Genomic DNA, 60,948 nt, shown 5'->3' with positions numbered 1-60,948 from the left:
GACTCTTTTTTGACAATATTTTATTTATAAGCCCCTCAAAAAGAAACAAATTGAATATCAAATTTGTCCCCTAGACATCAGTAGGGTTCTAGAAAAAGGTTAGATTTTGAGGATTTGAGGACATTCTCGTACAACTAGCTGGAAATTGCACCTTCATAAAGCAATATCCCTTTTTTGTGGCTGTATTTTTACAGCACCAGAGTGTTAAAATACTAATAAAAAACTGTAGAGTTAAAAAGTGCCTTACCTTAATTTTGTAGGTTCCAGTCACCTTTTCATTACATTATACTGCCTCGTCTCTCAAATAACCAAAAACAACGTGTTTTTTTTTTTTGAGAGATAATGAACTTCAAAATATTCTTGTAAAATAAGCAAGGGTCAATATGCAGAAGCCTTTTTTATACAGCAGCCTTTTATGGCTATTATTTTACTGCCATACTTTGCACATCATAAAATAATCGTAAACTGACATGTGAAGAAACCGAATGATTTCTTTGAAACCAGGTTTACTTTCATTTTCTACAAATAACAACTCTGCTGCTCCTACTGCTTATTCATTGGCTTTTGCAGTTATTCAAATCTTCTAGCTCCAAGCTTTACACTAAACTAACTACAGTCTATTTTATATATTAAAGTGGTTCTAAAGATGTAATGTTTTTACCTTAATGCATTCTATGCTATAAGGAAAACACCTTTCATGATCAGTTCCCCCCAGCCCCCCTCCCCCCAGATACTTACCTAGCTCCTCTTTCAATCCAGGATTGTGCCCGAGATCAGCATCGCTGCTCTTTCTCTCTTTGCTCACAGGGACTGAGGCAGCAGCAGGAGACATTAACTCCTGCTGCTATCAATCAAATGCTGTGAGGAGGGAGTAGGCGATGGGGCAGAGTCTATGGACATATAGAGCTTGGCTTGCAGCAAGCCCGCAGGTGTGCCACCATAGGAAGTCACTTTTTATGTTGGCACACTAAGAAGAGGAGCCAGGAGCACCGGCGAGAACCCCCAGAAAGACAATATCTTTGCACAGAGCATGTGTGTATAACATGTTTTTTATTTTAATTTAAAAAAATCCTTTCATAATGCTTTAAACTTGATGTTCATTTTCAGAAACTGGATTATGCCCTGTACACATGATAGGATTTTCCGACAACAAAATCCATATTTTTTTTCCGACGGATGTTGGCTTAAACTTGTCTTGCATACACACGGTCACACAAAGTTGGTCAGAAATTGCAAAACATCAAGAACGCGGTGACATACAACTTGTACAACGAGCCAAGAAAAATGAAATTCAATAGCCAGTGCGGCTCTTCTGCTTGATGCTAAGCATGCGTGGCACTTTGTGCTTCGGAATGTGTACACACGATCGGAATTTCTAACAACGGATTTTGTTGTCGGAAAATTTGAGATCCAGATCTCAAATTTTGTGTGATGGAAATTGCTATGGAAAATGTTTGATGGAGCCTACACACAATCGGAATTTCCGACAACAAGCTCCCATCGAACATTTTCCTTAGGAAAATCCGACCCTGTGTATGAGGCATTAAAGTTTTAAACTAGTGTTTTTGCTTAAGTCTGGAAAATGTTCTTATCAGCATGAGCGTCAATACTGGTTAGATTATGCACCCTTTCATGAGAACATATAGAACCGTCAATAATACATGTTTTAGACCCATAAAAAATGAGTGCACAATGCAATAAGGGCTTCACAAGGGGTTTGCTGATGTACATTTCCTACTCACATTTGGGAGACCCAAAACCTTTACGTACTTTCTTAAAACACACTAACAATACAAAGTTATACCAGTACATACTACTCCATTACTTTCTCCTCTTTGCTACAAAAAAACACCACCACTCTTTTTGAGATTAACCGCTGAACTAACCCCACACTCCAGGTCTCATTTCCTTAATACTAAATGTAATTTGCTTTTCTAAAGCTAGTTCTAAGGGACACTATATGCTTCAATAGGAGGAGAAACTTGGGAAGGCCTTACCTGAGGAGGATTAGGGGAAATAAGCACAGCTACAGCAGAAAACCAATGTAACACACTAGCTATAGAAAATTCATACAAAGTTATTTTGGTATCTTACACACACCCAAATTGTTAAAGAGGAGGGCCGGTTAAAATAATAAAAAAAAAAGTCAGCAGCTGCAAACACTGCAGTTGCTGACTTAATAAACACACTTACCTGTCCAGGGCGCCCGCGATGTCGGCCGCCCGAGGCCGACCCGTCCCTCGGCTCTCGGGTCCCGGCGCCGCCATTCCCTGTAAGGGAAACAGGCAGTGGAGCCTTATGGCTTCACTGCCCGTTTCCTACTGCGCATGCGCGAGTCCCGCAGCTACTGCGCATGCGCGAGTCCCGCAGCGCTTTCCGAATGGGACGCGCTGTGTTCTGGAACACACAGTTCCCAGAACACAGCGCAACCCATTACCCAGAAGACGCCGCGACGAAGACAGAAGACAGAAGATCTCCGCGGAGGAGGAAGAGGAAGATTAGGATAAAGTGCCTAGCAACAGGCATTTCTGGTAAGTAAAAAAAAAATATTTGTTTCATTTATTTTTTTTTTGATTTTTTTCAAATTTTTACAATTTTTTTGTTTTTCAGGGTGGCCCTCCACTTTAAATACTGACCTCAATACTTGCCATTATGTTTTGTACACCGTGGACAGGAAGATATCCCTGTCTACCCGTCTCCCCTCTTCCAACTCCTATCTCACCTTCTCCCTTTTCCTCCTGCTTCAACCTTTTCTTCTTTATTTTTTTATTCTTTTGCTTTAACTTATTTTCTTACTTTCTGCAATCTCAGCTGCCTGCATGACCATCTACTGTCACCTCTCTTCCTTCTTCTCTTTTCTTTTTTGAATCAGATTATTTTTATTAGCAAAAAGAGGAAAAAAACATTTCCATTGAACAAAAAAGATATCACAAGATGTTGGAGAGGACATAGAGTTATCCAGTCATACAGCCAGCCGGCCATATGATTTATGCATCATTACAGTGTATAAAGCTACAGTCCATACAAAATAAAAAGACATATTATAAAAACATATAACCGTGTCTGTCGTTTTGTAAGTTATTATATATTGAGCATGTTCTCTTTGTATTCTATTTCACAGCTTCGCTCCCAGCCTTCAACTGGACCACCGAGTGGGGCAGGGGTGCCACCCGCCTCTAAACAGAAGGGCAGGATTCACAGTGTTCATATATGAACTATCACTTAAAACTGAACAATATATCCGACCACTGCAGAGCAAGACATCACCACATCAAGTAAAAACAGGGGTGAACAGCGGCGCTAGATATGGTGATAACATAAAATTATATAGCAACTGGAATATAGGTATACATAAAATGTGTGTGAATAAGCACACATGATATTAAAACATTTGTTTAAAACATAATGTCCATAAATGATCCGAGATCTTGTATGATTAGCACCTGGAGGCAGCTCCCTTAGAGTGAAGCGATGAGCTCTGTGTAGAAATAGGAACAGAGGGGCGCCAGACTGAGTGCAGTATAAATCATATATTTAATAAAAACAAGTAACAGATAATAACCGAGGTATCATAAGTATTAAATACTTCTCAAAAGAATAAAATCGAATCTTCAGATAATAAAATGGTTAATGGATAATGCTGGTGATAAAAGGATAAAATCGAATCATCAGATAACAATGAATACCAGCATTATCCATTAACCATTTATTATCTGAAGATTCGATTTTATCCTTTTGAGAAGTATTTTTGGTCATGATATAACTTAGAACCTTAATATTATACCTAGCATAGAGTTCTCTCTTTCCTCCATTCTCACCATTTTATTAATTCATTATAATTTATAATAATCAATTGATTTCAAAATTGCTAATAATTTTCTTAATTCATTTGTAAGTTAATTTACTTATAAAAATGTATTCATTTTAAATTCGAGGTATATTTATATATTTTATATTTATGTATTTAATCAATTAGTGAATTGATCGATTTCTGCAAACGTTATAAACTTATCTTCCACTATTAATCAGCAAGCTTCTTACTCATATTTACATTCACTTCGGTCTCCAGCCATCTACCTCTTTGAATCTGTGTATTTGATTGACGGGCTGGCCAGCCCATCAGATCTCTCTGTTTCTATTTCCTCTGTAATATAAGACTGCCAGGTTTGCCAGCCAATCATGGTCTGATGAAGAAGCTGTAGCTTCGAAATGCATTACCATTCCTTGCCACTGTGAATAATCACACTTCCTGTTCCTGTGAAGTCACGACCAGCTGCTTCTTGTTTCCTGCCTCCTGGTTTCCAGCATTCTCTGGATCCCTGCAAGATCTCACCAGTGCCCCAGGCTGCAAAAGTAAGACTTTTATGAGACTCCAGGACTGGCGATTTTCACCACATACTGAACTCATCTAATTTAACCTGTGAGTTACTACTTGTTTTTATTAAATATATGATTTATACTGCACTCAGTCTGGCACCCCTCTGTTCCTACTACTATTACCACATCAAGTATATTGCTTCAGAGCAATTTGCACATGGAGCCCTAATGCATCTGTCCAATCAGTCACCCACCCTGTTTATCCGACTATCAACCCTTGTGGGTAAACAGATGACTAAGTCCTACCACTGAGTATTCAAGTTTGGACTAATTGGAAAGCGGCCAAACCAGGAACTTCCAGCTAGGCATCCCAAATTTTTTCAAACTTTATTGGACTACCTCAGTATTTATATGTCAGCTTCTCCCTCAGAAGAGAGTAATTTATGGCAGTGACCCATTCTGTGTGTGTAGGAGGTAATACTGAGAGCTATTTTCTAGCAATGAGTTTTCTGGCAAAAAACAGAACTCTGAGAGTGGCTGTGTAGGTGTGAGGTGTCTATAGTTCCTCGTCTAACCACCCAAGCAGGCAAAGCTTAGGGTCAATTTTAAATGTAAAATTTCATATTCTATTAATAGAGCTGATCACTTCAGACCAGAGTACCTTTGCAGTTTCGGAGATTTCCAAAGCAACTGGATAAGGCTACCATTGTCCACCAGACAACGAGGACAAAATGGATAGTCTCTTCTGTGCCATTTGTGTAATTTATATGGGGTACGGTAAGTTTGGTGAATAATGAATAATTGAGTGAGTTTTTGGGAAGAAGAGAATGACACCCTGAGTACATTCTCCAGTATAGTGGACCATTCCTTATCTGATATGTGTCCTATATCTCCCCCCCACAGCTAGCCCTACTTCTTCCCTTTTCACTAGCAATAAAACTATTGCTATGTTCTTGTGAATTTGAGGTCTAATTAAGCTAAATTATTTTTTCCTTTTTTTTTTTTTTACTGGAATTACTCATATTGGGGTATTGAATTATGCAAGGTAATTCTAAAAGCAAAAATACCAATTCAAACATGGACTACTGAATCTAAGGTTTTCTGTGAACATAGTGCTGTTCTGTAATACTATAGTGCCACTTCAACTCATCCCCCAAACTTGTAATTTAAAGGATTTGTATTTTTACAGCACCAGGTTGTTAAAATACTAATAAAAAATGTAGTGTGAAAAAAGTGGCTTACCTTCATTTTGTAAGTTCCAGTCACCTTTCATTCCATTATTCTGCCTTTATCTCAAAAGTATCCAAAAACAAAAGTGATTTTTTTTTTTTATACGGAGACGATCAACTTAAAAATATTATTTTAGGAGAAAAGTAACATAACCTGATGAAACCATAATGACATACCTCCATCCCTGGTAAGCATATGTAGAAGCAGGCTCCAGAAGAGCACACGCTATGTTTTTCAAAGTTAAAACTTTACTCAGACTACAGTTTGGGTAGGGTCTATTTGTCTAAATTAGACTTCTGTGTCAGTCTGACTGGGCTGTGAGATGTTCAGCCTGGCCACAGGGGGGGCACTGTCTCTGGTGGCAGGCATGGAACTATGGTCTGGTCAGGCGTTTAATTTATTCTCTCTCGGAGTCAGGTCAGTGGGAGTGGCCCTCTCGCTATGCCTTCTGGGAGAGGGTATTTAAGACACGGACGTCGCGTGGTTCGGGGTTCCAGTCCAGTATGAAATGCTGAGTACTTGGTCCTGGTCCTCCTGACCAGCCCCCAGGAAGGCTATGGCCTGGGGTGCGGATACACACGACTTTAATGCCTCGGGGCTGGCTAGCCCAAGGCAGGGAAACTAAAGGAGGATTCTGAGGTGGATGGGTGCCATCTCTGGTTTGGGAGAGACCCATTGAACTTCAAGCATTCCAGGGGAGGACTCTTTAGAAGAACACAATGTACGGGTTGGTTTTCTTAACAAGAGCCTGGAAGGGCTGAAGTAACCGAGAGAATCCGGTCTTGTGGATATCGCCAAGCTGGCTGAAAGATCCAGGTATCTTATAAGTGTTCTACAGCTTAGTTTCCCTACATGTTCTGTAACAACATCTGTGATAAAGACTTTGTTCCTGAGCAGAGGCGGCTCTAGACTTTGTGAGGCCTTAGGCAAAACTTAGACATGAGGCCCCATTCACGCCCATAATGGGAAAAATATTATAAAAACGATAACAATTAACTGTAAAAATGTGCATATATTAACTTAAATCCTATGAACTATGAATTCACAGTTTCTATAAATTTGTCTAACCAATTATTCTTTAATCAAATATTAAACATATGGTGGGTTGGTATATATATATATATATATATATACATGTTACACGCACACAGATATAGCTCAAATTGTGCAGCTGCCTGCTTATTATGCTCTGTGTTGTCTCGTAAATGTGAATTCATGCAGGAGATGGTCATAGACTGCGGAAAATGATACAGGAGATGGTCAGAGCCTGCGTGTGGACAATGATATAGGAGATGGTCAGAGACTGCGTGTGGACAATGATACAGGAGATGGTCAGAGCCTGCGTGTGGACAATGATATAGGAGATGGTCAGAGACTGTGTGCGGCCATAATACAGGAGACAGTTAGAGACTGTGTGTGGCCATGATACAGGAGACAGTCAAAGACTGTGCAGCCATGATACAGGAGACAGTCAAAGACTGTGCAGCCATGATACAGGAGATGGTCAGAGACTGTGCAGCCATGATACAGGAGACGGTTAGAGACTGTGCCGACAGTGATACAGGAGACAATCAGAGACTGTGCAGACAATGATACAGGAGACGGTTTTATGGTAATTACAAGCAAACCCTAACCTGGCTAACACGGTAAGAAAAGTTGAAGCCACAGACAGGGTGCTGACAGACAATCACACCAGAAAGATGCAGGAGATGGTCAGAGACTGTGCGGAAAATGATACTGGAGATGGTCAGAAACTGCGCAGCCAATGATACAGGAGACGTTCAGAGACTGTGCAGACAATGATACAGGAGACGGTTTTATGGTAATGACAAGCAAACCCTTACCTGGCTAACACGGTAAGAAAAGTTGAAGCCACAGACAGGGTGCTGACAGACAATCACACCAGAAAGATGCAGGAGATGGTCAGAGACTGTGTGGAAAATGATACAGGAGATGGTCAGAAACTGCGCAGCCAATGATACAGGAGACGGTCAGAGACTGCACAGACAATGATACAGGAGACGGTCAGAGACTGCACAGACAATGATACAGGAGACGGTCAGAGACTGTGCAGCCATGATACAGGAGACGGTCAGAGACTGTGCCGACAGTGATACAGGAGACGGTCAGAGACTGTGCCGACAGTGATACAGGAGTTTTATTATGGTAATGACAAGCAAACTCTTACCTGGCTAACACGGTATGAAAAGTTGGAGCCACAGACAGGGTGCTGAAAGACAATCACACCACAAAGATGCAGGTGATGGTCAGAGACTGTGCGGAAAATGATACAGGATATGGTCAGAGACTGTGCAGACAATGGTACAGGAGACGGTCAGACTGTGCGATCAATGATACAGGAGACGAACAGAGACTGTGCGGACAATGATACAGGAGACGGTCAGAGACTGTGCGGCCATGATACAGGGATAATCAGAGACTGTGCGGCCATGATATAGGAGATGGTCAAAGACCGTGCGGACAATGATACAGGAGACGGTCAGAGACCGTGCGGACAATGATACAGGAGACGGTCAGAGACTGTGCGGACAATGATACAGGAAATGGTCAGAGATTGTGTGGACAATGATACAGGAGACGGTCAGAGACAGAATTAGCATAATTGATAATTTAACTGTCTAATGCTTCTTCATCGTCAGCAGGTTTATGGACAGGGTAACACTGCTGTATTACTTAACTGTAATAGAGAAGGTGGTACTGTCACACCATTCTGGGTGTTCTGTCAGCCAGAGGAATATGAATCACAAAAAATATCTGCACAGAATTATAAATCTTTTGGTAGAGGAAACATTTCACATATGTGTGTGAATAGATGTTTGCCTGGCGTTAATTTTGAAAGCAGAATGAGCAAGATAAGCAGCAAGATAAATAATTAAAATAATTAAAATAAAATAAGCCCTCCAGTTTGAACAACAGCCAGCCTCATTAAATGGCATTCAACTGGAATGTACATGCCCTCAGCCTGTCATTCAACAAGTAAGGAGAAGGGCACAATGATGATCCCATCCAGTGGTGGCTGGCGCTCAAAATTTTTGGGGGGGGTGCAAACAAACTGTTTCATCAAACGCAGCCACTGTGCCCATCAAACGCAGCCACTGTGTCATCAAACGCAGCCACTGTGTCATCAAACGCAGCCACTGTGCCCATCAAACGCAGCCACTGTGTCATCAAACGCAGCCACTGTGCCCATCAAACGCAGCCACTGTGTCATTAAACGCAGCCACTGTGTCATCAAACGCAGCCACTGTGTCATCAAACGCAGCCACTGTGTCATCAAACGCAGCCACTGTGCCCATCAAACGCAGCCACTGTGCCCATTAAACGCAGCCACTGTGCCATCAAATGCAGCCCCTGTGCCAATCAAACGCAGTCACTGTGCCCATCAAACAAAGCCACTGTGCCATCAAAAGCTACTAAGGTCCAAAGAGAATAAGAGAACCAACCTTCAGTATGGTGGAACTATTTTAATCCTATTGATCCAGGCAAACCAAAACCTCAGTAAAGCAGATGACAAGTTATTTTTACAATATGGGAAAATAAAACTGTACATGATACATGAACTATTATTAATTTGAGAAAAGAAGCACTTTGCCATGAATGAAGAAGCTACTCCAAGAATTGATAATATGACCTAAAGCCCATGCAGAGATAATATAGTCTTTGACTTGGGGGTGCATTGTTGTAGTTATATAATATATATATGCACTGTAATATATATATACATATATATATATATATATATATAATATTGTGCTTTTGGCTAAGTCAATGCTGTATTCTAACTTGACATTACATTGGAGCAAGTACAATTTACATAATTATATATATATATATATATATATATATATATATATATATATATATATATATATTACAGTTATAGACACTACCTACTACACTACCTACCCCTGCTCCTCGCCTTGGTGACTAAAGGTAGCAGGATTTAGAGAAGCAACACACAATGTTCTCTCTCTGCCCTGCAGTGCAATCTGGGAGTTGTAGTCTCTGCAGAGCACAGGCACCAGACGGCCATGTTGAATTCTGTGTGCCTGTGCTCTGTGGGAGAACTACAATTCCCGCCATGCACTGGGGCCGCCGTTGCTGACTTTAGGGGAAGGGCTAGGACACGGAGGACGGTGCTGCAGCAGTGGAGCCTGCTATTGGACGCAGGCAGACTGACCATGCCCACACCATCCAGCACCATGTCGAGTGACTGTGAACATTACTGTTATCCCCCCCCTCATCCACCACCGCGGAGCGCGGCGATGGATCAGCTCACTCACAGCTGTGTGCAGCGTGCCCGCAGCCCACTCCCCCTGCCGCTTGCGAGTCCCAGTCCCAGTGTCCCACACTGTACATAACACCTGAAAGGCAAATTAGGCAATTGTAGGCGAGGCCTAAGGCAATCGCCTAATTTGCCTAATTAAAGAGCCGCCTCTGTTCCTGAGTAAGCACCTTGTTGGCTGCTAGGCCTTGTGAGAGAGGGACTGTCCAACCTGAGTGTTCATCCAGCTGCGAATGGCTATTCTCTGGATGCAGTCAAAGTAGAAAGTTCTTTAACGTTTTTGACTTTGACATTTGGAGAACCTGAACTTTCCTTTCCAACCCTCTGATCCCAAGTTAGAAGACCGTTCAATGGTTGAAGTTTGCAAATAAAATGCATTCAACTGGATCTATTGTCAGTCTCAAGTTACTGGGTCACCTACCAAGGGACATCCCCTAGACGTGCAACAAGGAGAAGAGGAAGGTAACGGTAAGCCCAGAAATAACCAGCAACTCCTTCGGGGGTTAGTGCTACACATATAAGCAACAGAAGGAAATGATCATGGGACTTTAAATGAGGCATGTCATTACAAAAATAAAGCATTGAATGTTTATATTTTAAACTAAATTTATTACAGTCAGAATAAATATAATAAACATGATTAAAAGTTTTTTTTTAGGATGTCAAGACTGCTTGGTTCTTGCAATTTATGTACATCATGTATTTTTGCATGTATATATCATCATGTACCAGCATCATTATTATTTATTTTACCAGTTATATGTAGTTTTGTATGTCAGCTTGTTTTTATGGTCATTCAAATGGTTCTACTACTTCAAATGGCACTATGTATTTTTTAATCATGGAGTATTTATTCTGACTGTAATAAAATTTGTTTAAACTATATAGCTTCAATGCTTTATTTTTGTAATTACATGCCTCATTTAAAGTCCCATAACCATTTATTTCTGTTGCTTATATTCAAAATATTCTTATAGATTAAGCCAGGGTCAATATGCAGAATCCTTTTATAGTACACTGCATCCTTTCATGGCTGTTTTTTACTGCTGTACTTTGTATACCATAAAATAATCGTAAACTGCTGCATGAAGAAACCAAATGATTTCCCTGAAACCATGTTTACTTTTATTTTCTACATGTAGCACTGACCCCCGAAGGAGCTGCTGAATTTGATTGGGCCTGTACTCTGCTATTAAATCCCCAGTGACTTGGCTCAGTCCCCTTGACACAGCTGTGGTGCAATGTTGGTGTGAAGCTAATAGTAAAGGATAACCCCACAATGTGGAATATAACAACAATATACCTTTGTTATTACCTGGGTATCCGATGTTCCACCTGCTGGAAAAGGAACAACACTCCACACTAATTGTGCTTAACCAGAAACGTATTTTTACTGGAATGGGTATGAAATAGCAATCTCAGTATTTTTTACTGTCACACAAACATAATGCAACAGCACAATAGGTATTCACGACAGTTTGTACATGTAAAGTTGTCTCAGATGACCCCTGAGAATGTGTCTCCAAGTGGGACTAGTGCTCAGAGTGACAACGTCTTAACTCTGAGCACCTTCCCACTTCCAGCACACTCTGGTGACTACAGAACAGAAATGCAAAGTTGTTAAAGCACAACACAATTACTAGGGAGCTCCCCCTGCTTTATAATGCAGTCCTGCTTAGCATTAATAGGATGCAAGGCCTTGCAATGATAGATGCAGTCCTTTTAGTCTTCTGTCTTCTGCTAGCTATTTGTATTGTAATAATTGTAATCCAACAGCTGAACAAACAAGGATTAAAGTAAGGTGAATGTTAGAACTGTTCTTGTAGTGCAGTACACCTGTAACTGCCTCCGGTGCAATTGGCTTTGAATAGCACAGTGTCAGTAATACAGTGAAGGATAGGCTTGAGGCCTGTTTAAACTCAGTCCTTTTGAATAAGATTTCCTCTGTGGGACTACAGGTCCCAGCAACACTGTGTTAAAAGTCTAGGTGTATAAAAATGCGTTAAGAAACTATGGGCAACAAACCTCTCACCAAACTGGGTCCAAACAGATGGATGTCTCCGCTCCACAAGATCTCAGTCTATTTGTGCGGCCATGCCGTCACGCTGTTCCGCTTCACAAGGTCACTAGGAGTCCTCAGTTATCTCCGTCAGGGTGCCTCTGGATCCTTCCCGATCTGACCACACTGCTGTCCCAGGACACTGTGGTGTGAAGTCATCCTCTGGCTTCAAATGTGGCTTCGCGCCGAACAGGCCACAGTTCTCTGGAAACCTCCTCAAAGGTCCTTGTAGGCAGGCCATGTGTCCAGAAGAGAAAGCCTACCCAGCATGAAGTTCTCTGAGTGTTCATGGGTAGGTCACTTGGCATTCTGGGTAGGTAGGCGATAGTAAAATGTAAACAGTCACTTGCTGTTATATTTCTAATACTCTAGAAAAGAAAATAATTAGAGTCCATTTCCTGTATTGGCCATTAGATGGTGCCAAATACTAAATTATAACACTGTTCATAGATTAACATTGCATTACATTAGCAGGCAAAAATACCAGTGCTACATACAAATGAAAACTCTGCTGCTCTTGCTGCTCATTCATTGGCATTTTAGCTATTCAAGATCTTCTGTTTTTTAAATCAGAAAGAATTTTTTGAAATAACAGTAAACATACAATTCAACAAATCAGGTTTCACACCAAATATTAGCATAGAAGGTTCAACACATCATTATCACAATCACAATCCACTAGTTAGAGGCAAAGTTGCAGTATATCTCTACTGGTCCCTGCCCTCCCTCCCTATTCCACCCTTTTACTCCCACTCCCCTTTAACTAGCATCCAACACCGTTAGGTGTAAGTAGAAGTGTACTCAAAAAACAAAAGCAACGTTCATAGATTTGCAGTAGGGATCACTCATCACATCATGAAAACAGTCTGTCTAATACCAACTCCACTGGGCTCAGGCCCGAAGTATCCAGCCATGGGGACCATATGGTATTGAATTTTTCAGGGCGATCCCGATGCTGGAAGATATATTTCTCCAACCGCAGGGTGTCCCCCATTTGAGTTATCCATTCTTTCAGAGTGGGGGGGCTCCGTCCCCCTCCAGTGTCTGAGGATGAGCTTACATGCCTATTCAAGTTCTTCTAACCTTATACTAAGCGAAACATTTCCACTACGCTTTACACTAAACTAACTACAGTATAAATTTACGTGGTTCTAAAAGTGTAAGGTTTTTACCTTAACCACTTAACCACTTCCCACCTCGGTGGGGGCCGTCTACTTCTGATAAAACGTTCAGTAACGTCCTTCAGAAGGAGGGGGATCGCGCCTGCGCGTGCCCGCGCAGTGGCGCGATCCCGATGCACTCGTGTCACCCGGACATGGCACATCTCGGATCAGCAGGAGGGCTCTGTGATTGGCCCTCCTGATCACATGACGGCCGTGTCCAATCACAGCTGTCATGTGATGTAAACAAATAGCCGGTTGCTAGGCAATCGGCTCCTCCTCTCCTCACACAGAAGTCATCGCTGAGGAGAGGAGAGCAGATCGCTGCAGCCGGCTGATGATCAGTGAGTATGAGCTGTTTTTACAGCTTTTTACTCACTGATCACCAGTCTAGTGTAACCACATATCACACCACACAGTGTAAACACACGTCACCACAATGCACATGTCACCACACATGTCCCCAAAACACACATGTCCCCAAATAATAAAAAGGCATGTCCCCAAATAAAAAAACACATGTCCCTCACATATGTCCCACTAAAATCACATGTTCCAATGATTATCTGCACACATCTGTACACGATCATTTGCGTACATATGTCCGTGATCACACAAACCAATTATTATTAGACATGTGCATTCGTTTTCGTCCGAATGCATTTTCGTCCGAATTTCAGGTATTTTCGTTTTCGTTTTGACAAACGATAACGAAAGTGCAGATTCCGAAAAACGAAAGATCCGACATAAATAAATGCTTTTTTTCGTTTTCGTTGTTACAACAGTTCGATATAGAATAGGAGATTCGAAGTGACCGTTCGATATAGAATAGGAGATTCGACGTGACTCCATATGTCTATTGAACCTGTGGTCGAATGTGCCTAAGTTTCGTTTACCTCTATTAGTCCTATTATATAGAAAAGCTTCGACAGAGAGTAAATATTCGACATAGAGAGAACAGAATCGACAGAGAGAAACGATACTGGAATTGGGTGGGGGAAGTAAATTAAAAAAAAATAATGATAATATTCGACGGGATCGTTGCACGTTTATAATAATATTCGACGGGATCGTTGCACGTTTATAATAATATTCGACGGGATCGTCGCAACTATACGACACTGCAATCGTACATTTCGGCAATCGAATGCTCCGCCTATAGGCTATATAGTTTAGCAGCTCCATCGAATCTTCTTTATCCATTCGACAGATACCATAAGCCTTCCAAGACAGATTCGACCGTAATTCATGTGGATTTTCGGACGAATGCAATTTTTGCACGAAAAACGAAATAAATAAAAACGAATTTCGGGAGTAACTAAATAAATAAAATTTACGGACGAAAACGAAAAAACGAAACGAAATATTCTAGTCTGCACATGTCTGATTATTATACACTTAACGGAATTTTTTTTTACCAAAAACATGTAGCAGAATACATTTTGGCTTAAATTTATGACAAAATTTGATTTTATTGGATTTCTTTTAAAATAGAAAAAAGAAAATATTGTTTTTTTTCCAAATTTCCGCTTTTTTTGCTCTTATATCACAAAAAATAAAAAATGGAGTCGTGAATAAATACCACCAAAATAAAGCTCTATTTGAGCGAACAAAATGATAAAAATTTCATTTGGGTACAGTGTAGCATGACCGCGCAATTGTCATTGAAAGTGCGAGAGTGATGAAAGCTGAAAATTGGGCTGGGAAGGAAGGGGGCGAAAGTGCCCTGTATTGTAGTGATTAAGGACCCAGCATCTTTTTTGAGATTTGTTTGCAGGTTAAAATATTTTTTTTTTGCTAGAAATTACTTAGAACCCCCAAACATTATACTTTTTTTTCTAACACCCTAGAGAATAAAATGGCGGTCGTTACAATACTTTCTGTCACACCCTTTTCGCGCGGCGGTCTTACAAGGGGACTTTTTTGGAAAAAGTACACTTTTTTTTAATTAAAAAATAGGACAGCAGAAAGTTAACCCAATTTTTTTGTATATTGTGAAAGACAATGTTACGCCGAGTAAATTGATACCCAACATGTCACTCTTAAAAATTGCCCCCTGCTTGTGGAATGGTGACAAACTTTTACCCTTAAAAATCTCCCAATAAATTCTACAGGTTGCATGTTTTGAGTTACAGAGGAAGTCTAGGGCTAGAATTATTGCTCTCATTCTACCGATTGAAGTGATACCTCACATGTGTGTTTTGAACACTGTTTTCATATGCAGGCGCTACTCACGTATGCGTTCGCTTCTGCGTGCCAGCTCACAGGGATGGGACATGTTACAAAAAATGTACCTTTATTTTTTATTTTTATGCTGTTCTTTTAAAAAAAATTGTGTCACTTTTATTCCTATTACAAGGAATGTAAACATCCCTTGTAATAGAAAAAAAAAGCATGACAGGACCGCCTTAAATATGAGATCTGGGGGTTAAAAACCTCAGATCTCATATTTACACAAAAATGCTATAAAAAAATAAAAAAGTTTGAATTTTTTTTTAACTGTCTCTTTAAGAGCTATGGGCGAAAGTGAGGTTTTGACATTGCTCCTGCCCTAAAGTGGTATGGAGCTTCCCCTCGCTCCCCTCAGCTCCATACCAACCACGGTGAAGGATCCGATCTCTCCCGCCGCTGCCAGCAGCTCCGGAAAGAGGTGGAGGGCACCGGAGCATGGCGGGGGGTCCTCTCCCGCCCCTAATAAAAGTGATCTTGCAGTGAATCCCCCGCAGAGACCACTTTTATCGGAAAGCGGACCACCTGCTGAAGAACAGGATACTGGGGCTATGGTAGCTAGCTGCTGCCATAACAACGACATTCCTCTTCAAAGTCATGATGTAAATAGTCGTGAGCCAGTCCATAAGTGGTTAATGCATTCTATGCTATAAGGCATAGTTGCCAACTGTCCCGAATTTCCCGGGACATTACTGGGATTAGGACCCTTGTCCCAATTAAATTTTGTCCCGGGAAATGTCCCGGGAATTTTGGTTAGTCCCGATTTTCACCGCCAGCCGCTAGAGGTCCGTGGCCGGCGGAGACAATGTCTCCGCCGGACGCCATTTTAAAGAAGACCAGAAGCTGGTCTACAATAGAGATGCTGCAGCGCCGCACACCGCCGCACCGCTGCCAGTGTCTGTGAGATGTAATGGAAAGGGGTGGAAGGTGGGCGCGCACCGCAGCTCAATCTCTTTCCGCTCAGAAATGACGGTCTAGAAGTCAGAGGGGACAGTCTGTATGTCGGGAGCCAGTGAGTCAGAGTCTGAATGTCGAGGGCCAGTCTGGATGTCAGGGGCCAGTGAGTCAGAGTCTGGATGTCGGGGGCCAGTCTGGATGTCGGGGGCCAGTCTGGATGTCGGGGGGCAGTCTGGATGTCAGAGGGGGAGCCAGTCTGGATGTCAGAGTGGGGGCCAGTCTGGATGTCAGAGGGGAGCCAGTCTGGATGTCAGAGGGGAGCCAGTCTGGATGTCGGGGGGGCAGTCTGGATGTCAGAGGGGGCAGTCTGGATGTCAGGGGGGCCAGTCTGGATGTTGAGGGCCAGTCTGGATGTCAGGGGGGCAATCTGGATGTCAGGGGGGCCAGTCTGGATGTCAGAGGGTGGCCAGTCTGGATGTCAGAGGGGGCAGTCTGGATGTCAGAGGGGGGGCCAGTCTGGGTGTCTGAGGGGGCAGTCTGGATGTCAGAGGGAGGCCAATCTGGATGTCAGGGGGGCCAGTCTGGATGTCAGAGGGGGGGCCAGTCTGGATGTCAGAGGGGGGCCAGTCTGGATGTCAGAGGGAACCAGATGTTAGGAGGACTGATGGTGACACCAGATGTAAGGAGGACTGATGGGGACACCAGATGTAAGGAGGACTGATGGGGACACCAGATGTAAGGAGGACTGATGGTGACACCAGATGTTAGGAGGACTGATGGTGACACCAGATGTTAGGAGGACTGATGGTGACACCAGATGTTAGGAGGACTGATGGTGACACCAGATGTAAGGAGGACTGATGGGGACACCAGATGTTAGAAGGACTGATGGTGATACCAGATGTTAGGAGGACTGATGGGGCACCAGATGTAAGGAGGACTGATGGGGGCACCAGATGTAAGGAAGGGCTCCACTGATGGAGACACAGATGTGAGTTAGATGGCTCTGATGGGTAGTGATGGACGAACTTCCGACGGGACGTTTCGCGAACGCGAAACGCGAACGGACACAAACGTTCGCGAAAACGACCGTTCGCCGCGGGCTCCATTGACTTCAATGGGAGGCGAATTTCGCAAACCTTTAGGTCGAATTTGCGGCCACGGGGTAATTATTAGGGGGTAGCACGTAGTCCCACCACCTGGACAATAGCATAATACATGTATGAGGTGAATTTGGGATCGATAACTACAAGCATTTTTTTTTTATTTGGGAAATTGTTCTGACAATTCAGGACTATGGAGCTAATGAAGGCAATGGAGGAGAGGGAAGGTCAGGGACCAGGGTAGGCAAACAAGAGGGTGCAGGAGATACAGAGCACTGACAGCAGCACCGTAATACAGAGCACTGACATCAGCACCGTGACATACAGCGCTGACAGCAGCTCCGTGACATACAGCGCTGACAGCAGCTCCGTGACATACAGCGCTGACAGCAGCTCCGTGACATACAGCGCTGACAGCAGCTCCGTGACATACAGCGCTGACAGCAGCTCCGTGACATACAGCGCTGACAGCAGCACCGTGACATACAGCGCTGACAGCAGCTCCGTGACATACAGCGCTGACAGCAGCTCCGTGACATACAGCGCTGACAGCAGCTCCGTGACATACAGCACTGACAGCAGCTCCGTGACATACAGCGCTGACAGCAGCTCCGTGACATACAGCGCTGACAGCAGCACCGTGACATACAGCGCTGACAGCAGCTCCGTGACATACAGCGCTGACAGCAGCTCCGTGACATACAGCGCTGACAGCAGCTCCGTGACATACAGCGCTGACAGCAGCTCCGTGACATACAGCGCTGACAGCAGCTCCGTGACATACAGCGCTGACAGCAGCTCCGTGACATACAGCGCTGACAGCAGCTCCGTGACATACAGCGCTGACAGCAGCTCCGTGACATACAGCGCTGACAGCAGCTCCGTGACATACAGCGCTGACAGCAGCTCCGTGACATACAGCGCTGACAGCAGCACCGTAAGCAGCCCCAGGAGGAAGTCAGCACAGCACAGGGATGGTGTGATCCCCTCATAATAAGAACCCCCAGGAGGAAGTCAGCACAGCACAGGGATGGTGGGAGCCCCTCATAATAAGAACACCCAGGAGGAAGTCAGCACAGCACAGGGATGGTGGGAACCCCTCATAATAAGCAGCCCCAGTAGAAATATGACACCGCTCAACCTCTTCAAAGAGGAGGGTAGGGGCATATAGTACGGTGTGCTTTTTTGGGTCAGGGAAGTGAGCCAAATGAATTAAGAAGGTCTGTGTGCTTGATTCCAAAAATTGTTTATAGACATATACATGGTCTACTGATCACATGTGTTGAATTCCTCCGAGATCCATGCCTCATTCATTTTTAGAAATGTGAGGTAGTTAACACTGTGGTGAGCTAGGCGAGTACGCTTATCGGTCACAATCCCCCCTGCTGCGCTGAACGTCCTTTCGGACAGGACACTGGATGAGGGGCAAGCCAACAGTTCGATTGCAAATTGGGCAAGCTCTGGCCAGAGGTCAAGCCTGCCCACCCAGTAGTCTAGGGGTTCATCACTCCTCAGAGCGTCCACATCGGCCGTTAACCCAATGTAGTCGGACACCTGACGGTCTAGGCGTTCCCTGATGCTGGATCCGGATGACACCTGTCGATGGGTCGGCTGAAAGAATGACCTCATATCCGAAGTCACCAACACATCTTCAAACCGGCCTCTTCTTGCAGGCGCTGTTGGATTGGTACCCGCAAATCCTTCTCTGGGAGTGGGAATTGCTCCTCTGCCAGCGCACGCAAAAGCAGAATGCAGCATTTCTCGAAGCAAGGCCTGGAAGTGCTGCATTCTGACAGCCCTCTGCGACGGCGGTAACATTTCCGCCATTTTGTGTTTGTACCGGGGGTCTAAGTACGTTGCCACCCAGTACTGGTCCTTGACCCTCATGCTTTTTATACGGGGGTCCCTATTAAAACACTGGAGCATGAAGGCCCCCATTTGCACTAAAGTGGAAGCGGTGTGGTGGCCTGGCTCCTGCTCATCATCCAGGATAATGTCGTCCTCTTCATTCTCCTCTCCCCATCCTCGCACAACAGGGATCCCAGAAAGGTTTAAAGCATGCTCTTCTTGCTCCTGCTCATCCGCCCCGGCACCATCCTCCTCTGACTCCTCATCAGACTCCTGTTGTTGACTTGTCTCAGATAGAGTAGCCCCCCCTGGGAATTCATCCAGCATTGCGACTTCCTCATCTTCCCGCTCCTGCTCCTCCACAGCCTGATCAATGACACGACGCAATGCACGCTCCAGAAAGAAGGCATAAGGTACCATGTCACTGATGGCGCCATGGCTGCGACTGACCAGTTTGGTGATCTCCTCAAATGGCCGCAGAAGTCTGCATGTGTCGCGCATGAGCAGCCACTGGCGCGGTGAAAAAAAACCCAGCTCCCCAGAACCGTTTCTTTCGCAGAGTTCATACAGGTAGACGTTAACTGCACGTTTCTGCTGGAGCAGCCTATCAAGCATATAGAAGGTTGAGTTCCATCGCGTCGGGCAATCGCAAATAAGACGTCTGACCGGCAGATGGTGTCGCCGCTGAATGTCAGCAAGGCGAGCCATGGCCGTGTAAGATCTTCTGAAATGGGCCGAGATTTTCCTTGCCTGCCGCAAGATGTCCTGGACCCCAGGGTATTTGACAAGGAATCGCTGCACGACCAAGTTTAAGACGTGTGCCATGCACGGCACGTGCGTGATTTTGCCCTGTTTCAATGCGCTAAGCAGATTGGCACCGTTGTCACACACCACTTTACCAACTGTCAAATTGAGCGGTGTTAGCCACTCATCTGCCTGTGAACGCAAAGCTGAAAGGAGTGCCGGGCCAGTGTGGCTCTTTGCTTCCAGGCACAACAGACGCAGCACGGCATGGCAACGTCTCACCTGGCATGTGGAATAGGTTCTGGGGAGCTTGGGCGGTGCAGTGGAAGAGACGCTAGCAGCGGAAAAGGAGGAGGCAGCTGAGGAGGAGAGGGAGGAGGATGGAGTAGGAGGAGGAGAAGAAGAGTCAGGCCTGCATGCAATCCGTGGCGGTAAAACCAAATCTACACGGGTGCCACGGGTTACATGCTTGACGGCCGTCAGAAGGTTCACCCAGTGGGCAGTAAAACTGATATACCTTCCCTGCCCGTGTTTGCTAGACCACGTGTCTGTGGTCAGATGTATCTTGGCACCGACACTGTGTGCCAGAGATACATTCACTTGCCGCTGAACATGGCCATATAGCTCTGGGATGCCCTTCTCTGAGAAATACTTCCTTCCTGGGACCTTCCATTGTGGTGTTCCAATGGCCACAAATTTGCGAAAGGCCTCCGAGTCCACCAGTTTATATGGCAGTAGTTGGCGGGCTATGAGTTCTGACAAGCCAGCCGCCAACCGTTGGGCAAGAGGGTTATCCGGCGTCATCATTTTTTTACGCTCAAACATTAGGCCCACGGAAGCCTGCCTTTTTGCAGAAAAATGTGAGCTTGGCGTGATGGAAGGTGGAGTGGAGGACAATTGTGAGGAGAGAGGAGAAGGAGAAGTAGAAGACGAGGCTGGACGGTGAGAGCCTGCAGTGTGGCTTTGTGTGTTCCGTTGCTCCCACTGGGCTCGGTGATGGCTGCTCATGTGCCTTCTTAAGGCGGTCGTCCCTAGGTGAGTATTGGGCTTACCGCGACTAACGCGTTGACTGCAAAGATTGCAGATGGCAACGCTATTGTCAGCAGCGGACACGTTAAAAAAAGCCCACACTGCGGAGCCATGTGCCGGTGTCCTGGGAGCGCCAGATGTGACCGTACATGGTCGATGACTCGCTCCTGATACATTTGCAGTCTGCTTTGTCCCTGCTGTGCAATGTAAGTCATTGCTGCTTCTCCTCCCTATCTGCTGGTCCATATCTCCCTCTGAACTCCCCTCCTCTTCCTCTCTTGTGGGCACCCACGTGACATCACTAGACACGTCATCATCAACGTCACCTTCCCCACCGCTATAAGTAGAGTAGGCAGCAACACCGGGGACCAACCTCCTCCTTGGGCTGATCTGGGTACTGGCGTCAGACTGCTGAGTAGCGCTTGTTGCTACCTCCTCTTCCTGATCCAATACCAAGAGTGGCTGCGCATCAGAAATGTCCTCTTGATATGGATCGGAAAATAATTCCAGTGACTCAAGCGGAAGGTATGTGGTGGTGGTGGTGGTGGTCGTGTTGTTGGTGGTAGTGTCTTTGGGGGTGCACATAGCAGAGAGTGAAGAAGAGGGTGCAGATCGAGAGGATGAGGAGGGTGCAGAAGAGTAAGGCTGAGCGAGCCACTCAACCAAGTCTGGTGCATCCTTTAAAGTAATTGAACGCACCTTCTGCAACTTCCCACTTTGGCTCAAGCCTGTTGCTCCTGCCCTACCCCTACCACCCCTGCGGAAGGGCCTGCCTCTTCCTCTGCATGTCATTTTTTAAATGACCCTGTGACAAAACTCTTAGTCCCTATACCGCTGAAGGACTGCTGCAGTATAGGTGAGCGGTCAGCAGTGGTGCACGTCAACCCTATCTATTGTGGACCGATAGCGGTCCTTACAGAACAGCAGACTGTACCGCACTCAAGCCTATGTACCGTAGCACCCTATACCAAGTTACCAGTCCTTATAAGAACTTTTGTGGACCAAGCAGGTTGTGTATTAGTGTTTAGCAGACTGTACGTCAGTCCCTATACCGCTGAAGGACTGCTGCAGTATAGGGCAGCGGTCAGCAGTGGTGCACGTCAACCCTATCTATTGTGGACCGATAGCGGTCCTTACAGAACAGCAGACTGTACCGCACTCAAGCCTATGTACCGTAGCACCCTATACCAAGTTACCAGTCCTTATAAGAACTTTTGTGGACCAAGCAGGTTGTGTATTAGTGTTTAGCAGACTGTACGTCAGTCCCTATACCGCTGAAGGACTGCTGCAGTATAGGGCAGCGGTCAGCAGTGGTGCACGTCAACCCTATCTATTGTGGACCGATAGCGGTCCTTACAGAACAGCAGACTGTACCGCACTCAAGCCTATGTACCGTAGCACCCTATACCAAGTTACCAGTCCTTATAAGAACTTTTGTGGAACAAGCAGGTTGTGTGTTAGTGATTAGCAGACTGTACGTCAGTCCCTATACCGCTGAAGGACTGCTGCAGTATAGGTGAGCGGTCAGCAGTGGTGCACGTCAACCCTATCTATTGTGGACCGATAGCGGTCCTTACAGAACAGCAGACTGTACCGCACTCAAGCCTATGTACCGTAGCACCCTATACCAAGTTACCAGTCCTTATAAGAACTTTTGTGGACCAAGCAGGTTGTGTATTAGTGTTTAGCAGACTGTACGTCAGTCCCTATACCGCTGAAGGACTGCTGCAGTATAGGGCAGCGGTCAGCAGTGGTGCACGTCAACCCTATCTATTGTGGACCGATAGCGGTCCTTACAGAACAGCAGACTGTACCGCACTCAAGCCTATGTACCGTAGCACCCTATACCAAGTTACCAGTCCTTATAAGAACTTTTGTGGACCAAGCAGGTTGTGTATTAGTGTTTAGCAGACTGTACGTCAGTCCCTATACCGCTGAAGGACTGCTGCAGTATAGGGCAGCGGTCAGCAGTGGTGCACGTCAACCCTATCTATTGTGGACCGATAGCGGTCCTTACAGAACAGCAGACTGTACCGCACTCAAGCCTATGTACCGTAGCACCCTATACCAAGTTACCAGTCCTTATAAGAACTTTTGTGGAACAAGCAGGTTGTGTGTTAGTGATTAGCAGACTGTACGTCAGTCCCTATACCGCTGAAGGACTGCTGCAGTATAGGGCAGCGGTCAGCAGTGGTGCACGTCAACCCTATCTATTGTGGACCGATAGCGGTCCTTACAGAACAGCAGACTGTACCGCACTCAAGCCTATGTACCGTAGCACCCTATACCAAGTTACCAGTCCTTATAAGAACTTTTGTGGAACAAGCAGGTTGTGTGTTAGTGATTAGCAGACTGTACGTCAGTCCCTATACCGCTGAAGGACTGCTGCAGTATAGGTGAGCGGTCAGCAGTGGTGCACGTCAACCCTATCTATTGTGGACCGATAGCGGTCCTTACAGAACAGCAGACTGTACCGCACTCAAGCCTATGTACCGTAGCACCCTATACCAAGTTACCAGTCCTTATAAGAACTTTTGTGGACCAAGCAGGTTGTGTATTAGTGTTTAGCAGACTGTACGTCAGTCCCTATACCGCTGAAGGACTGCTGCAGTATAGGGCAGCGGTCAGCAGTGGTGCACGTCAACCCTATCTATTGTGGACCGATAGCGGTCCTTACAGAACAGCAGACTGTACCGCACTCAAGCCTATGTACCGTAGCACCCTATACCAAGTTACCAGTCCTTATAAGAACTTTTGTGGACCAAGCAGGTTGTGTATTAGTGTTTAGCAGACTGTACGTCAGTCCCTATACCGCTGAAGGACTGCTGCAGTATAGGGCAGCGGTCAGCAGTGGTGCACGTCAACCCTATCTATTGTGGACCGATAGCGGTCCTTACAGAACAGCAGACTGTACCGCACTCAAGCCTATGTACCGTAGCACCCTATACCAAGTTACCAGTCCTTATAAGAACTTTTGTGGAACAAGCAGGTTGTGTGTTAGTGATTAGCAGACTGTACGTCAGTCCCTATACCGCTGAAGGACTGCTGCAGTATAGGTGAGCGGTCAGCAGTGGTGCACGTCAACCCTATCTATTGTGGACCGATAGCGGTCCTTACAGAACAGCAGACTGTACCGCACTCAAGCCTATGTACCGTAGCACCCTATACCAAGTTACCAGTCCTTATAAGAACTTTTGTGGACCAAGCAGGTTGTGTATTAGTGTTTAGCAGACTGTACGTCAGTCCCTATACCGCTGAAGGACTGCTGCAGTATAGGGCAGCGGTCAGCAGTGGTGCACGTCAACCCTATCTATTGTGGACCGATAGCGGTCCTTACAGAACAGCAGACTGTACCGCACTCAAGCCTATGTACCGTAGCACCCTATACCAAGTTACCAGTCCTTATAAGAACTTTTGTGGACCAAGCAGGTTGTGTATTAGTGTTTAGCAGACTGTACGTCAGTCCCTATACCGCTGAAGGACTGCTGCAGTATAGGGCAGCGGTCAGCAGTGGTGCACGTCAACCCTATCTATTGTGGACCGATAGCGGTCCTTACAGAACAGCAGACTGTACCGCACTCAAGCCTATGTACCGTAGCACCCTATACCAAGTTACCAGTCCTTATAAGAACTTTTGTGGACCAAGCAGGTTGTGTATTAGTGTTTAGCAGACTGTACGTCAGTCCCTATACCGCTGAAGGACTGCTGCAGTATAGGGCAGCGGTCAGCAGTGGTGCACGTCAACCCTATCTATTGTGGACCGATAGCGGTCCTTACAGAACAGCAGACTGTACCGCACTCAAGCCTATGTACCGTAGCACCCTATACCAAGTTACCAGTCCTTATAAGAACTTTTGTGGAACAAGCAGGTTGTGTGTTAGTGATTAGCAGACTGTACGTCAGTCCCTATACCGCTGAAGGACTGCTGCAGTATAGGTGAGCGGTCAGCAGTGGTGCACGTCAACCCTATCTATTGTGGACCGATAGCGGTCCTTACAGAACAGCAGACTGTACCGCACTCAAGCCTATGTACCGTAGCACCCTATACCAAGTTACCAGTCCTTATAAGAACTTTTGTGGAACAAGCAGGTTGTGTGTTAGTGATTAGCAGACTGTACGTCAGTCCCTATACCAATGAAGGACTGCTGCAGTATAGGGCAGCGGTCAGCAGTAGTGCACGGCAACCCTATGTATTGTGGACCGATAGCGGTCCTTACAGAACAGCAGACTGTACTGCACTCAGGCCTATGTACCGTAGCACCCTATACCAAGTTACCAGTCCTTATAAAAACTTTTGTGGACCAAGCAGGTTGTGTGTTAGTGTTTAGCAGACTGTGCGTCAGTCCCTATACCGCTGAAGGACTGCTGCAGTATAGGGCAGCGGTCAGCAGTAGTGCACGGCAACCCTATGTATTGTGGACCGATAGCGGTCCTTACAGAACAGCAGACTGTAACGCACTCAGGCCTATGTACCGTAGCACCCTATACCAAGTTACCAGTCCTTATAAGAACTTTTGTGGACCAAGCAGGTTGTGTGTTAGTGATTAGCAGACTGTACGTCAGTCCCTATACCAATGAAGGACTGCTGCAGTATAGGGCAGCGGTCAGCAGTAGTGCACGGCAACCCTATGTATTGTGGACCGATAGCGGTCCTTACAGAACAGCAGACTGTAACGCACTCAGGCCTATGTACCGTAGCACCCTATACCAAGTTACCAGTCCTTATAAAAACTTTTGTGGACCAAGCAGGTTGTGTGTTAGTGTTTAGCAGACTGTGCGTCAGTCCCTATACCGCTGAAGGACTGCTGCAGTATAGGGCAGCGGTCAGCAGTGGTGCACGTCAACCCTATCTATTGTGGACCGATAGCGGTCCTTACAGAACAGCAGACTGTACCGCACTCAAGCCTATGTACCGTAGCACCCTATACCAAGTTACCAGTCCTTATAAGAACTTTTGTGGACCAAGCAGGTTGTGTATTAGTGTTTAGCAGACTGTACGTCAGTCCCTATACCGCTGAAGGACTGCTGCAGTATAGGGCAGCGGTCAGCAGTGGTGCACGTCAACCCTATCTATTGTGGACCGATAGCGGTCCTTACAGAACAGCAGACTGTACCGCACTCAAGCCTATGTACCGTAGCACCCTATACCAAGTTACCAGTCCTTATAAGAACTTTTGTGGAACAAGCAGGTTGTGTGTTAGTGATTAGCAGACTGTACGTCAGTCCCTATACCAATGAAGGACTGCTGCAGTATAGGGCAGCGGTCAGCAGTAGTGCACGGCAACCCTATGTATTGTGGACCGATAGCGGTCCTTACAGAACAGCAGACTGTAACGCACTCAGGCCTATGTACCGTAGCACCCTATACCAAGTTACCAGTCCTTATAAGAACTTTTGTGGACCAAGCAGGTTGTGTGTTAGTGATTAGCAGACTGTACGTCAGTCCCTATACCAATGAAGGACTGCTGCAGTATAGGGCAGCGGTCAGCAGTAGTGCACGGCAACCCTATGTATTGTGGACCGATAGCGGTCCTTACAGAACAGCAGACTGTACTGCACTCAGGCCTATGTACCGTAGCACCCTATACCAAGTTACCAGTCCTTATAAAAACTTTTGTGGACCAAGCAGGTTGTGTGTTAGTGTTTAGCAGACTGTGCGTCAGTCCCTATACCGCTGAAGGACTGCTGCAGTATAGGGCAGCGGTCAGCAGTAGTGCACGGCAACCCTATGTATTGTGGACCGATAGCGGTCCTTACAGAACAGCAGACTGTAACGCACTCAGGCCTATGTACCGTAGCACCCTATACCAAGTTACCAGTCCTTATAAGAACTTTTGTGGACCAAGCAGGTTGTGTGTTAGTGATTAGCAGACTGTACGTCAGTCCCTATACCAATGAAGGACTGCTGCAGTATAGGGCAGCGGTCAGCAGTAGTGCACGGCAACCCTATGTATTGTGGACCGATAGCGGTCCTTACAGAACAGCAGACTGTAACGCACTCAGGCCTATGTACCGTAGCACCCTATACCAAGTTACCAGTCCTTATAAAAACTTTTGTGGACCAAGCAGGTTGTGTGTTAGTGTTTAGCAGACTGTGCGTCAGTCCCTATACCGCTGAAGGACTGCTGCAGTATAGGGCAGCGGTCAGCAGTAGTGCACGGCAACCCTATGTATTGTGGACCGATAGCGGTCCTTACAGAACAGCAGACTGTAACGCACTCAGGCCTATGTACCGTAGCACCCTATACCAAGTTACCAGTCCTTATAAGAACTTTTGTGGACCAAGCAGGTTGTGTGTTAGTGATTAGCAGACTGTACGTCAGTCCCTATACCAATGAAGGACTGCTGCAGTATAGGGCAGCGGTCAGCAGTAGTGCACGGCAACCCTATGTATTGTGGACCGATAGCGGTCCTTACAGAACAGCAGACTGTAACGCACTCAGGCCTATGTACCGTAGCACCCTATACCAAGTTACCAGTCCTTATAAGAACTTTTGTGGAACAAGCAGGTTGTGTGTTAGTGATTAGCAGACTGTACGTCAGTCCCTATACCAATGAAGGACTGCTGCAGTATAGGGCAGCGGTCAGCAGTAGTGCACGGCAACCCTATGTATTGTGGACCGATAGCGGTCCTTACAGAACAGCAGACTGTAACGCACTCAGGCCTATGTACCGTAGCACCCTATACCAAGTTACCAGTCCTTATAAGAACTTTTGTGGACCAAGCAGGTTGTGTGTTAGTGATTAGCAGACTGTACGTCAGTCCCTATACCAATGAAGGACTGCTGCAGTATAGGGCAGCGGTCAGCAGTAGTGCACGGCAACCCTATGTATTGTGGACCGATAGCGGTCCTTACAGAACAGCAGACTGTACTGCACTCAGGCCTATGTACCGTAGCACCCTATACCAAGTTACCAGTCCTTATAAAAACTTTTGTGGACCAAGCAGGTTGTGTGTTAGTGTTTAGCAGACTGTGCGTCAGTCCCTATACCGCTGAAGGACTGCTGCAGTATAGGGCAGCGGTCAGCAGTAGTGCACGGCAACCCTATGTATTGTGGACCGATAGCGGTCCTTACAGAACAGCAGACTGTAACGCACTCAGGCCTATGTACCGTAGCACCCTATACCAAGTTACCAGTCCTTATAAGAACTTTTGTGGACCAAGCAGGTTGTGTGTTAGTGATTAGCAGACTGTACGTCAGTCCCTATACCAATGAAGGACTGCTGCAGTATAGGGCAGCGGTCAGCAGTAGTGCACGGCAACCCTATGTATTGTGGACCGATAGCGGTCCTTACAGAACAGCAGACTGTACCGCACCCAAGCCTATGTACCGTAGCACCCTAGACAGACCAAGTTACCAGTCCTGATAAAGAGCTTTGTGGAACAAGTGAGTTGTGAATGATTAGCAGACTGCAGCAGAAGGGCAGCAGTCAAGTATAATATTCTTTCTATATTTGGAAGAAAGAATATTATACGTGTACAAGCCTATTACCGTACCACTGATACCAGTCCTGAAAAGAACCTTTGTGGAACTAATAGTAACAGCAAGTCTTTAAAATTATCCTCACTGCCTGACACACTGCTTCCTGCCTGTCCCTATACAAATTGGCAAAAAAGAGTAGGCTGGAACGATTAGCTGGAACAGCTCTTTTGTGGACCTGATAGTAACAGCTAATGATGATGATGATGATGATGATGAAGAAAGACTAATCTGGCTGAGCTGTCCCTAAAATAGCAGCATACAGCGCTCTGTCCCTTTATCTAAACTGACAAAAGAAACTCAGGCTGCTGACCTAACACCTATACCAGTCCTGAAAAGAACTTTTGTGTACCAAATAGCTAGCGTTTTCTCTGTCCCTACTCCACACAGGATCCTTTCCCTACAGTGACAGAAGAAAGAATGTAAAATGGCCACCGGATCGGGTGTATTTATAGGTTAGGGGGAATGTCCAAGTGTCCATGAGCTGTCATGTCTCAATTGGTTGTCCTGTAACACATGATAAACGTGTCACGAAAGGTTAAAGTTCTTGTATACATTAAACACGTAAGTCCGCCGGGGCGAACGACGGAAAAAGGCGTTCGAACCCGCGGACGGCGAAAGTCGGAAATTCGCCGCGAAACGACCGCCGGGCGAACCGTTCGGCCATCACTACTGATGGGGCACCTGATGTAAGGAGGGACTCTGCTGGGGGCACCTGATGGAAACTGGTGGCAGGCAACGCGGCTAGTGACGCGCTCATGGCTGATTCTGATCACTGATTCTGCATTATGGTGAGTAGAATGATTTCATTTTATATTACAATGTAATAATAGAAATAATGTGCTTCAATCATCCTGACACCATAACAATCATGGTGCCGGGATGATTGAAGTGCTAACACCAGGTATTTGGAGTATCTTTATCTGCTGATTGTCAAACTCTGGAAAACACATGCTATTGTGGTGTAGGATCTGGGGCTGCTGTCCCTCCATCCCCCTTTTCCCTCTCCACCCCCCCTTTCCCTCTCCATCCCGCATTCATCTCAGACTCTAACCACACCCCTTTAAGCCACTCCCATGTAAGCCACGCCCACTATTTTACGTAAACCATGCCCATATTGCATTTGCATTTCTGGATTTAATACTCTCAACCAAACCCACACATTGAGGGCTGTGTCCTCAATCTCTTTTCTCTGCCACAAAGGTGAAACAACTGAGGTCTGTTTAGACCTCTGATATCTCACCAAAGTCCCCCCAACAGGGCTTCTAAAAAATGATATATTATATTAGTATATTAGTATAAAATAATAAAAATATATTTGTAAATAAATAGAATGGCAAAAACCAATAAAAAATTCCAAAAATAAAAACCTACTGACACCAGTGGCAGAACTACCAGGGTCACAAAGGTCGCGCTTGTAACTGGACCCTGATGTTCCACCACCGTGGGATGGCCCCCGGCCAGGGGGTCAGTGGGGTACTTTATGGTTTCTTGCACCGGGGCCCTGAAGGTTCTAGATAAAAATGGTCTATATGTGGAAGATGTTATCCTGATGCTCACCAATTCTGCGCTATACAAGAAGTTTTATCTCACTACACACTAACAAAGCTACTATGTTCTTGAGCATCCAATTCCAGTCCTTGGATTTGTGGCTATTTCATCTGGAGTACAAAAAACCCTATCCTCTCTACCCCAAAAGGTCTGTAGCCTGCAATATTGTGAACACTATAGAGCTGGCAGAAAAGCGAATTTCAAAATAATTGCATCCCCAAAATTTCTCTTTTTTTTTTAAAGAAATTATTATTCCTCTTCCAGCCTCATTGTTCTACTCATTACAAAGAGGAATCAACTCTCACTTTCTGGAGAGTAACTGACCTGTGTCCCTTTTCCACCATGACATGCCCTAAATATAAAGGAGGAATGGGACTCCTAAATGTATGTTTCTACTACATATTGCAGCTTTGATACAAGCTCAAATTAAATCCTGGTGGGACCCTTCTAGTGACAAAATCTGGTCATTTATGGAATCCTCCTTATTCCCTGAACACGACCCTCAACTTCTGGCCATTAAAAAAAGGGTTCCGCTCCCCGTTTAATAATTTGACAATGACAATTAAAGCAACCCTTAAAGTATGGACTGACACTTAAATTTGTGACCTACCATCCCAACCGAATTAAGCTTGTCCATTACCAATCGACTTCCTCAAGTTCTTAATCCCCAATCTTGGTTTAATTTCCTGGAAACTGCATTTAACATCACAATCAAACCTCTACTTTTCTCCCAAAGTGTTAAAACTTTTGATGCTCTGCACAGAGAATATTCATTTCCAACCTCTGACTACTTGAGCAATGTGTTTAAAGGGATAAGCCTTTCCCCCCTTCATCATATCTACAAATGTGACATACATTTTATTTAGAATATGATTTTCATTATCTAAAGTACGTTGTAGGAGAACACAGTAAACTATTGGTAAAATACGGGATCAAATAAATTGAAAATAAGCTACACCTGGTGACACATGACAGAATGCTTGATAATGTGTACAAGAGAAGAGATATAAAAATGACAGTATATAGAAAATATAAGCAAAAGTGTACCTGTTCTGGAATGGACAATGCTTGGGATGTTAGAAATGATGCTATAGAAGTCTTCCAAAGGGCAACCATCTTTGTGGTTAATTTCTTTTTACTATTCAAAAATAAGTTTTATTGAAAATAAGAAATAGTACAGCAAATCCAGAACGGATTATCCACCAGAATGTGGTTTTGTGTACAGCGTCAAAATGTGTCAGTGATACAGACCAACCAAGCACATCATAGCAAGACCAACCATAATGCTAACAGGTTGGTGTGTAATAATATGAGTGAGTGCTCCAAACAAGCAACGTGTTAGGTTGGGCCTGGACGTGCTGATGTCATACCTCCGAGTCCACGAGTCGGATCGGTGGCTTCTGGAATGAGTTTACTGAATTTTTTATATACTTTCCACGTTGATTGCTTATTTTATGTACTAATTCCAGAAATAATATGCACTGCTGGACCTAGTGCTCTAAAATGGAAAAAAAAGAAAAGTTTTATGCACCCACAGCTGTGATCATACCATTACTATTCAATATAAACAAATATGCTCAGAATGTGAACATTACAAGCATTGACAGCGCTAATTATAGACATACAACTATTACAGCATGTTAATGTCTCATTAGGTGCGAAGAAATAGAAAAAAGTGAACCAAATAATGAAGAAATGAACAAACAAATCAGTCCACTCCAATGTCCAAGGATACACTATAAACCAATGTGCATATCAGAAAGTGAAGTCATAAATCCATCCACCAAAAGAAAGTTCCTTAGGGTAGGCAATAGCAACCACCAATAGCTGCTGGAATTCATTTCTGATAATCATGAAAACAAAGTTACAAGTACTGCAGCTGTTGATCCTCCACCTGTCCACCAGGTGATTCCCCCTTTGTGTGTAAGCTTACCAGAAATATAAGCCAACTGAGCCTGTCAGAGTTTCCACCACTAGAGGCTACTATGTCCCAGAATAAGCCGACCGCGCTGTAGCTGTCTTTCGGCTATGGCCCGATTGGCATGTGGTTAAAATCACTACTCCTGAAAAACGGCCATTTTAAAAAACATTTTTGCATTGATAAATGTTCCCTGGGGCAGTACCCGTGTCCCCAAATATTTTTCTTTTGACAATAACTTGCATATAAGCCTTTGAAATTAACACTTTTGATTTTTAACATTTGTGTCCCATAGACTTTAACGGTGTTCGCATGTTCGCACAGGTTTTTTGTCTGTTTGGCAAACCAAACTGGGGGGGGGGTGTTCTGCTCATCCCTATCCACATACATTGTAACCACTCTTTGTGAGAGGAAGGGACTGAACTCTGAAGATTTCCAATGCCATAGGAGAACCCTCCAGCCTGGAAAAAGACTCTAGCCACAGTTTCTCCAGTGGGAACAGCCAGTCAAAGGTCATCTAAAATGCCGGGGCTTGGGTTTAGGGTGGAGTGGGATGGATGTTTGGAAAGCCCCATGTCACTGTATTCACCACCACTTGGTCCTGGCAACATTTACCATAAATAGGTAAGAGTTCCATTTTGAGCAGCATTTGTGGCTGATTTTCTAAAATTTGTGAAAAATCTGCTGCAGCACTGTATTGAACAGGCAAGTTAGAACCTAATTGGCTACCATGTACAGTTGCACCAGCTTTCACACACTTCTGCATTAGTAAATCTACCCCTCAGTGATTCTAAATCCAAAAACAAAAATGTATTGCATTACAGTTTTCCAATCCTTAGATGTATGGCCACATTCAATTTCTTTTTTTAGGGTTTATCTTCCTTTATTTTCACCCGGTGATCTTGCTAGTAACACACATCTTGTCTTTGGGTGGCTATGCTTACACTCCTCCATTGTATCTATTGAGGAGTGCCATTGTCACCTGAGGGTAGTATCAAATAGACTAGTAGATTTATATAAATGGGCTTTACATAAATAAGCGTATTAACAAACTAACATACAGTATAGCTCAAGTTAACACTTTTCTAGCAGTTAAAGAGTGTTTTTCTTGTTGGGATAAAGTTTTTACCTATATGAATAAATCCTGACAACTCCCACATATCTGAATGAGAAGCATGACATGGCAAGGGTGGCCTCTGGCACAATTCCTGTCCATGCAATCCTGGAAGATGCAAGGAGTGGGAAGGGTGGAAGTGTCTGGGTGCGGAAAGTGGTGATTTAAACTGGGAGGCGCTGCTATCAGATGTTCCGGAGTTAAGCTAAAAAATACACAGAGGGTGCACCAGGTTCAAAAATGAGCAGAGTCTGGTCACATGTCAGGGTTGGGTGAGCAGCAAAGCACCAAATCATAAGCAGGATTAAGGTCAGGAACAAGCAGAGATTAGTAACATGCTGGCAGTTTTGCTGGCCAACCTTGTTTGTAAAGCAGAACTGAAGTCCACATCTTCTCCCCAGCTTCTCCAGGACTTTGGCCATCTTGTTGGGAATGATGAAACTCCAGTACATGCTAATGGGGGTCCATTCATTCTGGCACTGTGCATGTGCACAGTAGTTCATTCCAACACCATGCATGCACATAGCAGTCCGTTCATGAAAACACTGTGCATAAGAATTCATTAATTTCAGTACTGTGCATGAACATGACTGTGCAAGCACACGTGCGTACATTAATTCTGGTACCATGCATGCACATGGGAGGTGATTCCCAAGTGCAAAACTTACTGACAGGATCAACAGGTACAGGGGGACTCAGAATACAAAAAACTGTTGTGTTAAAGTGGAACTAAATTGTAAAACGAAATGCGAACAGGAAGGTTTTTATTGCAGAAGAGACATGCAATGCCAATCAAGATGGCCAAACACTGGCACCTGGAAGAAGCCAAGGAGAAGATGACAGATGGACAGTGCCTATCAATGACTTGTAAGCACAAGACAGGTGACCACGGTGTTCAATGTCGTCTACTCCACCCCACACTCTTCATCCTATAGATCTTTGGCAGACACTCTCTATTTTTATTTGAGAGTGGATAGGCACTTAGTAGGCAGCAGCATTTACCATAATAGGTCAATCTGCACAGCATGTTCTCCACTGGTGGGTCTGCTCTCTTCCAGAGGTGTGAGGTCCACTCTCCCTGCCAACATCTTCTTCTGCTGCACTGTTAATGTAACTTCTGTTACATTATGCCAGAACCTGAATCTATTCTCAGTATATTTAAGATGCCTGGCATGGGCTGGCATGATCCCTAATGTGTTCTCTACAGTATATATGATGCAGTCAGTGTACAAACTTTTTCTAGGGACAGGTGAAGGATTTCTTGAGAGAATGAACATCCAATATCTCTGCTCCACCAAAAAAACTCCAACTGCTAGCAAATCTTTTGTTTTCTAACTTTTAAACACTTTTAAAGTGAAACTAAAGTTAACTCACTGCGCTGTATAGTTCCTTTCCCCTTTATGAGAGCATCAGGTTGTAGGAATATCACTACGAGACATACTCTTCTGATAGGAGGAATCACAGGGAGAAGATGAACTTTGAAATATTCTTGCAGATTAAGCCAGGGTCAATATGCAGAAGCCTTTTATACTGCAGCCTTTTATTGCTATTTTTTTACAGTTGTACTTTGCCCACCATAAAAAAAAATCATAAACTGCCACATGAAGGAACCAAATGATTTCCCCGAAACCATGTTTGCTTTAATTTTCTACAAATAACAACTCTGCTGCTCTTACTGCTCATTCATTAGAAAATGCAAAGAATATTATTGCGCTAACCTATATATAAAAAAGGTGAACCAAGCCGCCATATGCAAAGAAAAACAATAATGTAGTGCTGAAAAAAATATTAATAATGATAATAAAAGAGTGGTGAAGTGGCTAACACCAACCCAAATGGTACAATCCAAATACACAAAAAATACAAACACTAATGAATCAGTCCCCAGAGTCCATGTATATATCACCAATATGGTGGCTCATATGTTGCATTAGCAAAAAGGTGATCCAAAGGGCATCTGAGGAGATGACATCAAACGAGATGTACATAAAATGGGTACTCTTACCAGAGACAAAGGACCTGTATGTGGGTAACACCAGGTCAAACGAGCTTGAACAAATGAGTCCTCAACTCCACAGGAACCGTGCGACAGGTCACCGATGGTCCATCAGCCAATGGAGGGGCTGTAGGTCCCTTTGTCGATGAAGAAGGGGTTGACACTGTCTCGAGGGTTCCAATCTTTCTTCCAAAGGTTCCAATGGGAAAAAGGTGGTCTCCAACCAATATTTAATAATAAAGAGAAAACTCCTGAAGGGAATCATATGTAAAACAAAAAGAACAACGACTTCCCATCGTGTAGGTCAAAAACAGGATTAGCTGTTTATTGGCATAAAACCAGCATATACAGAAAAAAAGGATTAAAAAACATGATCACATATATAAAAGCAATACAGGGAACATAGAAACCTTGCCCTACACGTTTCATCCCAAAGAACTTCTACTGGGGCATCTAACTGCTCCCCCATATTGCACATAAATATATAAATGACTATAACAAATATAGCACCAATCAAGGATCATAATCCGTAATTGATAACAACAAATTCATTGATAGGGTAGGATTACTCACATGATGGACTAAAATCCCATCCCATATCTGAGACACCAATCCTACACTTTGTACAATAATCCCCCAGTCCTTGGCCAGGACACAGAGCCTATAGAGATCAGGCAGAGGCTATGATCATCTTCATAAAAGCCAGCGAAGACAGGCAAAAAGCCAGCGAAAATGGGTCGCCCTGACACGTGGCTGACATCAGCCAATGCCCAACTATAGTCCTACTATGACCCAGGGTGTTGACCAATCCAAATGGGTTCCCTGATGTCTAAAAGGAAAAATACTATAGGAGCCGAAAGTGAGGCTTGGTTGTAAACAAACCAAGCCTCGCATTAACATTACACCGGACCTGGAAGTGACGTAAGGCGTGAGCACGCCAGTACTGGCAGACTGAGGCATGCGTGCACCCTCAATCCTATACGGAAGGGCCAGGAAAAAGACTATAGAATCCGAAAGTAAGGCTTGGTTGTAAACAAACCAAGCCTCACATTAACATTACACCGGAGCCGGAAGTGACATAAGGCGTGCACACGTGCGCACGCCAGTATTGGCAGACTGACACGCGCGAGTGCCCTCCTAGAGAGGTACCAGAGGCTGGTGGAGGTTCCAAAGAAAAAAGAAAAAGGACCTAACCTGCCTGGTATCTTTAATTTAAGTACAGTTACTTTGACCAGTAAGGAAAAATTTGTGTTAGACAAGGGACTGAAATATGTTCCTCCTAAGACACTTAATAAATTCTCTACTTTTATTGATATTCAAAAATTTATTAGAAAGTTGAGTATCCAACAACATTTTTTGACCTCCCCTTCCAATATGGCCTCGATTGTAGATGATGGATATACACACACGGGTCTTTCAAACCCGTCTATGTTTAATCCTCCGGGGACTATGGCTCCAGTCATTAGTGTGTTTCGCAATTTGGTTTTGAAAGATCTAGATGAATTACCTTCTAAGAAGACTTATCTAGATCCACGTTTTAAGAAAGGACTAAAATCACAAAGTGAACAAAAAAATTTGATTATACGCTCCGCCGACAAAGGCGGAGCAATAGTCATATTGGATAAAGAGAAATATATATCTAAAATGGATAAGATTTTAGTGGATACAGACACCTATACTCCTATTCATTCCGACCCTACCACTAATTATAGGCGTTCCTTGTTGAGTCTTGTTAATGAGGGCTATGCCCTAGGGATTCTGGACAAGAAGGAACATAGTCATTTAGTTCCCCTTGCACCCCGGATCCCAACTATATATTACCTTCCAAAGGTTCATAAAAACCCTGTAGACCCACCTGGACGACCTAGAGTTAGTGGGATCGATTCTGTTACATCCCGTATCAGAAAATGTGTGGATTTCCATCTCTAACCATTGGTTTGTCGGGTATCCTCCTATTTGAAGGATACAGGGGATACTATTAGATTACTACAGTCTTTTGAATATACCAAAGGGCACGTTACTGGTCACAGTGGACGTGTCTTCATTATATATGTGCATCCCGCATGAGCTGGGCTTTAATGCCGTTGAATATTATCTATCTAAAAACACTTCCCTTCCTTTATTACAACGCAGTTTTATTATGGAAATTCTTAAGTTTGCTACTCAGCACAATTATTTTTGGTTTCAATAAAAGTCTTTCCTGCAGACTACAGGTGTAGCTATGGGGGCTAAATTTGCCCCCAGCTAGGCCAATTTGTTTATGGCTAAGTGGGAGGAGGATGTCGTCTATGCCCTTGAGAGACCAGAATTGGTCCTTTGGGCTAGGTACATAGATGACACTCCTCCTCTGGAAGGGCGACTTTATGTCCCTTCTTAACACAAATAATAGAGGCATACATCTCAGTTATGAGGGCAGTCTCACTTTTATTCATGTTCTGGATTTAGAGATCCGAGTTGTTGACAAACAACTGGAATTTAAAACATACTTCCATTCCGGTCGATAGTTGTCATCACTCACAATGGTTGAAGTCAGTTCTTCGTAGCCAGTTCCTCAGACTGAGGAGGAACTGTACCAGACTGTAAGATTTTTACACCCAGTCAGCAGTTCTGAAAAATAGGTTTTTGGATACTGAGATTGAGCGGATTTCTGGGCTTGATAGAGATGCATTACTACAACCTGTACCTAAGAAAAGACAGGAAGATAAATTCAAATGGTCTTTTCTTACATCCTATTCAGTTCAATCTAGACAAATCAAGAACATCATCCGAAAACATTGGGGTGTGTTACAGAGTGACATACTTTTGAGTTCCACTATCCCTACCAACGCTGGTGTTATTTTTAAGGGGGGCTCATTCTATACAAGGGCAGATAGCACCTAATGTCATAGATCCACCTAAACGCACCCCCTTCTTCCAAGAATGTAAGGGATATTATCCGTGTCGTAGGTGCAATGTCTGCCTACACAATATTTGTGGCAGACGTAGGAGTGATACTTTTACATCTGCAGTCACACAGCGCACTTACCACATGGAGCACTATACCACCTGTGCTACAAAGTTCGTCGTCTATATACTGACTTGTAGTTGTAACAAGCAGTATATAGGACATACGATCAGAACATTTTCCATCTGGGCTAATGAACATTTGACTAATATCAAAAAAGGTAAAACCAACCATAGTGTCCCCCGACATTATCTTGAACATCATGATCAAGATCCGACAGGAACACAGTTTGTCCCCCATTGGAAGGGTGAATCCTGACTACGGGGGGTTTCTCGTCTTGAAACCCAGTGGATTTATCACCTTAAAACTTATTCACCTTTCGGTTTAAATGTAGAATGGGATATCAATTCATTTATCAATAAAGCTTAAATGTTTTAATTTTTTTGATTCACTATTATTTTAATTTTTTTTTCTTCGCTCATTTTTATTTCATTCATTCATTAAATTTTTTTTCTTATCTTCATTTTATTTCATTTTATTTTATTTATTTTTATTTTTATTTCTTTTTAAAATTTTCCCTTTTTTTGTTTTCACTAAGTGGGGTGGTGGTTCTCTTGCATGTCTCAGTGTGACACTGGGGTGTCACTTCTCTTATCCTTTAGCGGCTATAGATACACTGGGACTGAAGAGTCTTTTGACGTTAGTCTGTCAGTTTACTACCCTTCATGGGATATGTGCCTTTCACCATTATGTATGAGGTCTATCCACAGCGTGTGCGCATTTACACGAGTGAAATAGCGTGATTTGTGGCGACCCGTGATGGTGCATGCGCTGTGGACATGTTGGGTTACTGCGGGCGCGTTCGCTCCGAGGGTTTTTAGTTCTACCTCAAGCGAAGGAGCCAGACCTCATTTTGACCCTTCTGCATAGGCTTCAGCACACGCGCGTCAGTCTGCCAATACTGGCGTGCGCACGTACGCACGCCTTACATCACTTCCGGCTCCTGTGTAATGTTAATGTGAAGCTTGGTTTGTTTACAACCAAGCCTCGCTTTCGGATTCTATAGTCTTTTTCCTGGCCCTTCCGTATAGGATTGAGGGCGCTCATCAGTCTGCCAATACTGGCATGCGCATGTCTTACGTCACTTCTGGGTCCGGTGTAATGTTAATGCGAGGCTTGGTTTGTTTACAACCAAGCCTCGCTTTTGGATCCTATAGTCTTTTTCCTTTTAGACATCAGGGAACCCATTTGGATTGGTCAACACCCTGGGTCATAGTAGTACTATAGTTGGGCATTGGCTGATGTCAGCCACGTGGCAGGGCGACCCGTTTTCGCTGGCTTTTATGATGATGATCATAGCCTCTGCCTGATCTCTATAGGCTCTGTGTCCTGGCCAAGGACTGGGGGATTATCGTACAAAGTGTAGGATTGGTGTCTTGGATATGAGGTGGGATTTTAGTCCATCATGTGAGTAATGCTACCCTATCAATGAATTTGTTGATCATTCATTGGCTTTGCAGTTATTCAAGATCTTCTAATCCCAAGCTTTACACTAAACTAACTACAGTATATATTAAAGTGGTTCTAAAGGTGTAGGGTTTTTACCTTAAAGCATTCTATGCTATAAGGTAAACACCTTCCATGCCCTCCTCCCTCCAAATACGTACAGTATCTAGCTCCTCTTTTGATCCAGCATTGTGCCTGAGATCAGCATCGCTGCTCTTTCTCTGCTCACAGGGACTGAGGCAGCAGTGGGAGACATTGGCTCCTGCTGCTGTCAATCAAATACTGTGAGGAGGGAGTGGGGGATGGGGCCAAGTCTATGAACACACAGAGCCTGGCTCATAGCAAGCCTGTAGGTGTGCCACCATAGAAAGTGGCTTCATATAGTGGCACACTAAGAAGAGAAGGAGCCAGGAGCACCAGCAGGAAACCCCAAAACAGGAAGGTTCAGGGACAATATCATAGCACAGAACAGGTGAGTATAACATGTGTATTACATTATTTAAAAAAAAGAAAATAATAATCATTTATAATGCTTTAAACTTGATGCTTATTCTCAAAAATTAGATGATAGTTTAAATAAATTTAATAATGCATTTTATTAGCCCCATAAAAAATGAATGCACAATCCAATGGCGGTTTTGCAAGGGGTTCACTGATGTACATTCACTACTAACATTTGTGGGACCCAAAACCTTTACTCACTTTCTTAAAACACACTCTGCTCCTAATATAGAGTTATACCAGTACATACAACTCCATAACTTTGTCTCCTTATTGCTATGAAACACCACCACTCTCAACACCTTAACAGCTTTTGAGAGTAACTGCTGAACAAGCACTCCAGGTCTCAATTTATTAATACTAACTATCATTTTCTTTTCTAAAGCTAGTTCTAAGAGACACTGTATGCTTCGATGGGAAGAAAAACGTGGAAAGTCCCTACTTGAGGAGGGTTGGGGGAAAATATGGGCAGCTACAGAAAAAACCTCATGTAACATACTGGCTATAGAAAGTTCATACAAAGTTCTTTCAGGTGATGTTGGAAGGCAACATGTTTTATTTCATAATAAGCCTCAGAACTCTTGGGGGGCTGACTGGATTGTAACAGGTTGCCCATCAGAGCTTTGTAACATATCAGAAAATTCATCTGAAAGAATAGTCTTGCCCCCTGGGAGGAGGAGAATGGGAACAAGAGATTGGATCCAAACCACCTGGTGTGATAAAGATTGAAAAGCTTGATTAACACTCTGCAGACAAGCTTCAAAGAGGGCCACTGCTGATGAGTTGAGCTACAGAAGGTCAAAGACCAAGATGTCTTTGACCCAGGGTCACATATCTGTGATTCATGGACACACGCTGCCCCAATACAGCATGCTTCCCGGAGGATGGACAGATATTCTCATCTCTTTGCCAGTGGACAGGAGCCTAGAGGGGTGTGGTGTATGAGGGGGTCTGAATGCAGTTTAAAAGTGCTCGCTGAAGGGAAAAATCTCTCTTTTGGCTCTTTTGCCTGATGGCTCTCTCTTGCTATTTTGAACCCAGCTGATGAGACACTATCTAGAGGACGACCTTACGTTTAGTATCATTGATATTCTTTTGTCATATGCTCTGTAATATTTTCCTTTAGCACTTCCTATTTTCTTGGGAAATAAATAAGACGTTGCTTTACTAAGCAGTGTGTTTATTTTCATAGCTAACCTTATATCAATGTACTATCACTAGTAACATTATTAGAGCTTTGATAGACTAGCTAACTATAGGAATAAATAAGTTAATACATATATGGAGTAAATAGAGGGAATCCATAACCACCTAATGTTTATTTCATTGTGGTATCTTACACCCACCCAAATTGCTAAATACTGACTTCAATACTCGTTATTATGTGTCAGAGCATGTGGACAGGAAGGTAAAATGCTTTACATTTGGTGGACTTGTCTAAAAGCCTTTCAGGCTGTGCATCCGTGCCTATATCATAACTCACACTGTTTTTGTCTGGAACCTACGCAAGAACCAGATACAAGCTCTACTGAACAACCCCCTTGAGGGTGTTTTGTGCTGTGCAACAAAACATATTACCTTTAGTTTTGTCACATGAAATAGACACTAGATAGACACTCCTGGAAATCCCCATGCAAAATTTTTCAGAAATTCACTCGCCACTGAATAGAACTATGATTAACGAAAAACTGTTGGCCATATCTTCGGACACTCATGAGAAGTTTTTGAAAATGTGGTCACCCTGGATTTCATACTCTCAACCAAGCCCACACATTGAGGGCTATGTCCTCAATCTCTTTTCTCTGCTGCAAAGGTGAAACAACTGAGGACTGTTTAGACCTCTGATATCTCACTAAACTAAAAATTTTTATAAAACAATAAAAATAAAAATGTAAAATTGTAAATAAATAGAATGGCAAAAACCAATAAAAAATTCCAAAAATAAAAACCTACTAAAACCAGTGGCGGAACTACCAGGGTCACAAAGGTTGTGCTTTCAACTAGACCCTGATGTTCCACCACCGTGGGGTGGCCCCGGCCAGGGGGTCAGGGGGCACTTTATGGTTTCTTGCACCGGGGCCCTGAAGGTTCTAGATACATTTCTGGGAATACCCCATGGAGTAAAGTCCCATAAAAACGGTCTATATTTGGAAAATTTTATTTTTCTATCTTACTACACACTCAATGCAACTAAGTTACAGGAGCTCAGCGGTTCCCTTTTGTCTGGGCTAACAAAGCTACTATGTTCTTGAGTATCCAACTCCTGTCCTTGGATTTGTGGCTATTTCATCTGGAGTACAAAAACCCTATCCTCTCTACCCCAAAAGGTCTGTAGCCTGCAATACTGTGAACACTATAGAGATGGCAGAAAAGTGACTTTCAAAATGATTGCACCCCCAAAATTATTCTTTTTTTTACAGAAATTATTATTCCCCTCCCCATTTAATAATTTCTGTCAATTAAAGCAACCCTTAAAGTATGGGCTGACACTCAAATTTGTGACTTGCCATCCCAACCGAATTATGCTTGTCCATTTCCAATCGACCTCCTCAAGTTCTTAATCCCCAATCTTAGTTTAACTTCCTGGAAACTGTATTTAACATCACAATCAAACATCTACTTTTTTCCAAAGGCGTTAAAACTTTTGATGCTCTGCACAGAGAATATTAATTTCCAACCTCTGACTACTTCACCAATGCATTTAAAGGGATAGGCCTTTCCCCTTCATAATATCTACAAATGTGACATACATTTTATTTAGATTATGATTTTCATTATCTAAAGTATGTTGTAGGAGAACACAATAAACTATTGGTAAAGTACAAGATCAATTTATCAGGGCAATGGCTGGTGTTGGCGCTTTTATTATCACTGCACCATGGTTGTTATGGTGTCCGAATGATTGAAGTGCATTATTTCTATTATTACATTGTAATATAAAATGAAATAGATCAACTCACTATAATGCAGAATCAGTGGGAGCCCTGAGTGCGTCACTTTCCATGTCGCCTGCCTTCAGATGCAGCTTGTCACTTGCCACGTCCCTGCCGCAAGCTGCGGATTGTCACTTGTCTGCCACCAGATGCCGATTGTCACTTTCCACGTCACCTGCCACATGTTGCTGATTGTCACTTGCCATGCCACCTGCCACAAATTGCGGATTACACTCGCTACGTCTCCTGCCATATGTTGCTGATTATAACTTGCCACACATTGCTGATTACACTTGCCACGTCACCTGCTACACATTGCGGATTACACTTGACCCGTCACCTGCCACACGTTGCTGATTGTCACTTGCCACACATTGCGGATTACACTTGACACATCACCTGCCCCACATTGGGGATTACACTTGCCACGTCACCTGCCACACATTGGGGATTACACTTGCCAGGTCACCTGCCACACATTGGGGATTACACTTGCCACGTCACCTGCCACATGTTGCTGATTGTCACTTGCCACGTTACCTGCCACACATTGCAGATTACACTTGCCACGCCGCCTGCCACATGTTGCTGATTGTCACATCACCTGCCACACATTGCTTATTGCCATTGGACTACTAAGGTGCAGATTGTCAGAGTGAAAGCATTCAGCAGAGAGATGATGTAATCTCTCTGCTGCCCGCAGCTGTACAGTGAGGGCGGAACTGTAGTGATGCATGGCAGGCGGTGAGAGATGATGTCATCTCTCAACTCTCGGCCCGCCGGCTCACTGACTGGCCAGTCTCTCCACTCACCTGCAGACCGGCCCGCCCCATCGCTCAATGTCTGCCCTGCATGTCCGCACAGTAACCTGGTAACCCCCCCTCACTCATCCGCTGACCTGCCCATTGAGGCTCTCTCTCACCCAGTGACCCCCGCTGACTGGCCCGCCCACTCATTAACCCGCACACTCGCCATCCCGCCCGCTCACTCATCCGATGATTGGCCTATCAATCATGAATTTCTCGGGGGGGACAATTTCCCCATTGCCCCCCCGGATCCGCCACTGGCGTTGGGTTGGGCCTGTATGTGCTGATGTCATGCCGCCTAGTCCACAAGTCAGATCGGTGGCTTCTGAAGTGAGTTTACTGCATTTTTTATATACTTTCCACGTTGATTGCTTATTTTATTTTATGTACTATTGGTTATATTGGTTATATTGTACTATTTATGTACTATATTTTAATAAAATACTACACTATATACTTTTTCTGTGTGGTGTGAGCTTTATATGCAGAGAAAGGATCACCAGCATCTGAGCTGTTGGAGTCTGATAAATGTCAGGCTAGCTATGAATTGAATGTGAATTTGAAGATCTTAGATGTTTCAGCTGGCCAGCCAGATAATATAAATATAAATCCGACAAAACCAGTCCTGCTGCTGTTTTGGGTCTTTGTAGCTTATTAAGTTTTAGTTTGCATCTACCATATGCCCAGATAAACCTAGTCATCTGTGAGTTTAAATTTTTAACTATCCGTTTTGGTATTTTTACAGAGGAATGTGAAAAAAAAATACAAACTATATTAGCATACAAGCAATACTATAGATTTAATCAGCTGTATTCTTCCTGCCATTGATATTTGTAGTTTTATCCATATTCCTAATTTTCTCTTAACATATTCTACCAAGGATAATATATTAACTTTCAGGGCTGATATTTATTCCTAGATATTTAAATACTTAGACTATTTTTAATGGGGTCTGGCAGCTCCTTCCGTTATCTGGCCCAAGCAGCATCAGTGCAGATTTCTGCCAATTTAGTCCTGAAAACAACCCATATGTTTCTATTATTAAATAAATGCCTCCATCAGGGAGACATGCACCTCCTCCATGTATAATATGATATAATTTGCATATAAACCTATATGTTCGATTTTTGCCCCTACTTCCCTTCATATCTTTTAGATTGTCTAAATTTATTTGCCAGGGCTTCAATTGCCAGGGCAAATAATTAAGGGGACAATGGGCATCCCTGTCTTGTTCCCCTATATAATTTTATTGTGGGAGATAATATTCCATTTATTAATAAATTTGAACATGGTTGCTTATAAATTATTTTTACCCCATGTCCCATAGACTTTAACGATGTTCGCACATAATTTTTGTCATGTTCGCATGTTCTGGTGCGAACCGAACCGGGGGGGGGGGGAGGGGTGTTCTGCTCATCCCTATCCATCCACACACACACAAGATTTCCAATGCCATAGGAGAACCCTCCAGCCTGGAAATGGACTCTAGCCACCGCTTCTCTAGTGGGAAACAGCCAGTCAAAGGTCATCTAATATGCCTGGGCTTGAGTTTAAGGTGGAGTGGGATGGATGTTTGGAAAACCCTATTTACTGCGTCCACCACCCCTTCCCATTACCTATGTAGTTTGGGGCACCTCCACAATAGATGAATTATGTCCCCTTGGTCCTGGCAATATTTACCACAAATAGGTAAGAGTCCCATTTTGTGCAGCGTTTGTGGTTGATTTACTAAAACTAGTGAAAAATCTGGTGCAGTCCTGTATTGAAAAGGCAAGTTAGAACCTTGCATAAGCAAATCTACCACTCAGTGTTTCAAAATCCAAAAACAAAAATGTATTACATTACAGTTTTCCAATCATTAAATGTATGGCCACATTCATTTTCTTTTTTAGTTTTTAGCTATATGAATAAATCCTGACAACTGTCACAAACCTGTATGAGAAGCATGACATGGCGAGGGTGGCCTCCAGCACAATTCCTCTCTGTGCAACCCTGGAAGATGCAAGGAGTCTGAAGGGTGGAAGTGTCTGGGTGCGGAAAGTGGTGCGGAAACTGGGAGGCACTGCAATCAGATGTGCCGGAGTTAAGCTAAAAATACACTGAGGGCGCACCAGGTTCCAAAATGAGCAGAGTCTGGTGACAAGTCGGGTTGGAAGAGCAGCAAAGCACCAAATCATAAGCAGGATTAAGGTCAGGAACCAGCAAAGATTAGCAATTAGACATGTGCACTGACAAAAAATTAGTTAATTTTCTTTTTCTTTTTATTAGCTTTTTTGCTTTTTCCGGAAATTTGGAATTTCGGAAAATCGAAAAATTTGGAAATTCGGAAATTCAGAATTTGTAAATTTTGGGAATTTCACATTTCGATTTTTTGAATTTCCGAATTTCAAATTAACAGATTTCCAATTTTCGGATTTCTGAAATTACGAATTTCCGAAATTACGAATTTTAGAATTTTCAATTTTCGGATTTCCGAATTTCCGAATTTTCAAATTTCCATATTTCAAATTTCCGGATTTCCGAATTTTCTAAATTTCCAAAATTCGGAAATTCGAACATTCGGAAATCCGAAAATCCGAAAATTTGGAAATTCGGAAATACGAAAATACGAAAATCTGAAAAATGTGAAAATTTGAAAATTAGGAAATCCGAAAATTCGAAAGTTGGAAATTCGGAAATTTCGGAAATTCATAATTTTGCTAATTTTGAAATTCAGAAATTTCAGAAATTGAAAATTTCGGAAATTCGGAATTAACGAATTTGTCAAAATTAGTTAAACAAATTTGAAACTAAACGAATTACACATGTCTATTAGCAATATGCTGGCAGTTTTGCTGGTCAACCTTGTTTGTAAAGCAGAACTGAAGTCCACATCCTCTCCCCAGCTTCTCCAGGACTTTGGCCATTTTGTTGGGAATTATGAAACTCCAGTATATGCAAATGGGAGTCAATTCATTCTGGCAGTGTGCATGTACACAGGAGTTCATTCATTCCAACACCATGCATGCACATAGCAGTCCATTCATGACAGCACCGTGCATAGGAGTTCATTCATTCCAGTACTGTACATGCACATGACTGTTCACTCATTGGGTACTGTGCAAGTGCACATGCGTACATTCATATTGGTACCATGCATGCACATGGGAGGTCATTCTCAAGTGCCAGACTTACTGGCAGGATCAACAGGTACAGGGAGACTCAGAACACAAAGACTGTTGTGTTAAAGTGGAACCCTGATAGAGAGCACTGACACCAGCACCGAGATAGGGAGCACTGACACCAGCACCGTGATAGAGAGCACTGACACCAGCACCGTGATAGAGAGCACTGACACCAGCACCAACACCGAGATAGAGAGCAATGACACCAGCACCAGCTCTGAGATAGAGAGAGAGCACTGACATCAGCACCGAGCTAGAGAGCACTGACACCAGCACCGAGATAGAGAGAGAGCACTGACACCAGCAGCAAGATAGAGAGCACTTACCCCACACCAGCACTGTGATAGAGAGCACTGAGACCACACCAGCACCGAGATAGAGAGCACTGACACCACACCAGCACCGAGATAGAGAGAGAGCACTGACACCAGCACCGAGATAGAGAGCACTGACAGCAGCACTGATACCAGCAACTCGCTGTGAGACCCAAAAATATGACACCGCTCAACCTCTTCAAACAGGAGGGTACGGGCATATAGTACGGTGTGCTTTTTTTGTACAAGGAAGTGAGCCAAAGGTAGAAAAAAGGTCCATGTGCTCAATTAAACAAATCGTTTATAGAGTTATGCATATACATGGTCTACTGGTCACATGTGTTGAATTCCTCCGAGATCCATGCCTCATTTATTTTTATAAATGTGAGGTAGTCAACACTGTCATGAGCTAGGCGAGTGCGCTTATCGATCACGATCCCCCCTGCTGCGCACTGAGAGCACTGACACCACACCAGCACTGTGATAGAGAGCACTGACACCAGCACCGAGATAGAGAGCACTGACACCAGCACCGAGATAGAGAGCACTGACACCAGCACCGAGATAGAGAGCATTGACACCACACCAGCACTGTGATAGAGAACACTGACACCAGCACCGAGATAGAGAGCACTGACACCACACCAGCACCGTGATAGAGAGAGCTGACACCAGCACCGTGATAGAGAGCACTGACACCAGCACCGAGACAGAGAGCACTGACACCAGCACCGAGATAGAGAGCACTGACACTAGCACCGTGATATAGAGCACTTACACCAGCATCGAGATAGAGAGCACTGACACCAGCACCGAGATGGAGAGCACTGACACCACACCAGCACTGAGATAGAGAGCACTGACACCACACCAGCACCGTGATAGAGAGCACTGACACCAGCGCCGTGATAGAGAGCACTGACACAAGCACCAAGATAGAGAGCACTGACACCAGCACCCTGATAGAGAGCACTGACACCAGCACCGTGATAGAGAGCACTGACACCAGCACCGTGATAGAGAGCACTGACACTAGCACCGTGATATAGAGCACTTACACCAGCATCGAGATAGAGAGCACTGACACCAGCACCGAGATGGAGAGCACTGACACCACACCAGCACTGAGATAGAGAGCACTGACACCACACCAGCACCGTGATAGAGAGCACTGACACCAGCGCCGTGATAGAGAGCACTGACACCAGCACCGAGATAGAGAGCACTGACACAGAACCCTGATAGAGAGCACTGACACCAGCACCGAGATAGAGAGCACTGACACCAGCACCGAGATAGAGAGCACTGACACCAGCACCGTGATAGAGAGCACTGACACCAGCACCGTGATAGAGAGCACTGACACCAGCACCGAGATAGAGAGCACTGACACCAGCACCCTGATAGAGAGCACTGACACCAGCACCAAGATAGAGAGCACTGACACCAGCACCGTGATAGAGAGCACTGACACCAGCACCGTGATAGAGAGCACTGACACCAGCACCGTGATATAGAGCACTTACACCAGCACCGAGATAGAGAGCACTGACACCAGCACTGAAATGGAGAGCACTGACACCACACCAGCACCGTGATAGAGAGCACTGACACCAGCGCCGTGATAGAGAGCACTGACACCAGCACCGAGATAGAGAGCACTGACACAGAACCCTGATAGAGAGCACTGACACCAGCACCGAGATAGAGAGCACTGACACCAGCACCGTGATAGAGAGCACTGACACCAGCACCGTGATAGAGAGCACTGAGACCACACCAACACCGAGATAGAGAGCAATGACACCGCACCAGCTCTGAGATAGAGAGAGAGCACTGACACCAGCACCGAGATAGAGAGCACTGACACCAGCACCGAGATAGAGAGAGAGCACTGACACCAGCAGCAAGATAGAGAGCACTGACCCCACAACAGCACTGTGATAGAGAGCACTGAGACCACACCAGCACCAAGATAGAGAGCACTGACACCACACCAGCACCGAGATAGAGAGAGAGCACTGACACCAGCACCAAGATAGAGAGCACTGAAAGCAACACTGATACCAGCAACTCGCTGCGAGACCCAAATATATGACACCGCTCAACCTCTTCAAACAGGAGGGTACGGGCATATAGTACGGTGTGCTTTTTTTGTACAAGGAAGTGAGCCAAAGGTAGAAAAAAGGTCTGTGTGCTCAATTAAATAAATCGTTTATAGAGTTATGCATATAGATGGTCTACTGGTCACATGTGTTGAATTCCTCCGAGATCCATGCCTCATTCATTTTTATTAATGTGAGGTAGTCAACACTGTTGTGAGCTAGGCGAGTGCGCTTATTGATCACGATCCCCCCCTTCTGCGCTGAACGTCCTTTTCAACAGGACACTGGGCGAGGGGCAAGCCAACAGTTCCATTGCAAATTGGGCAAGCTCTGGCCAGAGGTCAAGCCTGCCCACACAGTATTTCAGGGGTTTTTCACTTCTCAGAGCGTCCACATCGGCCGTTAACCCGATGTAGTCGGACACCTGTCGGTCTAGGCGTTCCCTCATGCTGGATCTGGATGAGACCTGTCGATGGGTCAGCTGAAAGAATGACCTCATATCAGAAGTCACCAACACATCTTCAAACCGCTCTCTTCTTGCAGGCGCTGTTGGATTGGTACCCACAACTCTTTCTCTGGGAGTGGGAATTCATCCTCTGCCAGCGCACGCAAAAGCAGAATGCAGCATTTCTCGAAGCAAGGCCTGGAAGTGCTCCATTCTGACAGCCCTCTGTGACGGTGGTGACATTTCTGCCATTTTGTGTTTGTACCGGGGGTCTAAGTACGTTGCCACCCAGTACTGGTCCTTGCCCCTTATGCTTTTTATATGGGGGTCCCTGTTAAAACATTGGAGCATGAAGGCCCCCATTTGCACTGAACTGGAAGCGGTGTGGTGGCCTGGCTCCAGGTCACCATCCAGGATAATGTCGTCCTCCTCGTTCTCCTCTCCCCATCCACGTACAACAACAGGGATCCCAGAAAGGTTTAAAGCATGCTCTTCTTGCTCCTCCACATCCGCCCCGGCACCATCCTCCTCTGACTCCTCTTCAGACTACTGTTGTTGACTTGTCTCAGATAGAGTAGCCCCCTGGGAATTCATCCAGCATTGCGACTTCCTCATCTTCCTTCTCCTCCATGGCTTGATCCATGACACAACGGAATGCACGCTCCATAAAGAAGGCATAAGGTACCATGTCACTGATGGTGCCATGGCTGCGACTGACCAGTTTGGTGATCTCATCAAATGGCCACAGAAGTCTGCATGCGTCACGCATGAACAGCCACTGGCGCGGTGAGAAAAAAACCAAGCTCCCCAGAACCTGTTCTGCTGCAGAGTTCGTACAGGTAGTCATTAACTGCACGTTTCTGCTGGAGCAGCCTATCAAGCATATAAAAGGTTGAGTTCCATCACGTCGGGCAATCGCAAATAAGACGTCTGACCGGCATATTGTGTCGCCGCAGAATGTCAACAAGGCGAGCCATGGCCATGTAAGATCTTCTGAAATGGGCTGAGATTTTCCTTGCCTGCTGCAAGATGTCCTGGACCCCAGGGTATTTGACAACGAATCGCTGCACGACCAAGTTTAAGACGTGTGCCATGCATGGCACGTGTGTAATTTTGCCCTGTTTCAATGCGCTAAGCAGATTGGTACCATTGTCACACACCACTTTACCAACTGTCAAATTGAGCGTTGTTAGCCACTGATCTGCCTGTGAATGCAAAGATGAAAGGAGTGCAAGGCCAGTGTGGCTCTTGGCTTCCAGGCACAACAGACACAGCACAGCATGGCAAAGTCTCACCTGGCATGTCGAATAGGTTCTGGGGAGCTTGGGCGGCGCAGTGGAAGAGACGCTAGCAGTAGAAAAGGAGGAGTCAGCCGAGGAGGAGAGGGAGGAGGATGGAGTAGGAGGAGGAGAAAAAGAGGCAGGCCTGCATGCAATCCGTGGCGGTAAAACCAAATCTACACAGGTGCCCCGGGTTACATGCTTAACGGCCATCAGAAGGTTCACCCAGTGGGCAGTAAAAGTTATATACCTTCCCTGCCCGTGTTTGCTAGACCACGTGTCTGTGGTCAGATGTATCTTGGCACCGACACTGTGTGCCAGAGATACATTCACTTGCCACTGAACATGGCCATATAGCTCTGGGATTCCCTTCTCTGAGAAATACTTCCTTCCTGGGACCTTCCATTGTGGTGTTCCAAAGGCCACAAATTTTCGAAAGGCCTCCGAGTCCACCAGTTTATATGGCAGTGGTTGGCGGGCTATCGGTTCTGACAAGCCAGCCGTCAACCGTTGGGCAAGAGGGTTATCCGACGTCATCATTTTTTTTACGCTAGAACATTTGGCCCACGGAAGCCTGCCTATTTGCAGAAAAACATGAGGATGGCATGATGGAAGGTGGAGTGGAGGACAATTGTGAGGAGAGAGGAGAAGGAGAAGTAGAAGACGAGGCTGGACGGTGAGAGCCTGGAGTGTGGCTTTGTGAGTTCTGTTGCTCCCACTGGGCTCGGTGATGGCAGCTCATGTGCCTTCTTAAGGCAGTCGTCCCTAGGTGAGTGTTGGGCTTACCGCGACTTATGCGTTGACTGCAAAATTGCAGATGGCAACACTATTGTCAGCAGCGGACACATTAAAAAAAGCCCACACTGCGGAGCCATGTGCCCGTGTCCTGGGAGTGCCAGATGTGACCATACATGGTTGATGCCTTGCTCCTGATACATTAGCAGTCTGCTTTGTCCCTCCTGTGCAATCTAAGTTCCGCCTGCTTCTCCTCCCTATCTGCTGGTCCATATCTCCCTCTGAACTCCCCTCCTCTTCCTCTCTTGTGGGCACCCACATGACATCACTAGATATGTCATCATCAACATCACCTTCCCCATATAATTAGAGATCTTGGAGTAGGCAGCAACACCGGGGACCAACCACCTCCTTGGGTTGATCTGGGTACTGTCATCAGACTGCTGAGTGGCGGTCTTCCTGAGCCAATGCCAAGAATGGCTGCACATCGGAAATGTCTTGTGATAGATCGGAAAATAATTCCTGTGACTCAAGCGGAAGGTATATGGTGGTGGTGGTGTTGGTGGTAGTGTCTTTGGGGGTGCACACAGCAGAGAGTGAAGAGGGTGCAGATCGAGAGGATGATGAGGGTGCAGAAGAGTAAGGCTGAGTGAGCCACTCAACCAAGTCTGGTGCGTCCTTTGACGTAATCGCACGCACCTTCTGCAATTTGCCACTTTGGCTCAAGTCTGTTGCTCCTGCCCTACCCCTACCACCCCTGCGAAAGGGCCTGCCTCTTCCTCTGCCTGTCATTTTTTAAATGACCCTGTGACAAAAGTCTCTAGAGAATGCAGTATGTATGTGGAAGAAGGTATATAACACCCCGCTAACACAATCTGTCGTTTTTGGGGGCCACTGGTCTATCACACCAGTTATAATACTTATTTTTAAAATGTGTTTGTCACTCTTTGTAGTATCGCTGCAGAACCGCTCAGCAGTCACAATGCTGTACAGTGGAAATGCACTATACAATGCTTTCTATATGTGCAAGTATTTTATACGTGTATTACACCCCTGTGTACTGCACACCAAATAGTACACCTATACCAGTCCTTAAAAGGACCTTTGTGGACCTAGTAGCTAGTGATTTGCAGACTGTCCCTACACTAATAAAAGACAGCTGCAGAATCGGTCAGCAGTCAAGTATAATAGGCTTTCTATATTTGAAAGAAAGTATATTATATATTATATTATTCTTACCAGAAGTTTGTGACCCCCCACTACAGAAGGTCACAGAAAGTGTGCAAATTTAAGTATTTCCCCCGATCTGGAACAGATCCTGCTGATCTCCTTAGACCACCCTCTCCCCCGAGTAGATTATTAGGCTGGACCTACTCCACACGAGGTGATGTCAACAGGGCGCTCCGTGTTGATGTCACCTCGTGTGGAGTAGTGTGTGGATCCAGGAAGGACGGGTTTGTCCGCGTGTGTCCGGCCGGCACACCGGACTTAAGGCTCATGTTTCTCTGCACATTGTAAGTGTATTTTTTATATTTTATTGGAATGAATTAAAAAGGTTTTACACTATTGGAGCCATTATTTTTCTTCTATGATACCTATGCATACTTATGAGATCTAAGTACATGAGGGATAAACTGAAGAGGTCCAGACTAATAATCTACTGGAGAGGGTGGTCTAAGGAGATCAGCAGGATCTGTTCCAGATCGGGGGAAACACTTAAATTTGCACGCTTTCTGTGACCCTCTGCAGTGGGGGGTCTCGAACTTCTGGTAAGAAGTAAATCTCTACACTTTGGTGGTGGATTGTAAACTGTTTACAAGTGGAAGACCCTGTACTTCAGTTTAATAATCTACTTGAAAATACTTTTTTTCAATTTCTTTTCGTATTTAATCATTTATATTTTTTTTAGCACACATGGGTGTTAATCACATTGATGTTTAATTAGCAATTGGATTGTACTGTAATAAGTGATGTTCAATTGTGCTGTTTACATGGATTTCCTTTATGTTTTTATTTAATATTACACATGTGCAAGGGGTCATTTTAGAGAGTGTATGTGACATTTGTACCACTTTGGCTACTTGATGCAGCCTTTGTAAACACATATACGCAGGTGATTTTTCATGTTTTTTTGATACGGTTGTAGCACAGCTTATTTATTTTTCTATATATAGAGTTCAGCCTTATGAGCTCCTATCTGACTTGTCTGACAATTGAAGAGCTTGCATTTATATACCCTTTTACAAACCTTATCTTAATCATCTCTCTTAATTTCGTTACGACGGGACTAGTAGCCAATAGCTTTGATGTAGGAATTTGATCTGAGCATGCGTGGCACTTGGTCCGATCAAAATTCTCTACACATGATTGGAGTATGTCCGATCGAACCAGTTGGTCGGAAAATATTTCCAACATGTTGGAAAATTGGGTCCGACGGAGATTCGGACAGAATCAGTCCGATGCATACCACACACAGTCGGATTATCCGACGACACGGTCCGATAAGACGCATTCCGACGGATTCTCCGACCGTGTGTACAAGGCTTTAGAGATGATTAGTCGCTAAGATCTACGTCAATGAAACTAACTATAAATCTGACACCTGTTCTACAACCAGGCAAACATATTCACTCCCAGAATTCCTATATGTTCATTAAAGTGATTTATAACTGCTTTTGTCCAATAAAAAACACCTGTGTAGAGACCGTCTAGATCAAACCTTCCTTATCCTGATAAGACAGATTTACGACTTTGGGAGAATGAACTTTCAATAACCCCACCAGATGTGTTACTATATAATCCTATGTGTAAAAGTACTGTATCACTTACAATATATATATATATATTATATACACATGCACTTACACAAATACACATACATATATACAAAGCCAATGACTTATTCAACCTCGGGAAACCCCTAGACATATGAGGTGAAGAAGGTAACGGTAAATTCCATTTAAAATCAGCAGCTCCTTTGGGGGTCAGTGCTACAATAATCTACAATTTATGTTCTAATAAAAAATCAACAAATGTTTAAGAATAAGAACATATTCTGAGATCTTTTAATTTTTTTTCTTTTTTTTTTTTCTGGTCAGCTCATCAAGTTTCTGTCTAAAGGCACTATACATAACTCCCCTAAACGTGCCCCTTTCATCTTAGTACAGAGTACTGAGATGAACCGTCACAAAAGTGATTTAATGTTTTTGCACATACTGTACGTGCAGACAGCTATTTCTAAAATGGTGGCTAAACCTTATATGCTCATACTGAAAGAAATACATTATCTTAAATGACATTAATTATATTAGCAGCATTGAATTTATCTACAGATTCAAGCTATTCTGGGACTTGCGGTTCCACAACTGATAGTGCTCAGATAGCAACTACAACAAGGAGAATATATACACAAATTATATCTAAGCATCCAATCATAGGAGAGATCATTACAGTCATCTGCACCATCTGCCTATTGCAGTATTTAAGCAAGAAAAGGAGGCTAATGACTATAAGCCCTTGTACACACGGTCGGACATTCCGACAACAAAATCCATTGGATTTTGTCCGAAACCGGTGTTGCATACACACGGTTGGACAAAGTTGTTGGAAAATCTGATCGTTCTGAACGTGATGACATTATTTTGTTATGACGGGACTACGTTCAGGCTAGTAGCCAATAGCTTTGGTCTAGGCATTTGATCAGAGCATGCATGGCACTTTGTCCGATCGGAATTCTCCACACACAATCGGACAAAGTCTGATCGGTTCATGTTGTCGGAAAGTTTTATAGCCCAGCTCTAAAACTTTGTCCATCAGATATTCCAATGGAAACAGTCCGATGGAGCCCACACACAGTCGGATTATCAGACAACACGGTCCGATCAGACATTTTCCGTCGGAATGTCCGACCGTGTGTACAAGGGCTAAAACAAAACAAACCCTCTTTTCAGTTTAAGATCCTATGATTACCTACATACATTTCCCTTCTAGAAGCAGAATGTAAATTTTCTAAAACAAATAACTTTCTTTTTCTGTAGTTTAAATAACTTCTAACTCCTCAACCTATTCATGGAGCTAACTAGCTGAGGTGACTCTTTCTCTGTGTAGCTTAAATACTTCGTTGGGCATGAGGCAGGTGGCCATGCTGTCTCCCTCCCAATCCCAATACAGAGTTTTTTAAGGTGATTCAAACCCTTTAAAACTTAGTTTCTTTTCATAATTTATATTATGTCCTGAAGAATGTACATTGTACAGTGAGAATGATGTTGAATCTTGTAGTTCCTCACTTTAACCCCTTCTTTTTTTTCCACCTTGTTCAGGAGGGATTTTTGCATGTACTCAGGACCTGCAGTACATAAAACCAGGCCATACCATTGATAAGGCTGGTTGTTAGCCTTCACTACATGTTTTTTGCAAGTACGATGGGCTCTCAAGCCCCCCTTAGCTGGTATAACCAAAATATCAAGTGCATGCAACTAATCCCTGCCTAGCAGGTTAACTTAATCGTTTAGATATCACATTTTTACATTCAGATTTTTTGCCCGTTAGTGGGTCCTCTATAGGAAGATTTTCTGAAAAATCCTCCTCACACCTTAACCCGTTTGCTGATTTTACAAAAATGGTACCTTTTTTCTTAACTTCTCCAGGCATATCCTGGGGATGAATCAGGGTCCTGCACGCCCCTGTGTCACACAGAAAAGTGACTTCTTTCCCTTTTGCAACAAGTGTTATTTCAGGTTTAATCTCACTCTGTAAATACATTTCCACATTACATATGTCCAATACTTCATACCCTTCTGAATTTGTTTCACCATACGTACATTCTATTTCATATATTTCTTCTCCCTCTAGTCATACCTCCTCATCCTTTTTCAACTTGCAATCCCTGCCCAAGTGGCCTTTCCTGCCACACAAAAACATTCACCCCTTTCTTTCCTACCCTCGTAATCCTTAATGCGAGATCTACGTCGGGGGGTTTCTTAACCTTTCTGTACCTCTTTCAGCAACATACACATTCGCTCCATCTTCTAAAGCAAACACCTTTCCTTTTTATGATTTCTTTTTAGATTAGAAATGTCTTTCAGCATGGCATGCATGCTCAATAAAATCCTGGAGCCTGCAGGTTCTATGATTTATCATATGTTTAGTGACAAAACTAGAAACCGGGTCTAGGAATCCCTTCAGGGTGGCATTTTTTTATCTGCTGTTCATATGGAGTGTCATTAACCCAATTTCCCGGAACTTTAATCCCAAAGTGGTTATTAAACACTTCCCTCATCCGTATAATGTAATTATCTACTGATTCATATTCCCCTTGTATGCATGGGTTAGTGGCTGCCCAGTCAGCCCTTTGTTTCACATTTATTTCCTAATCTTGTGCTCTTCCAAAAAAAATAAAAATGTAGCACTAACCCCCGAAGGAGCTGCTGGTTAGATTGGGGCACCGTTACCTTCTTTTTCCTCACTTCACGTCTAGGGGTGTCCCGTGGTAGATGGCCCAGTAACTTGAGAGACCGACGACAGATCCACTTAAATGTATTTTATTTGCAAAAAACATAGACAATGAACAGTCTCTTAAAATGGGATCAGAGGGTTGGGAAGAAAGTTCAGGTACTCTTAGGCCGCGTACACACGGGCGGACTGTTCGCTCAACTTTGTCCGCTGAACAGTGTTTCAGCGGACAGTCCGCCCGTGTGTGGGCTTTCAGCGGACAGTTTCAGCGGACAGTTTGATGGACAAAGTCTTTCGGAAATTCCGAAAAACTGTCCGCTGAAACTTTGTTTGAGCGAACAGTCCGCCCGTGTGTAGGCCACTTTCGAAATGAGCAAACTGTTCCCGCTCGGAGGAAAGTCTGCTCATTACGAGCGCGTCTCCAGGTAGGCGGGGCCCGCGACGGAGACGTCGCGGGCTCCGCCGCCTGGAATGGACTTAAAGGGGAACCCCAACGCCGAAAAAAATCGGCGTGGGGGTCCCCCCAAAGTCCACAACAGACCCTTGTCCGAGCACGCTACCCGGCCGGCCAGGAAAGGGGGGCGAGCGAGCGCGCCCCCCCCCCTCCTGAGCCGTACCAGGCCGCGTGCCCTCAACATGGGGGGTGCCTTGGGGAAGGGGGGGCCGCGCGGCCCCCCCACCCCAAAGCACCTTGTCCCCATGTTGATGAGGACAAGGGCCTCTTCCCGACAACCCTGGCCGTTGGTTGTCGGGGTCTGCGGGCGGGGGGCTTATCGGAATCCGGGAGCCCCCTTTAATAAGGGGGCCCCCGGATACCGGCCCCCCACCCTATGTGAATGAGTATGGGGTACAATGTACCCCTACCCATTCACCGGTAAAATAAAAGTACCCAAAAAAAACCACAACACACGAGAAAAAATATTTTATTGCACAGCTCCGGGGGTCTTCCGTCTTCGGGGGTCTTCTCGCCGGACTCCTCCGCTATCTTCGTGTAGCTCTTTTGCTAGCGGAGGAGTCCGGCTTTCTTCCTCCCCGCCGCCTTCCTCTCCCGACTTCGGGGGTCTTGTCCCCCTCTTCGGTTCTTCTGCCGGGCCACCGCGCCTTCTTGTAGCTCTTTTGCAGGCGGTGGCCCGGTCTTCTGTCGCCGTCGCCGCCTTCCGTTCTTCTTCTTCTTCTTCTTGTTCTTCTTGTTCTTCTCCAGGAGATGTTGACACGACGCTCTCTCCGGCCACAATGCCAGAGCCGCCCTGCGCTGCCACTTATATAGTGACAATGGGGCGGTGTCACATGGTATATGTCACATGGGTTGGTCACATGGTGACCCCGCCCCCTTACGATGTCATAGTCCCCATGTGACATCAACCCATGTGACCAACCCATGTGACATATACCATGTGACACCGCCCCATTGTCACTATATAAGTGACCGCTCAGCGCGGCTCTGGCATTCCGGCCGGAGAGAGCGACGTGTCAACATCTCCTGGAGAAGAACAAGAAGAACAAGAAGAAGAAGAAGAAGAACGGAAGGCGGCGACGGCGACAGCGGCGACAGAAGACCGGGCCACCGCCTGCAAAAGAGCTACAAGAAGGCGCGGTGGCCCGGCAGAAGAACCGAAGAGGGGGACAAGACCCCCGAAGTCGGGAGAAGAGGCCGGCGGCGGGGAGGAAGAAAGCCGGACTCCTCCACTAGCAAAAGAGCTACACGAAGATAGCGGAGGAGTCCGGCGAGAAGACCCCCGAAGACGGAAGACCCCCGGAGCTGTGCAATAAAATATTTTTTCTCGTGTGTTGTGTTTTTTTTTGGGTACTTTTATTTTACAGGTGAATGGGTAGGGGTACATTGTACCCCATACTCATTCACATAGGGTGGGGGGCCGGTATCCGGGGGCCCCCTTATTAAAGGGGGCTCCCGGATTCCGATAAGCCCCCCGCCCGCAGACCCCGACAACCAACGGCCAGGGTTGTCGGGAAGAGGCCCTTGTCCTCATCAACATGGGGACAAGGTGCTTTGGGGTGGGGGGGGCCGCGCGCCCCCCCCCTTCACCAAGGCACCCCCCATGTTGAGGGCACGCGGCCTGGTACGGCTCAGGAGGGGGGGGGCGCGCTCGCTCGCCCCCCTTTCCTGGTCGGCCGGGTAGCGTGCTCGGACAAGGGTCTGTTGTGGACTTTGGGGGAACCCCCACGCCGATTTTTTTCGGCGTTGGGTGTCCCTTTAAGTCCATTCCAGGCGGCGGTGCCCGCGACGTCTCCTTCGCGGGCCCCACCTACCTGTACGTGCGCTCGAAATGGGCGGACTTGCCTCCGCCTTACGTGGGCGAGTCCGTTCATTTCAAAAGTTGAGCGAACTGTTTGGCAAACAGTTCGCTGAAACAGTCCGCTCAAAAAGTGCCGTGTGTGGGCAAGTCCGCTCATGCAAATTTTGAGCGGACTGTTGCGGCAACTGTTTGACGAACAAAGTTTCAGCGAACAGTCCCCGCGTGTGTACGCGGCCTTAGTGTCAAAGTCAATATTGAAGAACTTGCTTACTTTGACTGCATCCAGAGAATAGCCATTCGCAACTGGATGTTCACTCGAGTTGGATAGTCCCTCTCTCACAAGGCCTAGCAGCCAACAAGGTGCTTACTCAGGAACAAGTCTCTGCCACAGACGTTGTTGTAGAGCATACAAGGATAAGTCTCTGCCACAGACGTTGTAGAACAGGTAGAAAAACTAAACTTGTAGAACACTCGTGTGATACCTGGATCTTTCAGCCAGTTTGGCGATATCCACGAGACCGGATTCTCTTGGGTACTTCAGCTCCTCCAGGCTCTTGCTAAGAAACCAACCCGTACATGGCCTTCTTCTGAAGACTCCTCCCCTGGATAGCATGAAGTCACTGGATCTCTCCCAAACCGAAGACGGCACCCAAACACTTCAGAATCCTCCTTTAGTTACCTTGCCTCGGGCTAGCCAGCCCCGAGACAACAAGATCGGGTGGACCCGCACCCTAGGCCATAGCCTTCCCGGGGGCTGGTCAGGAGGACCAGGACCATAAAGTCAGTACATCCTTCTGGACCGGAACCCCGAACCATGTGACATCCACATCTTAAATCCCCCTACCAGAAACTCCGGATCACCACCTCAAGCAAAGGTAGCCGGAACAGCAAGCAACCCAATACAACAACTCCTTCCGCACAGGTGCCCCCTGATCAACTTGCGTGCTAATAGCCATAGCACGGTGGCAAGTCTGATACCTAGCCCATCCTCAGGGTCAATACCCTGATCAGGATCATCATCTTAGGCCCATAGTATCATCAACCTCATCCACAGACCATGTGTCTCTTCAAATACTCAGCAGGAGTACTCTACAGACTAAGGAACATCAACACTACATTGCCAACTTCCATACAAAAAATCCTTTGAAAAGAACAACTGCTAAAGACCAGACTACAAGCAACCACCACCCACAGGAAGAGATCTACTCAGCCACTACAATTAGATTGCGCCTTGATTAACGCCAGGTATGCAGTCAAACACAGACTGGAAGTACACAACTTCATCATCGAGAACAATGTAGACTGCCTCTTCATCACCGAAAGCTGGCTAACCCCCGACTGCAACTCCATCCTCACCGAATTGGTGCCGAAAAACTACAGGATCCTAACCAAGTACCGGATAGGGAAAAAAGGAGGAGGCCTAGCAGTGATCTTTAAATCTTACCTGGGGCTCACCAAACCCTCATCACAGAACCCAGTACCTTTTATGGAGACCCTGACACTACATCTTCAATCAACACCCCATG

The 60,948-nt window shown here is 44.9% G+C and overlaps 1 long non-coding RNA gene across 1 annotated transcript; it reads right to left on the bottom strand.

Moving 5' to 3' along the window:
- Nucleotides 1–11,225: 11,225 nt before the first annotated feature.
- Nucleotides 11,226–34,471, bottom strand: LOC143925387 (uncharacterized). The gene is made up of 2 exons (XR_013261957.1): nucleotides 34,362–34,471; nucleotides 11,226–12,280 (listed from the first exon to the last, which is right to left on the bottom strand). It is a non-coding gene; the product is annotated as an uncharacterized LOC143925387 (long non-coding RNA).
- Between the last annotated feature and the right edge of the window lie 26,477 nt (nucleotides 34,472–60,948).

The sequence above is a fragment of the Lithobates pipiens genome, unplaced genomic scaffold, assembly GCF_037356315.1.
Source record: "Lithobates pipiens isolate NorthernLeopardFrog02 unplaced genomic scaffold, aLitPip1_a1.2 Scaffold_22, whole genome shotgun sequence".
Classification (NCBI taxonomy): Eukaryota; Metazoa; Chordata; class Amphibia; order Anura; family Ranidae; genus Lithobates; species Lithobates pipiens.
The sequence above is the reverse complement of the archived record's forward strand: the minus strand, read 5'-3'. Positions and strand labels throughout refer to the sequence as shown.